This window comes from Cornus florida, unplaced genomic scaffold (genome assembly GCF_030987335.1).
Source record: "Cornus florida cultivar Cherokee Brave unplaced genomic scaffold, ASM3098733v1 CherokeeBrave_3.0.0_Hap2_Chr08, whole genome shotgun sequence".
In the NCBI taxonomy this organism is placed as follows: domain Eukaryota; kingdom Viridiplantae; phylum Streptophyta; class Magnoliopsida; order Cornales; family Cornaceae; genus Cornus; species Cornus florida.
Genome location: NW_026775578.1, coordinates 64388800 through 64449747, shown reverse-complemented (window position 1 = coordinate 64449747; position 60948 = coordinate 64388800). Strand labels below are relative to the sequence as shown.

Here is a 60948-nt window from a genome sequence, read left to right as displayed (position 1 = left end):
TGGACAACCTGAGAGAATTCTCTGAATTTCATTCTCAGAGTTGAAGATAAAGTGGAATTTGTCTTCAGCACAACAAAAGTATTTGAACTCGCACTTCAAAAGATCAGTAAAAGTTTTAAGTACGAGGGCAGTGGAGAAAGAAAAAGAAAGAGATGAGATGACGTATTTTGCAACAATTCAATAGTTGAGGGGTGTTTAGTGTAATTTACTAATTTTCAAACTCATAATTTTATTAACTAAACTTGAAGGAACGTTTCATTACAAAATTTTATTTTTATTTACTAAAGGCATAAATGAAAGATACAATGATTTAGAATTTAAATGAAAAAGTTTCAAAAGTATAACTTATGGGTACTAAAAAATATATTTAAGACTTTATTTCTTCCAATTAGAAAAGCAAAAGTTGGTAGTAATTTTCTCATAATAAAATTACGAACATAAAGGGATAAAAGTGTATACGTCAATTTATTTTATTTTTTGTAAACCCAAACCAAAAGGCCCATTATCAACAATAGGCTAAGCAAAAACAGTTCAAGCCCATGTCCACACAACCAAATAAGTAACAAAACTAACCTACTGGACATAGGTGCTAATAGGTTGACTGTTGAAGAGACGTAGACCTTTTAGGGTTTAAATTAAAGTTTCATTGCTTTTAAAGGAATCGTTATAGGGTTGTTGAATTCAACATCCCAAACGATAAGACCTCTGGAAAAGATTCACGATACGGCGAGTGTTGATTCTGAATCCGATCGTAGATGTCCTACCCCTACACTTCTTCGTCAAGAATCGATACTTCTTGAAGAAGAAGAAACATAGGATTGGATCCCTAATCAATCCTCGCCGTATCATGACGGCCTGAGCATGGAGTTCGTGATCCGGCAAGCAGTGACGGCACTGGGAAGACAGAGGTGGAGGAGGAGGATGACAGCTTAACAGAGTTTCACTCTCTGCAGCTACCTACAGAGTTTCTTGATTTATTTTGGGAAATGATTTGGCGGGAATTTGATTAAAAGAGTAATTGACTAAAATTTGGTTGCAAGGAGTTTGTTCCTGTTATTACCAAATTGCCAAGTTCAATAAACAAACCAAGGGGTTTTTTTTTTTTAACTAAGAATCAACCCATTTTATATCGATTTACTTTGGATTCCCAGATGATTTTTATTTTTATCTTTTCATCACATGTTTTAAGATAATTAATAGAGTTTAACGTCATTAGCACGTGTCAAACAATCTGTTTTGATAGGACCCTTCTCTAAACAACGTAAATTTCAATCCATACTGCACACATAGAGAGAGAGAGTAGTAAATATGGTTAGAATAGTAGGAGAACATGAATATATTTCTATTTCTGTAGATATAGATACAGATATACATAATAGTAGCTAAGTAGCTGTAATATATATATATATATATATATATATATATATGTGTATAGGCATATTACAGAAGTTTTTGAACAAATCTCAACTACTCTAAGCACGACTAGACGAAAGCGGTGAAATCGTGTGTGGAGATCGGTTAAGAGGTGTTTGTTTTAAGAATATTGAGTCGAAGCGTGTGAAATAAGGCACTATCGTTGCCTTTTTTAGAGAGAGAAACAGTTTTAAGGTAAGTACAAGTCGGCTGTACAGAGAGAAAAAGATAGAGCGAGAGAGAGAGAGAGAGAGAAAATTACATTTACCTGGAAAATGAGGTCGTCGTCTTCCTTCGTAAGCAGCTCCAGAATATCGAATTATAGCCGTACATTTGATTTGCCGGAAGATTCCACAGACTCCAGGGAATACGGCGTCGTGGGAGGTGCAATGTTGCCGATCTTTCTCAACGACTTGAGACCGAACAATCAGAGAGATTTAGTTGAAGTCACATGGAGTTCTTTCTTTCTTTATCGAGCCAAAGGAATTGGTGCAAGCTCGAGCGAGACTATTGAGCATTGTGGCGAACTAATAGTTTGTTTTTTTTTTGGTCTCTCCCCCTCCTTTCTCAAGAGAATTTCCTGTTATTACCAAATTGCCAAGTTCAATAAACAAACCACGACTTATTTTTTTTTTTCTTTTTATTATTATTATTTTTTATTAACTAAGGATCAACCCATTTATATCGATCTACATTCGATTCCCAGATGATTTTTATTTTTATTTTTTCATCACATGTTTTAAGATAATTAAGAGAGTTTAACGTCATTAGCACGTTTCAAACAATCTGTTTTGATACGACCCTTCTCTAAGCAACGTAAAGCATATATATATGAATTGGTACCATGATACGAAATCTTCAAAGCACTTTATTGACCGAGTACCTAATTACATTTAGCTAATCAAGGACACAAATTAAACTAGAACTTACATATAATCAACTAAGACTTTACCGTTCCTTTGATTTATTGCATGCATATATATAATATAATTGAAATATACAATTATTGCATATGGAGATTTAGACGACGCACAAATGATGCACATTCAAAGATTTTGGCCACCACCATTGACAACCTAGCAGCGCATTTCAGGCAGGCCGATGAACAGTTCAGTCTCCACATCTGAACGCTCGCTACTTTGGCTGCAAGTTCCGATTTCTGTCTGTTTCTCCGGTTGCTGCCATGGCTCCAGTCCGGCACACTAACATCAGAGGCATAACATTTATATCAACAATCTTCTGAAGGTTTCCGAAGCAAGTTCATTAACATTGTTTAGAAAAAACTCGCGTACGCTAATGGGCATCATCAGTCCAGAGGGTATGATTTCTCCTTTTCAAATGAGAGGTTGAACGTTCATGCCTTACTAGGAGTAATATTATGAGTAGAGCTGCAAATGAACCGAGTTGTCTATGAACAGTTTGGGCTCGGCTCGTTTAGGGCTCAATTAGGGCTCGTTCATTAAGCAAACGAGTCAAGATTTCTAAGCTCATTTAGTAAATGAGCTGATCCCGAATTGTGTTGGGCTCAACTCGTGTAGGCTCATAAATATGAGTTCGTGTAAGCTCGTTTATGTTCTAGAACAAAGACTCGTACAAGACTTGTATATGTTCATGAACAACAGGCTCGTTAAGAGCTCGTTTACATTTATTTATATTTATTATTGGAATTAATTTATAGAAGTATAAAATAAAAATGTAATTATTTACTTAACGAGCCTAGAGAGCTTGAAAATGAGCCGGAGCAAATTTTGAATATAAGTTTGATTCAATATCTTAAACGAGCCGAGCCCGAACTCTTTAATATCATGACGAGCCGGGCTCAACTTTTTGAGCTTGTCACAAGCTCGAACTAAGCTATAAACAAACTAGCCCGAGCCCGAGCAACCTAAAGCTCGGCTCGGCTCAGTTCATTTGCACCCATAATTGTGAGTTTGTGTGCATTTGCCTGAACTTTCCAAAAAAAAACCAAGTGTACCTTTCCACATAGCTTCTCATTTTGTTCTAACAAGAATCTCTCCTGAAGTTGAGGGAAGAAAAAAAAATTACATATTAGTCAAAGTTAATTAAAGCCTATGCATCAAAGCTTGAGAACAAAGCATACCTTCTCCTTTAGTTCCTCTATCTGCTCCTTAAATAGTTGATCCTGGATTTGGTGGATTAAATTTTGTCAAAGAAAAATTAACTCGATCTTTTAGTATTTCATAATATAAGGTCCATTTTCACTAAAATTTGTTATGTACCTTTCTTTCTCTGATGTTTTTTAAGCTTCGCTCCATATGGCTACCAATCTCGTGAAGTTCCTCCATTGAACATGAGCCTAGACCTTGTCCCAAAAGTCTCCTAAAACAATATCAAATTTGAGGTTAATGAACAAAAATAAGTGAACCTAGAGTTGTTGAATATATACACAAGTTTGGAAGCAAAATTAACAACTAAGACGAGAACCGTTGAGAAACTTCAAGGAGCTCTATTTTTTTTGCCATGTACGCGGATTCTTGCTTCAGTTGCTGCATATGAACCGATTATTGTGAGCAAGTCAGAAAGGAACCAATGTAAATACTGTTGAAGATTGACATAGTTGATCATGAAGTATATAAGCTCAGCAATTAATGAGACTCACAAGACATAGTGCAAGCTATATATCTAAAATGAAAGCAACAGTAGTAGCATTATCAGATCTACTTGCATGTTATATATTTGTCGGGGGCTAACTCTTAGAGAGGCTAACTCTTTCGATAAGAGCCAAAATAGCAACTTGATTGCTAAGGTGCTAAAAATAAAATAAATAAATAATAATAATAATAATAATAATAAAAGAGTAGGATGTTACTAAATATCCAAAGTGATGTTGCAAAATGTCTAAAGGATTGTTACAAAGATACCTCTTGGCTTTGACACTAGTTGTTTGGGCATCTTGATTTTGGTGGCCCACAATTGTTATCCAAGAAAAAGATGGTAGAAGGCTAAAGGCTTGCCCTCGAACAATCTTCTGGATCAATTATGTGAAGGGTGTTTACTTGGAAAGCATTTCAGAAAAGGATTTTCGAAAGAAGGAAGTCACACAACAAATGCGTCACTAGAACTAATTCATACATACGGATGAATGTGAAAACAATGGGATTCGACTTTCTGTAACAGTTTCTCCACAACAAAATGGAGCTGCTGCAAGAAAGAATTGGTCTATTCTCAACACGGCGATAACATGCCAAGGAGTAAAAGAATGCCCAAAGAATTTTGGATCTAGGTGGTTACTTGTGCAATATATTTATATAACTGATGTCCAACAATAAATATATCGAACAAAGCTCCACAAGAGGCATGGAATGGACGAAGGCTTGACATTTCACCTCTGTTGTGCTGGATGAGAAGAGGTTGGAGTTAGATTAATGAAGTTAAAATATTATTTCATCGGCTATGACCTGTGGTCGTAAAGCTACAAGGTTTACAATCCAAGTAATGGCAAGATAATCATTAGTAGAGATGTTGAATTTTTGAAGAAGCATATGGAGTTGGGAGGTCCAAGACAAAGATTACAACTTCTTCCCCCTCTTTGAAGAAGAAGAACAAGTGTATGGGCCACTACTCCATCACTTGAGCTCCCACTTGATGATGATGGAGGAATCCTCGCCACCATCAAGTGGGAGCTCAAGTGAAAGGGCGCTTAGGATGAGAAGCTTACAAAAAATTTACGAGGTAACTGTGAATAAAAATTAGCAAAACTCTTTTGTATCTTTTTGCTGATTGTGAACCAGTAGGCTTTAAAGAAGCTGTGCAAAGCAGAAAATGAAGAGATGCCATGGATGAAGAAATTAAACCAATTGAGAAGAATGACATTTGGGAGCTCACAACTCTTTCAAGAGGAAAAAACGTAATTGGAGTAAAGGGGGATAAGAAGGCAAAGAAGAATGCCAAAGGAGAGGTGGAGATATACAAAGCAAGATTGGTTGCCAAAGGATACAAAGCAACCTAGCATTGACTATGACGAGGTATTTAATTGTTCCATTGCTCGTTTAGAAACAATAGCATTGATTATTTCTTTAGCAGCCCAAAATAAATGAAAATTTCATCAAATGGATGTGATTTGGCAATGGTTTTCTTAAACAGTAAGTGTATATTGAGCAACCAATGGGCTATGTGTTAAAAGGGCATGAAAATAAATTTTTTAAATTGAAGAAAGCTTTATATGGCTTAAAGCCAAGCACCAAAGGCATGGAATACCATAATCAACATACTGCCAAGAGAATAATTTCACTAATTTCCCTCATGACCACGCTTTTTACACTGAAGTCTATTTGTACATCAATGATTTTATGTTTACAGGCAATAATCCAAGATTGTTGGAAGATTTCAAGAAAGCAATGGCTAGAGCATTCTAAATGACAGGCATAGGGCTTATGTCCTTCTACCTAGGCATTGAAGTGAAGCCAAAGAGGAACGCATCTTCATCTCTTAAGAAGGCTATGTGAAAGAAGTTCTCAAGAAATTCAAGATGAATGATTGCAAGCCTGTAAGCACACCAATGGAATGTGTAGTCAAGTTGTTAAAGCGTGGAGGAGAAAAAGTGGATCCAATACTATTCAAGAGTTTAGTTGGAAGCTTGCTCTACTTGACATGTATGAGAATACTTTCTTTAGAGTTGGGAGTTGTTAGCCGCTATATGGACTCATATGAACACTGCCAAAAGAATAATTCGCTACATCAAAGGCATACTTGATTATGGCTTGTTTTTTATTCGTCATCTGAAAATTTCAAGCTTTGATGGATATAGTAAAAGCGATTGGGCTGGGAGACTGTTCTACACAGGAGATACAATTTTTACTTGGACTTCAAAAAAGTAGCACATTGTGACATTTTCCACTTGTAAAGCCCACTATGTTGTCACTACCTCAAATTTTTTTCATGTGATTTGGCTTAGATACTTGTTCAAGGAGGAGCTTCATATGCCACAAGAAGTGAAGAAGATTATGTTAACAACAAAACAGCACTGGCAATGGCGAAGAATCCGATGTTTCATGTTTCATGACACTGGGTACCATTTTATTCAAGAATACACAACAAAAAAGGAGGTACAATTGAAGTTCGAAAGGCTTCATGAACAAATTGCCGATATCTTCATTAAGTGACTTAAGCATACCACAACCTCAGAGCTTTCCTTGTAGCAGCAAAATGAAGTTTAAGGGGGCATGCTAGGAAAGAAATGGATTTTGTAGTATAAATAGAATTATCCGAAGTTGTGGGTAATTAACGTAATTATGAAAAAATATAGTCGTGTAGTCCACAATTATGGTCTATAATTTTTGGTCTTTAAAATGGTCCACAATATCTAGATCATTCCTAAAAATTTCAATTCGTACAAAAAACTAAGTTGGTAACTAGAAGTTGTAGCAGGTAAAAATTGTGATCAAGAAGTACGGGTAGTTGAAAGATGGTTAGGATTTATTTTGGATGCCTATAAGTAGGATGGAGTAAAGTCATCTTGCATAAAGAAAGTTTGAGAAATCAAATTGAGTTCAAGTTTCACACTCTCTCTCCCACTGTCATTCTCTTCCTAAAATTTCTTTATCAAACATGTCTTTCCAACACACAGCACGAGTTACATATAGGGCTTCTATAGATGCATTTAGCCTTATATATATATATCACATTTTATTTAGGTAATCCAGGACATATTTGAATCACATGCATGAACTCCCATATATTGATAGAACGACTTTCAATTCACATATTCATGGTTAGCACACCACCTATCTTCACTGTTTTTAAAATTTAGATGTTCCTCTTAACTCACTCATGCTTGCTCTTTAAAATAAAAGAGTTCTTTCATATTCATGAAATCCAAAAAAGTTTCACCTAAAAAAGTTTCAACCCATCAAACTTGGTTATTTTTGCCCCCTTTTCTGCCTTCCCAACCGCTTCAATTTCTGTCAACTCGTTTTCAAAACTTTTACCAACTCCCTTCTCCAATTCTTTTTACTTGATCTTTTCATAATTTTCAACTTTTGCCTTTCCAAGGTTTTTTAGCTTCATTGGCATAACCTCAAAGCTTTGTATTTAATAACAGATGGGTATAAGATGCCATCGTACCAATTAGGTGATAATCTCACAACATCTTCCAAACATGACTCTCCTGTTGTGTTTGTCTTTTATAAAATTTTGATGGACTTTTCCAAATTTAGTGTATTTTATAAAATTTTACTGCATTTTCTCCTATTTGATTACAAGAGCTTTGATTTATTGTGTCTTCATCATGTCACTAGTACCACTTTATTGTGTTGCCTAATAACATTTTGCTGAAGTAAGAGTATTACTGATCACCACTTATACTATTAGAACCATGTTATACAAGCCAAATAAATTGGTAAAACTTCTCACTGATTCAAATGACTATCCAATAAAATTTCACACCCTTAATTCGCAAATCAAAAATCGTACTTGCTTTAACCAATATAAACTTTTCATGCCAGTTCGCCAACTAAGTCGAACTTCATAGATCGTCTCATATATCATTTTCCATTATCTAGCCAGCTACATGTATCTACTACTTAAAATGTGACATTTTCTTCAAGACTCCTTTAGAACTAAATGCAGAACATACTCTCAATAAAACAAGTCTTTATCTCCATACATGCATGAACAATATGTTTCTAAGAGTAATCCAGTGGCACCAACCCATGATACTCTAGAACTAAAACGTAATTTCCTAAAATTAATCATTTTAATTTCAATCAGTGTTCTAAAGATATTTTAGGCCTTTTCTGTTGCCTATTAGTCCGACGCTGTAATGGGACAACACAAACCTACATTGAACCAAGCCTAGAATTTCTAGTTGCCATTGCAAGCCAAAAACTTAGGCTATATTGCTTACTTATGGAGCAAATTATGAATTAATAGATGAAACATTGTTTTAAGAAAAATAGTCATTCTATTCGTTTATTCTGAGAAACGAATTATAGAGGGAAGCTGACCTGCGCGTATTGCTGAATTTCAGTATCGTTGATCACTTGCTGATCTTTAGTATGTTCACGATATCGCTCTATGGTTTTCTGCATGCTGAGGAAAATATCCAAATTCAAAGATGTCATAAATACATTTCAGCTATTTGGAAGAAAAAAAGCTCATAATGAAACATGACACTAGAGTGTGTTCAATTGTACCTTCTATATATCAGCACATGAAAACAATTTATTTTTCTTCATCATTTAATATTATGACCATAAAAAAGTAATGGTGATGCAATTCTATATGCATAACAATCTTGACATTTAAAGAAATTATTAATGTGATGGCTAACAAATTGTTGCCATTTCTTGGCCATAACAGTACCATTGTTGTGCAACAAGTTTTTTTTTTCTTCTTAATTTGTTTAATTTCATGATTATTTAAAAGACTGATCTGCAACCCTAAAAGCTATAAAGCACAAGTTGAGAGATGTAATTTATGTGGATGTCCAAAAGAACCGAGTTGGATTCAAAGAACAAAAATTAGATAAGCACAAAACAAAACAAAACAAAAACAAAAACAAAAAATAGAAGAAAAAAATTGAAAATTATATTGATGCAGATTCCTTCAAGCTAGGATGGTTAATCAACATTACTATTATCTTCATATGCAAATTGTGGAACACACTATGATAGCAGACTTAGCAGTTGTGTTGATATTGTAATGGTGAACACCTCATTTATAGATTTATTGATTTTATAAACCTGGGTTTTTATCTTCTCCTTTTATTTTTATCATTTTATTCCTTTTAGGAATGGATCATAATGTCAACAGAAATTCTTTTGAATGCCATTAGGAACCCCAATGAAATTATGCTCATCTCAAATTACATAAGAAGTATCCAGAGTTTAAAATATCCAGAGTGATGGTTTATCTTGTGGGTAAAGATATTCAAATAAACCCTAATTTGAAGCAAGAAGTATGATTGCCAAGCTATTGGAAATTTTTATTTTTATTTTTTATAATTATTCAGAATATGTTAAGGCAAATGTGTATCAAATATGTTCAAGGATGTGCGAGAAAAGTATATTGTTGTATCTATAATTTTTCTAGAGTTCAAAAGACAATGTTGGCCTCTTCAAGTTTAAATCAACTCTTAGCAGGATCGAGTTTGACAATTTTATGGTGCAACACCTTTGCATTTTCAAGAATCTAGACTTTAAAACAGGTTTTTGTTTACAAGGGCATAATTTAATATGAATGATTTCTGAGATGCAGAAGCAAAAATGTGTTATAAATTGTACAAATGAATTGGAGGAAAAGCAATAAAAGTAATTGACATTATGCAACACAATAAAAGAGCTAGACTGATTAAAACGAGATGATAGTATAAACTTTAAGTAACATGTATGAGTTTGGTTTCAAAACAAGCAAAACAAGAAAGAGAACATATAATTAACATGATTTATTAAAATGTAAAAACATGTAGGTTTGCACTTGAAGATCAAAAAAGTGTCAGTACACAAATCCTTTCTGCTGAAAGTGTCAGTAGACAAATCCTTTCTGCTGATAATTCTGAGTGTCAGAAGAGATTGAAAAGCATGTTACCCATCAAATAAAATAGAACGAGGATTCACTTTTAGGGCATTCAACAACACTTTTAGGGCACTGTCTTTAACAAAATAAATGGAAGCCAATTTCATTTGGCATTAGGTGCATGTGAAGTTTAGATTAACATTCACATATCACTGTGGTAACGGAAGAGAGGATAAGGAAAATTTAAACATTAAAACAGAAAAAAAAAAAAAAAAAAAAAAAGGGAAAAAAAAAAAAAGAACGAAAAAAAAAAACAATGTTAACAACATTCATGAGAATACCTACTAGTTTTAGTTTTACCTAGTATAACAAATTTATCTTATTTTAGTTTCTCTTAGCTTAGTGGATTATAGCTTTGTTGATGTACCTTTCCTGGGGTATGCCCCTTGAATCCCTGTAATAGGCTTCTTGTTTATACAACTCACTTACTTAACAAAAAAAAATAAAAGAAAGAAATAAATAAATAAACATGCATGAGAGGTTAACAAAGAAATGAGGGTATCAGAAAAATAATGGTCATTATGGCAGATTAAAATCATGATCAAAACAATATATTGTTTTTTATAAAGTGAAAAAATAGAAAAATAAAGAAAATAAACATATTCCAGATAAAGGGTTCTTGATGATGTCAGACTGAAGATTTTCCATGACCCTAGATTGGGCACATCAATGTATTACAATAGTCTCAGTACTCTTTTTCTTCTTCTTTGAATTGCTGTTTGTTATACATGGAGGGGAATGCCCCTCTCTTCTCTTCTACCCAGTTTCTTCTTTATAAAATAGCTTAATTATAAAATAAAAAAATAAAAGAATATATTCCATATTATGAGTCTAGAAGCCATAAAATTTAAGCAATTCAATTTCAGTGTGGAAAAGATGATTATTTTTGTTTTATCTTATTTCTTTCTTCAAATATAAAGAGGAAAAGAGGGGAACATCAGCCTACCTAAAAAGGGGTACATGTAGTTCATTGCAAACAAAAATTTGTATTGACCATGAAAATCTTGATTTCAGTATATATATGTGTCAATATCCTTTCTGAATTCCATACTTGTGGGAAATTAAAGACAGGATGCAGGTAAGGCAAATTGAGTGACCTGGGTTGTCAACTAGAAATTAATTTTAAGTTTAAAAAAAACCCTAATGTTCTGTTTAGTACACAGTAATGGAATAGAATGGAAGTGAAAATGGAATAAGAATCAAGAATTTTTTTTTTTACTAATATACCATGCTAATTTTTTCTTTTTTCAATATATACTCATAAAATATTGCTAATGCCCCCCCCCCTGAAATTATTACAAAATTTCAATCTTAACCCCCCTCACCCGCACCAAAAGTTCTGGGTCCGCCTGATAAGAATAGTTATTCTCAGAGTTTGGATGCAAATATTAAATGATGTAAGGATGGAATGATCAACGCTATTTGTGTTGGTTGGCCAGACCAGTCTTTGGTTGACATTATTATGTGTAAAAGACCCAAAATTCTTCTAACACCTCCGACAATTAAATTAAACTAATAAAATAACATTTTTATAAAATTTTCTAAAAGAAATGGTGGTGGTGGTAGCGACGGCGGCAGTGGTGGAAGGTGGCAATGGCGTAGGTGTTGGTGGTGGTGGCTGTGGAGGAATGCAACAGTGGTGTAAGGGGTGGAGGTGGTGGAAAGTTGTGGTGGTTGTAGTGGAAGGCGGCAATGGTGTAGGTGGCGGTGGTGAAAGGAAGTGGAGGTGGCGATAGTGGTGACGGCAAAGGCGGTGTGGCGGTGAAAGGCGGCAACAATGGTGGCGGTGGTAGTATAGACGGCGGCGGTGGTGGTGGCTTTTGACTTGGAACATGAGTGTTTTTCGGGGACGTGATTTAAGAAAATAAAAAATAAATTATTTGGGAATAGAGTACGATCATTCCATAGGTTGATAAGATGTGGAATGAATTTTCATTAATTCCATTCCCGATGTCATTCCCTTTTTAATTCTAGGTCATTTGTACTTCAATTTCATAACAATCAAAAGAATGAATGGAATGGACATTTCATTCCACTATTGAGTACCAAACACAACATTAATATAACATTTTCGTAACAATCAAAAGAATGAATGAAATGGACATTTCATTCCACTATTGCATAAACGCAACATTAATATAACTCTTATCAAATTCAACCTCCATGTGCCAACCTAACAGTCAAACCTAGACTTATTGTTTTTAAGCTTGAGGTCGCTCTCTTTAGCTGGGTTAGGATAGGGAGCAACTCGAGTCAGCGATATTCTAATTGTGACAATAATAGTTATAAATTTACCCAAGTGCAATTGGAATTTGGGTTAGACTAAAAAAATTTATTTATTTTTCTGGATAAATTAGGAAGAGGGGAACTCGAACACAACTCTTTCAAGAAGGCAGGCACTCTACCAACTAAGTCATTGAATAATGCCCTTGAATTTTTTTTAATCGACTAGCTAATGATAGGGGTGCAATTGGATCCCCGGAGTTGGAAGGTCAATGCTGACTAAGGGGGTATGAAATAATTTGATAATAGTAAGCATTCAAAACATTGAATCTAATACTTACTTGAGTTTAAAGCTAACAAATTACATATACAATAAACTAAAGTAATCTCAAGGATCAATGACAAACGTCAAGAAGGATCCAATGCTTTAAGGTGAATGTGAAAGTCAAAAGTTAAAAAGAAATTTAAGTTAAAGATTGACATTCTAAAACTAAAGTTATTCTTGAACTAATTTACTTGAATGCTCAACTCTTGACTTTAGTAGATTGTAGGACTCAAGTGAATGGGTTGTGATCCAACTTAATGTTTTGATGAGAGACTACAACCCTTCAATGTTGGCCAAAATCAAAATTAGGGCACTGAAAACCCTAATCTAAGCCAAAATTGGGCTCAATTTTACAATCCAATGATAGGAAAGATTTGGATTATTGGGAGATAATGAAACTCCACTTTTGATATGGATTTGGAGTCTTTATAACTCCTTAAAGTCAACCCGGATTAAAATTAGTAGATTGAAAACTCTAAACTGGCCTGATTTAGGGGGGTGATTCCACAATCAAATAGTGTACAAAATGTTAGAAATTGTGAATGAAAATTGTTTGATTAGTCATCAATAGATGCCTTTAACTGAACAGGTGCGATTATTGGCTGGTTATGGAATGAAAAGATGCGACTCAAAACCAACAAACACCATGTGAACCATTGCAACCTATTGGAGTGGATGTGTCTATTGGTGAACAGACACCATGTGAACCATTGCAACCAATTGGAGTGGATGTGTCAAGTGTGAAGAGACACATATAAATGGTTGTATCCAAAGGGTTGCACCCACCCGAAAAGGCACCTTGTTGCCTATAAATGCCCCCCTTTGGATCATTTGCAAATCGTTTATTTCATTTTTCTTCTATCTCCCTCTCTAGACTTGAACCCAACCCAAGTGGGTTCAAACCATCGGTTAAGTGGTTCGAGCCACTTAGACCCTAATCCAATTTCATTGAGCCATATTAAGATTGGTCCGAACCATTTGGTTCGGATTACACCCAATTCAGCATTTATATAGTATAGATGCATTTTTTAGTCAGAGAGAGTATTACACGGAAGAGGTTCGTCGTATCTACGAGTTTGTATTCGCAAATTATATTCTCAATAAAATACCTTAAAAGAAAACAAATGTGACACCATATGAATTATGGAAAGGTTGAAAACCTTCTTATAAATTCTTAAAAGTGTGGGGGTGTCTAATTAAGGTTGCAGTTCCTACTTCTAAGAAAGTTAAAGTAGGACCTAAAATGTGACGACCTTGTAGGTGGGTGTGTCGTGGACGGGTGCAAGAGGCACCGACAGACTACCACACCGGGCGAGCTATAGGTGCATAGTCCCACATCGCTTAGGGAAAGGAAATATAAAGTGTTTTTATGTGGTGGCGTTATCTCCAATTGGTATGAGACCTTCTTGGATACAACCCAAGAATAAAACTGTGCGGGCTCGGACCCAAAGCGGACAATATCATACTATATGGTAGAGTAGATCGTTACATAAAACTTTTGATAGGTTATACTCATAACAGTATTGCATATAATTTTCTTATGCATAAATCATACAATAATAATAAGGACGAGCTTAAACGTAGCAAGAAGGCTAGAACGTCTAAATCTTTTGGTCATGATTTTGTAGCATGTTTATTGGAGAATGATCCACAAAGCTTTAAGGAAGCAAAATCTTTTCTTGAATATTATTATTTCTTGGATTAATTATGTGATATAATTAAATATTAAACTATATTATTTATGTGAGTTCAATAGTATTTATATAAGTGCTTACTTTTATTTGAGATTGATTATAATATTGAGCTATGTAGTTGAATTACTTAGTGTGCATAGTAATTCAATTTTACAATATAGTTTATTTAATGTGTGATATTTTTAATTTTGTATAAGTTCATGACTGGTTTGTGTGTTTAATACAACAGACAAAAATTAACTAGTCTAGCTATATCAATTCTCCCGATAGTCAAGGGAAAAAGATCTATACTAGTGTTTAAGACACGTATAGCTGTGAATGGGCTAAATAAGAAAAGATTTTTCGGTAACTCAAAAGAGTTTAATGGAAAATGTTATGGATACACTAACCAAGTACACCGAGACAAGCTAAATCAAGCTAGTTAGCTCTAATGTACAATTTAGCTAAAAACTAAAATGTTACTGAGTTGCAAATTAGTTAACTTAGCTATAAGCTAAAATGATTAATGAAATGCACAGAACTTAAGAGGAAGATGAAAATCTGTTAGTTGGTTCTAACTCTCAACTTGGTAGTAAAAAAAACACGAGAGTGATGAATAGCTATTTTAGCCATAAGCTATTTAAGCTATACATCATATCTACTCATGTAGGAGGGAATAATCCTACTTGTAAAGTAGCAGTTCTTGAAGAATATTCTTCAAAACAAATTACTCTACTACCAAGGTAGACTACTTAGATAAGTGTGTACTAAAGTTATGAGCTACTAGAATTGATAGCTAAACAAACTTAACTTCAAGTTAGCGATAATAGCTGAGAAGTGGGTGTTCATCATAACCTAGTAGTGAGATATGAGAAGAGTGTACTTAATCTAAGCTAGTAATGTTAGCTAAGAACTCACTTTTACCTAGTAATGATAGCTGAGAAGTGAGTGCTCACTCTGTGGTGATTGTATCCAAAGCTTAAATAATAAGAGAATTATTTGCTTAAATGATTGAGTTATGTGATGTGTGACACATGAAAAGTTATGACATGTTAATATGACTGACTTAACATGAACCTAAACATGAATAACTCAATTCATAAATACAAGAGATGTACAAACAAATATTAATTAGAGCCCATTGTAATTAATATCTCTAGCATTAATTCACAGTAACGTTTGTGACATATTATAAGAATAAGCTAGAGATAAAGTGAATACATATGCAGTAGAGACTGTTATACATGCTTGTTGAGAAGCGAATATAGAACCTTGGAAAGGTAGATGAGGTGAAATATTTAATATATGGTTATTCAGGAGTTGGAAAACCATAAGAAATATATCATATATATATATATATATATATATATATATATATAATTTCAGGATTATCCCAAAGTTGTGGGGGGATATTGTCCATAGATGAAATTTGATACGAGTTACCTCGTCAGATAAGAAATACTTATAAATATGGGGGTTCTTAATCCTAAGAGATTTTGGATAAAACCAAAAATTATTTATAGTATTATAACAATAGTGCATATTATTTCCTACGAGGAAAATATTATGGAACAACTAGAAGAGTTCTTTTTCCAGTTGAAGTGCTGAGTTATTTGTTTCAGTTGAAAAGTCAAATGTGTAAGCTTATAAGTCCTTGAATGGATTAAAACTACTACCAAGACAATGACATAAATGTAATGCATAAATCATTGTATGCCTTAAAAAAAAATTACCGATACACTTGATATGAAAGATTTAACATCTGATAACATAGTATATTCTCAATAGAGTGAGATTGAGATAATACTAGTTATGATAACAAAAGCCTAGCTAACTTTTGTAGATGAAAATCTCAAATATAAATATCAGTCAAAGTATATCATTGGTTGAGATTGCAAGGCATCTTAATAACTATGATTAATTGCACACTTTCAATCCAGGATAAGATCACTGAAAAGCAATAAATTGGGTAGTTGAGATACACCCCAAGTCCAATATTGCATAGATCGAGGTATCTAACTAAATTGGAGGTGTAACAGTGATGCAATCTGGATGTGAAATATTAAAGACTTCAAATCCATGAGTACATATGTCTTTAATATTAAATGTGCAGTTGTATGTTCTTAATATAACTCAAAGTTAGAAACTTTGAATAAATCAAATAGGAAAGTCAATAGACTTCACCTAGAGGACATTTCAAAGTAAGTTTACACCTGTGCCACTAAAGAAAAGGATATTGATAACAATAAGCAATTTTAGGGCACAAAGTATACATTTGCTCTCAAATGGGGAAATCTCTGCAAAGTATAATATTTCTATATATAACCATGTGGCCACATATCAAATTGAGGGTTGTATTAGAGAGCAATTGCACAGATCATCGAGGGGAATGGGGTTTAAAGTCGAAAGCTAACGAGTCATCTTAATGGAAACCCAAACTAGTTGACTGGAGATCTTAAAATCTAGGTTCAAAGGGACAACGGAAATTCTGAATGGCTCACCAGAAGCACCGGGAAGATATAAATCTTCTACCCATTTCTATGATGAAACAGTGCTACCTACAGCGATGATTAGGATAAGCTACGCTTTTAATGACTCTTATATCTTAAAAATTCAAGTGGGGTAGTAGGATACTCTTAATAAGAAGTCACCTATATTAGTGTGAAGTGGGGCCGCTTTATGAAAACTATAAAGGCTAAGTTTTCTAGAGCACTCATGAATGCCAGGAGTTGTTCAGGGCCAAAATGAACACAACAATGAGAACAAACTTTGTGAGAAAAGGTACTGTGTGTTTGTTATTGTCATGGTTTACACAAACAGCTGAACAGTTCAAGACATTGCGTTCACTAGTTAGCCAGTAAATCCGATAGCAATACACTAAGGAAGGTTCAAAGCCAACTATCCTGATGCAGTAACTTTCCGACTATACTCTCTCTAGTGTCTGCATGATCATCTTTTGCATTTAAGCAGCCAATTTCCATTCATGTGGGGGATTGTTAGAAATTGTGAATGAAAATTGTTTGATTTGTCATCAATAGATGCCTTTGACTAAACAGGTGTGATTACTGGTTGGTTATGGGATGAAAAAATGCAACTCAAAACCAACAGACACCATGTGAACCATTGCAACCTATTCGAGTGGATGTGTCTATTGGTGAACAGACACCATGTGAACCATTGCAACCAATTAGAGTGGATGTGTCCAGTGTGAAGAGACACATATAAATGGTTGTGTCTAATGATGAAGAGACACATATAAATGGTTGTGTCCAATGATGAAGAGACACACCCAATCCGAAAAGGCACCTTGCTTAAAAAAACTACTTTTTGGTTTTTTCCAAAATGTTGCACCCACCCGAAAAGGCACCTTGTTGATTATAAATGCCCCCCTTTGGATCATTTGCAAATTGTTCATTTCATTTTTCTTCTATCTCCCTCTCTAGACTTGAACCCAACCCAAGTGGGTTCAAACCATAGGTTAAGTGGTCCGAGCCATTTTAGACCCTAATCCAATTTCATCGAGCCATATTAAGATTGGTCCGAACCATTTGGTTCGGATTGCACCCAATTTAGCATTTATATAGTATAGATGCATTTTTGAGTCAGATAGAGTATTACACAGAGAATGTTCGACGTATCCAAGAGTTTGTAGCGCTGCTACTAGTGGATGTAGACCGTTATATCATGGGAGATAGACGCCACTGAGTCCGTTAGCACCATAGCGGAGCGAATCTGTCTTAAGGACATAGTATTCAATACTAGCCTCGGTCCAGGTTCTTTATTTATTATTATTATTATTTTACTGCTTTAATTTGCATGTTTAATTAAATATCTAGTTGAATATTTAATTAATTATTTCTTAACATATTGTTAATTATCTCATGACATATTAGTATAAGGGTTGTTATATCTTAAATGTCACGTGAAACATATACATTTATCCAACACAATAGGGAGTGGGACAAAATATAAGGGATAGGTGCATAAAATACTCCTCCTATATCATTTTTACCCCTATATGAAAAAGTGCGAAAAATACAACATTAATTTTTTTACATTGTGTAAAAATACCCCTTAATTAGAAATTTGACATAAATTAGTGCTGTAATACCCATTTTGCCCTTCCAAAAATGTCCAATAGAATATATATGTTACTAATTTCATAAGTGGTAGGTCATTCTGTATATACGTGTGACTAACCATGGTATTTAGGAAAGCAAAATACCACTTCCTACTAATAATGTACTGTTAACAGTAAATTGGCTCTATTTATACACAAAAAAAAAAAAGTGTATATATATAGTACAAATTCCCTATATATGTTTGACCAACCATGGTTTTTAGGAAACCAAAATATCACTTCTTACTAATAATATGCTGTTAACAGTAAATTGGCTCTATTTATCAAAAAAAAAAAAAAAATGTATATGTACATAAATTAGCACAATTTAATCCAATTATAATTATCAAAGGTCTATAATTCACTATTATATGTCTATCTTCCTTGTTCCTAGTGGAGATTGATGGTTGAAGTGCTGGTGGGAGTCACAAAATGAGTGTGTGAATTATTTAAAATAAATAAACCAACTATATGACTTAAGTGCAGAGAGACATAAAGAAAATCTATCCAAAAAAACAAATAAAAAGTTACGTACAAGTATGGTGCTAAGAAATTGCAAACCCTAAAATCTAAAGAAAAAATTATTTATGATAATAGAGGAGAGAACTTGGTTATTTAAACAATGGTAATCTCTCAGCTAAGCCAAGAGAAGAAAAATACAAGTGACTAATGTCAGAAGTGTCCCACATCAGATCCAAATGCAAAGTGAAATAGGTATATAGGGGTTGGTATGTAGCACTATTTAATATTTTTGGATTAAAGGGCAAACGCCAAATCCATTACAGTGATATTAGAGACTTTGATCCGGTGCCACGCCAAGTACCAAGCTCAAAGATATCCGGATCTTGCCCTAGGTAGGCAAGGTTTTGTAAATTTTGAGAACAAAGATTTTGCCTGTTGGTTTTGACACTCCTAAGTCAGATAATACTTTTAAAGGAGCGTTGTTTTGGCAATGTGAGAGAAAATTCTTTTCCAATTCAATTTGCGAACTTAATTTTGTCTATCCATTCAACTTGTAAATAATTATTTGTCATTCGTTCAGAATAATTATTTGACATTCCTTGAATGATAGACAACCTCCTGTGACACATATTAATTACACCAATGAACCAAAAAGTATATAATTTGGAATAAAACTTTTTAAAAACTGCAGAACTTCAAATAAACATAACAAATCACTTTTACAAATAAATGTCAAATGTTAAAATTAAAAGAGAGATCCAAACATGCTTTTTAAATAATGGATATTGCTCTTTGGATAGAAGAGTTGAACCTAATCTTAACTCGAGTGGTGATGTGACACTAAGGATCCATTTGGTTAGATAGAAACCAATATTAGAAAGTGAAAGTGAAAGTGAAAGAAAGCGAAGTAAAGAAAAAATAAAAATAAAAATTTTAGCATCCATGTTGTTAGCATGGAAATTTTTCAACAAAAATATACGAACTTTCATTCCATAGTTTGGATACCAAAAAAAAAGAGAGAAGAATATAATATAACTTTTAAAATTGGTAGTGACATTTGCGCTCCAAATAAATACTTTAGCCCTCCACTTATATTTTTATTAAATTGAAATGACAGAAAAGCCCCTTCTCCCCTCTCTCTCCTTTCAGCATTGTTTCTTCTCTCCTTTGCAAAACCCTAAACTATCTTCTTCTAGCTCACGGCCTCCACCACCACTTACAACCCAATCAAAATGGTGACCCATCACCATTAACAACCATCACAATAATTTCACATAATTTGTAACTTGAAGCTGGATGTGATTTACTTTTAGTAACATCTGGACGAATTAATCGTAAGTGAAGTTGGTAATATGAAGTTTTAATCCTATGTTCAATAAATCTTACTATTTGTAACAATTGAATCCAATTTAATAAACCAAAATATTTTCAGTGAAAAGGAGAAATCAAATGGCTCAGGAATATTCCTTCAAAATTGAAGCTTTGAGAGAGGGGGAAGGCTAACAAAATTGTAAGGATATGAGTTAGGAAGTACGGACATGCCTAAAAAGGCAAAGAACATTGACAAGTGCCGGCCTCGATACATGTCAGACACGTCAAAAAATGTGTCTGAATATTTTATATTTTCTTGAATATCCGGACACGTCTTGGACACGCATCCGACACGCCATGGATACCTATTCGACATACGTGTCCCATTCTTGGGGATTTTTAAGAAAGTTTAAGAAACAATGTTAAGTTGAAGTATAAATATTAGGAGTTGTTTAATAACTTTCAACAATATGGTGGTAGTTACATAATTACTTAAAAGTTGTTGTTTTATAAAACAATTTTATATTAGAACAATTAGATATTTATCCTTATATTTTAGTTCAAGGTTTGAACTTTTGCACGATCATCTTTGACTCCCTTGTTCTTCTACCAACCAAGTTTTGCTACTGGTGGATGGTGTCTCTGTCTCTCTCTTCTCCCTTCTTCTTCTTCTTCCTCCTTTTCTTTTCTCTCTTGTTATTGTTCTTCACAAATCATAGATACTTCTTTTTTTTCCTTTCATAATAAATTTCTTTTTGTGTTTCTTTTTCCTTTTTCCTCTATTCCCCATGAACTTTTTTCTCTTCTGTGGATTCTTACCTTTATTTTTAACTAAGGCCTAATTCTTATTCAAACAAAACCCTAATCCTCTTTGTTTTATTTTTCTCTTTCTTAACCCTCTTTCTATCATTCTTTCTTTTTCCAATCAAAACGCTACATTTTTTCATTATGAGGTTGTAAAAACTAATATTACTCTTAATTTCTTAAAGTACAAGATCATATATATATAATATATTTATTATTTGCCGAGTTCCTGCCGTGTCCGTGTCCGTGTCCATGTCCTAATTTTTTAAAATTTGTAGTGTCACTGTATCAATATCGTGCCGGTGTCCTATATCTGTGATATAAGAGAAACCTTGGTTGAAGGAGATGATGTAACACTGGTTGGCAATGGAGGAAGGAGAGAGAGACTACTTTAAATTATAAGTCTTTTGCAAGTACAAGTCTCATAAGTCTTTGGAGCGCACATATCAGAATCCTTTAAAAATATAATATATATAGAGAGAGAAAGGAGAGAAGAAAGGCCAAGGAAAGAGGCCAAAAAAAAAGGTAGGTTGCACTCCTTTAAAAATAAAAAAATAATATTATTATTTTCGTAATTTATATTATAACTAATATTTGTATTTCCTAGCATAAAAAAAAAATTAAATAAAATAAATAAATAAATAAGAAAAGAAGTGAATTATGTTCACTCAAAGCTCAAACATAGTCTCTCATACTTATTATCTTGTGTTACAACTTTTGAAAATTAATTCAGGTTTTACCCTCAATTTTAAAGAACAATAAGACATTAGACCTTTTTGAAACGTGGAACTCATTGATTTAAATTCTTAGAATCATAATTTTGATCTTTAGGTATGGTGGTATGTGCTAGCAACAACATAATGGAGGAAAGGATACTCTGAATCATAAACCTAGTATCAAATATACAATCAAAAGGGAAAAATATGGCATCTCATGACACGAACCCAACAAGAATTAGTAGGTCTAAGTTGAACGTAATTGTATCGATGCCATAATCATGTCAATATAGTTAATTCGTTTAATTAATTGTATCGTATTCAAATTTAGACACTTATGATCCGTTTAACCTGATTTGACTTATTTATTTAATAAAATGAACGTTAGATTTACGTTTGTTATAGATAAAAGTACGCTGGTCAAGACTAGATTGATGTTTGAAGAGTTGGTAACAGCTAAGTGGATGACAAACTTTGGTGGACAAGGTGTCTCGGTAGTGAAAAATACACATAAATCATACAGTTGATGAATTTATAAAAATTGAAAGCGGCCAAGTAAATAATCGGTTGTATCCAACCTCAAACAAATGAAGTGATGAACATATCCTAATTTGAGAGAAAAGTTGTATTAGGACAAAATCAAGGACAATAGCTATTGTGGAAGATTGTATTGTAATACCATGAATTAACAAGAATAATAATTGCTGGGAACTTTGTACACAGACTTAATATTTATCAGCAGAATGGGTTACATATATATTTGATTTTGTTACAAGTTTAAAAAATTGGATAAAGCTACAAAATTAAAAATTCCAGAGTGACTTTTATCTATAACAAATATAAAATATTACCAATCACGACTCTTTCAATGGGTTGTTATCTCCCACAATAATTATTAACCAGTAATCATACTATGTTAATAAGATGTAATCATACCATGTTAATCATTAATCATGTCATGTGAATGAATCATACTCACATTAATATCATATAACATTGTTATTTGTGTATGTCTAATGTAGTAAATTAGGAGTAAAATGACATTAAACAATATTGTTACCAAACAAATTTAAACGTACTTCAAATATAAAAAAATATAAAATACATTACCAAACACATAACATGATTTTTATTTATAACATCTCTATTGTTAAAAGCGTTTTCATCATTCTAACAGCAATTCCAAACAAACTTTTACATCAAATTGCAACACACAACATCAGGAAATGCAACACTTATACAACAAACACTTATGCAACACATATTTAAATTAAAGATGCAACACTCATATAACATATTACATCGTGATGCAACAATACATCATTAACTCAAAATCTGAACACCTTTATGAAATTGTTGCATTGTCAATTTAAAAATCATGCATTAACGAATTAAAGTTATTACATTATCCATTTAGAGTGTTGCGTTGTTCATTTAAACACACAAGACAAACAAACGAGAGTATCTCATTCTGGCAAAGATACCCTTGACATAAACACCAAGAAAGATATTCAAGTTTAGTGATTTTGTAATCAATAGATTAAATACTTTCTATCTTCTTTTAACCCTTCAATTTAATATCCTCTACATGATAAAAGAAAAGATTATACTATATTTTTTAGATATTGAAATGTAAGATAAGCTAGGTAAAATTCATCATTTGTTATGCAGTAATCTTATATGTTGAATTTCTCTATTAACTTGAATATGTAAAGTGAAGAAAGAATATTAGGGAAAAGAACTGCATTTTCATGAAAAGAGATCATCCGAATAAATAAATAAATAATTTATTATAGGTTGAATCAGATGAATGAACCAATAGATGGTCCAGCTTTCATGCCGGGTCAAACCGTAAACATCATGTGATCAATAAAATGAAATTATTAAAATTGGTTCCAAGATTGAACTCACGTGTCTATCCAGTTTGAACTGCACGAAATTTTGAAATAAGGGGGCCAAAAAATAAATTAATAAATAAAAATAAACAAAAACTACTTGTTAGCATTTGTTCAAAATGATTATGAAAGTACAATTGATGCATCATAAATCATGGAGTCTAAAGAACAAAAATCTTAAAGTATGTTCACAGAATCTACGAAATAGTATAGTGAATAAATCAACATCAAATCAATTTTAGAGGGATTTGATTCAGACCAACACAGATATATATATATATATACATATGTGTGTGTGTATATATAAATTAATACATATAAAGACAGACAAAGAGCTTTCAAATCTGAGCTAATTTAAGAACCCTGAGATCATTGTACTTGAGGTCTATGGAAGTGCACCAGATGACCATACCTTGTTGCTTTACCCAAAATCAAAATCAAAGTACAATCAAAGCAAATAAAACTAATGGATGCCCACACTTGGGAACCGGGTGAACATATACCATATATACACACACATATACGCACTAATTTATTGATTGCTATGAGAAAAACACCTGGAGTGTGTTTTAAGTCTAAGCTAATTTTAAAACCCTGAGATCATTGTACTCGAGGTCTATGGAATTGCACTAGGCCTAACCATGTTGCTTTATGAAAAATCAAATCAAAGTACCAACAAAGCACATAAAATTAATGGACACTTACACATTGAAACTGAGTACTGAACATATACTATACACACACAAACACACGCAAAACAAAAAGGTGCTTTGTGAAATTCATTGCGTGATATGATAAAAATACCTAGACTTTGTTCACAAAATCAATGAATAATAAAAAATCAAAACTATATATGTGTTTGTGTGTGTATAAATACATATAAATAGAGAGAGATCGAGTGTGTTTTAATTCTAAGCTAATTTAGGAACCCAAAGATCATTGTGCTTGAGCTCCATGGAACTGCACCAGACCTAATTTACCTTGTTGCTTTATCAAAAAATCACTTGGAAACTGAGTGAACAAAAACTATACACAATTTACACACACACACACACTAATTAAATAGGTGCTATCTGAAATTGATTGGGTAAGATGATGAGAAACATACTTGGAGCTGGAAAACTCATAGAGCCTTCCTTTCTGAGAGAAGATAATCAAAGCAACTTCAGCATCACAGAGCACAGATAGCTCATAGGCCTTCTTCAACAATCCGTTTCTTCTCTTCGAGAAGGTCACTTGTCTGCTCGAAGCATTCTCGATTCGCTTCATCTGAACCTTTCCTCTCACCATCTCCTCCTGTATATGTAAATTATCTCAATTCAATGTAACCCTAATCAAAACCACCATGAAATGAACAGTAACAAAAACCCATTACTCACCAAATATAGCAAGAAACTCAAGAAAATTTGTAGTTGAGCTCAGCAAAAGACCAAAATCAATAAACCAAAAATACCCAAGGTTTTGTGAGGGAAAAAAAATAAATAAATAAAATCACAACCTAGAAAACCCAGATGAATTTATGAAAGAGGAAACACAAGAGATTCAGAAATATATATTTTTTCTTCCCCTTATTTGGTTGGTCACAACCCAAAAGACCCAAGAATCTTGGAAGACCAAAAACACACCATATTGTTGTCAAAATATTGTTTAAAAACAAAAAACACAGTCAAAACGTAGAAGATCTAGAGCTAGCACAGAAGCATATGAAGCTAGAAATTAAAATTTCATCAGAAGAGTAAATACCCAGAAAACCCAGAAAGATTAATTGGTCAAAAATAGACAGGAACCTAATAAATGTGAGATTTTAATTCACAAGAATGGTAACATCCAAAACCCAGAAATGTATAAGGAAGAGAGGCACATAGATTCTTTCAAAATGGTTGATGTTTGGATCTCTTTTTTTCTCAGACCACAAAACACTATATTTCCATATATATCTCTTATTCTCTTTGTCGTTTTCTATTTGAAGTTCTCTCACCCCCACAAAAAGAGAAAAACAATAAATAAAGCGAAGCACTACAAAAGTAGAGAGAAAAAGTAAGATTAAAAAATTTCAGAACCTTATTGTTTCCTTATTATGGTAAATTTTAGAAAAGAACGAGTAAAGATAAAGACAGCCTAATCGAAAGAAAATATATTACTATTATAATAAATAAATAGCTCTTTTCTGTTTTTTTATTTCTCTCTTTTTGGTAACCTATCAAGAGTTAAGAACACAAAAAGAAGGTTTAATGAAGCAAAATAATACAAAAGTGTATATAAAAATAGCTGTACAGTGGGGTCAGTGACGTGAAGTGGACATCTCGTACGATGACGTGACCGAGAAATGAATCAAATATCGACAACGCATCTAGTGTGGTCATCTTTTTTTTTCCGATGAGATCAGACCAATGCACGTGGCTCATTTTGTTTGGAGTGGAGAGTCATGTCATGCCCTTTTTTATGTACTCATTGAGTCTTATGCTTATAAGTAATATATTTATTGAGTATTCTAGTACAAAATTAGAGGCTCAATCAGGTCTAGCTGGTGGCGGCGAGTTACTACATCTCTTGTCTACGCACAAATATTATTTACACATGTATATATATATATTAATATTACACACATATCAAGAAGTTAATTACAGAAGGGAGGCGGTGAAGACCCATTTTCTTATAAATGTACTCACTGTAAGCTTTAAGTGGTATTATTGTCCTAATTAATAACAAGAGATATTTACGCATAGTTTAAGTTATACATAGTAACAAAAAGAGGTGCACAATTATTATTAAGAGTATTATATAAAATTTAAAAAATAAAAATGAGTGTGCTTATTATTAGAAAAAATTTAAAAAAACTATACTTAATTATGTATATTTTAAAATATATTAACTTTTTCAAATTATTAAATTTGATTGCCAACTTTATCAAACTAATTACAAAAGTATACAAAAACACTATTTAGACTCTTTAATGGTCCAAAATACTCTTATCTCTTCCAAAAAAATCCAACTCCTCCAAGTTCCTAAATTCCATTGTTTCCGGCCACGAACCACAACACATTCCGTTAAAAAAAAATGTCAAATAAGTAAATTGTGTTAAAACAAAATTCCCAAATAAATCTAAATCTATATATGACCAAAATCAGAATATAAATCTTTGATGTTTTCGTAGTTCCAATTGATTGGGTTTTTGAAGACAAGGGAAAAGAATCCTTCCTGGAAGTTCCTCTTTTTGTTTTTCTTATTTATGCTTCTATGTTTTGGGTCTGTGATTTGAATACAAACCCACATCAAAAAAACAACCACCAACAAAACTTTGGTGACAACCCATCTGTTGTTTATTCCCAAATTGTGTATTCTCAAATAAAAGAGCCTGTTGGAAGTCAAATGCTAAACCGGGAAGCAATCCAAATTGCAGCATCTTCAGGCCAATCTGAAAGTTTTTGGTAGAAGGCACTGAAATGAGCAGAAGATTATGGATTGCACCAAGTATAAATCTAAGTTCTACTTCCTCTGTTAAAAAGAAATTGAGGCCCTTATTGGCAAGGGATAGAGATGCCCTTATTCAAATATGGGTGCCTATAATGAGAGGAGGTAGACATGTCCTTTCCACCTACAATCAACCATTGTCCCTTAATCCCAATTGCAAAAACCTTACAGATTATATAGATGTTTCCACAAGCTATAGATTATACTTATGATATTTTCAGCTTATCTTCCTGTCCTCTTTTCCCATTTCCTTTTTTTTTTTTTCTTTTTTTTTTTTTTTCCTTTTCCCAACAATCAAAGTCATCTTTTCCCATTTCAGTACACTTGTAATAGCCGGAAGCGAAACAATGGAGTTAAGGAACTTAGAGGGCATTTGAAATTCTTTGGATGAGATAAGGGCATTTTGGACCATTAAAGAGTCTAAATAGTGTTTTTGTACACTTTTGTAATTAGTTTGATAAAGTTGGCAGTCAAACTTAATAGTTTAAAAAAAATTGGCATATTTTAAAATATGCATAATTAAGTAAAGTTTTTTTTAAATTTTCTCTTATTATTAAGAGTTGTAACTGTACTATAATTTTTTTTTCCATGGATAACAATCCTTAAATTATATAAATTATACTGACATCTTCTGAGATTTGGACAAATTACAAACATGTACACACCCCATTTTTATCTCCCCACTTGGCATCCCAATTATCCCTAGTCATAGGGAAGGGATGGCGTTTCTATCTCTTGAGTCCAGTTATCAATAGAGCTCACGTGCGGCCAAAAACTGGAAATTGAGAATCTGACCATTTGATCAAAAATCAAGCTTCACCATTGCACTCAAAACATCCCAAAACATAGGGAGCACTTAGAAACAAGCATGTCGTATGCTTTCCTAAAGCTTAATCACCAATTCCCCCAAAATGGCAAAATAGGGATTTCACACTATAACCCCTCAATCTGATTGTCAAAACGACAAACAAATTTCAACATTACATCCGGAACACCCAAAAACCCTAAGGTATACCCCTTATAGAGTCACCACCCTTCTCCAGCACCGTGATTAACCAAACCCTTCAGCAGGGACTAAATAGTCATCTCTAAATTTGACTTTTCAAACCAACAGTCAAACTTACCAACAGTCAAACTTACCAACAGTCATCATCATCATGCTTAGTACATCTAAAAACCTTAAAAAGCACTGTAATATTGCCAATTTTCCAATCCAGACCCCCGTTTGACCAAAGCTCCTAAATATCTCTCTACTTGGGCGACTCTTTCTGCCGACTTTAGGGTTTTGGTTTACTGGTGACAAACTTCTCTGGGTAGAGGACTGGCCACGTTATGAACATGGAGAAGGGTTCTACCTCCTCATTACCGCCGTTGGGGGGGGGGGGGGGGGGGGGGTTCTCCCACATAGTGGTCACCCCGAAAACATCTTGGAAGAGTTTTTTTTATCGTGGTCTAGATTCTTGATGACAATATCAAAGAGGAGGTTGATTATTGGAAATTCCCCATTGTTGGATATATATTTGGAAAGAGGTCATACTTTCCCCATTTCTATGATTTCTTGAAGGGAATCTGCAAAACTGTTAGAGCTTTTAAAGTAATATCCTTACAAGATGGATTCTTCATGGAACGATTTGATTCAGCAGAGGCAGTTAACACTATCCTTACACGTATCCATATATATCAAGGGCGATCTATGATCTTAAAGTGCCGGGAAAAGAATGTGTATTTGGAGAATGAGGTTTTAGGATCAGTTCCCATCTGGGTTCGATTGGTTGGATTACCTGTTCATTGCCGGAGTTCCATGGCCATTGTGAAGGTGTGCTTGAAGTTCTCGAATCCATTATTTCCAGATGAAGTCACTTTGATTAGAGATCGAGGGGCTTTTGTGAAAGTTCTGGTTGAAATTAATGTGCATAATGATATTCCAAGGGTGGTTCATGTCAATGTCCATGATAAGAGTTGTGAAGTTAGGGTTAAATGTGATTGGAGGCCTCATATATGCAGAAATTGTAAGAGCTATAATCATTCAGAAGGACAGTGCCCCGTGAAGATTACTAAGAAGAAAGTGGTGACTGAATGGGTTGTAAAATAGAAAGGAAAATTGGTCCTTGTGGCTGAACAAGTGCATAATGTCATAGGTGTTGATAATGTCATTGACGAGCTCCAGGAAGAAAAGAATAGTACGAGTAATGATGATGTGGTTATATAGATTAATAAACACTGGGAAGGGGTTAAAATTTCAGAAAATAAAATTACAGATATGCCTCAAAGCAGTGTTATTCCCTTTTAACCTAATGTTATTATGGAGGTTTGTGGCTTAGAAAGTGCTATTGTTTTTGTTCCCGGGTTTGGCTCTGAGAATGATGTTTCTCCTTGTTAATTGGAAGATGATAGTAGCAATGTTGCTGCAGATGTTTTAGAGTCAAATAAGGCTACTGGAGAGGACACCACTCAGAGAACTTCTCCTAAAATAAAGAAAGAAGACTAAGAAGAAGGAGTTAGAACTTGACCCTAACTTGATTCGAGTTACTAGAGGTATGGTGGCTGGTGGAGCCAATCCACTAACGTCTTCATGATATGATAGGTATGTGAAATGTTAGGGGGCTCAACAAAAAGAAAATGCAATTTGAAGTGCGCTCTTGGTTGGGGAAATTCTCCCTATCATTGGTATGTCTAGTAAAGACTAGGGTGAAGCTTCCTAAATTTGATACTATTTTTACTGCAATTAAGAATAATTGGAACTGGGAACACAATTATAATGCTAGTACATGGGGTTGAATTTGGTATAGTTGGGATCCTACAAAACTTATGGTTCAAGTTTGTGATGCTAGGGCCCAGGTTATGCTACTTAAAGTGGAGGTTAGAGAATGTGCATATGTTTTTTATGATTCATTCGTGTATGATACTAATACTATTTTGGAGAGAACTTTATGGAAAGACTTGTTAGAGTTTGATATTGTTGTTAATGGTGCTTGGCTACTTCTTAGGGATTGGAACATTATCAGATTCAACTATGAGAAATTGGGGGGCCTTGATAAATCTCCTAGAGAGCTAAAAGAGTTTAATCGTGTAAATGATTAATTGAGTGTGAAAGATAGTCCTATAATCAATGGCAAATAAACCTAGTGCAATAAGAGATTTGTAGGTAGGAAGATTTATGCTTAGCTTGATAGAGGTCTTATGAATGAGAGTTGGAGTGTTGCATATTCAAATTCTCATGTTATTCTTACCCCTCATCTTATCTCTAATCATTGGGGCTTGTGTGTTCAATGTCCTGTCCAAATTGCAAATGTTCCTAAACCTTTTAGGTTCTTACATGTGTGGAATTTTCAGCCTAGTTGTTGCTACTATTTGGAAGAATCATGTGAGGGGAAATTCTATACAGAAATTGCTAAGGAAGTTCAAGATTGAAAAGAAAGTTGTTAAGGAATGGAATAACACAAAATTTGGTTATGTTTTTTAAGATGTTTTTACTGCTAGAAAGGTGTTTAAGGATTGTCAAGTGGCCCTTGTAAGTAATCTAATGTGTATGGATGATATTAAGAAAGAAAAGGAGGTCAGCCATCTGTTTAAGGTTGCTCTGTCAAATGAAAGTGTGGTCTTGTCTCAGAAAGCCAGAGTTAGATGGATTAAGGACCAAGATAGAAACTCTAAGTTTTTATATCATAAATCAAGTCTCATAGAACTGCCAACAACATTACTGTATTGGAAGATGATAAAGGGAAAATGATTAACGATCCAAGCTACATTCAGAATATAATTGTGTAACACTTTCAGAAAATGTATTCTAATACAACGAATGCAAATGAAGTTCCTTCTTGCAACATTAGTATGACTCTTAGTATTAAGGATGCTATAGCTTTAGAAGCTCTTATAACTAGATTAGAGGTGAAGAATTCAGTTTTTAGTATGGGGGCAGATAGGGCTCCAGGGCTTGATGGGTTTAGTACTAGGTTCTTTCAACAGTATTGAGGGATTGTTGGGGAGGATGTTACTGATGATTTGCTTCTATTTTTTATCAACCAAAAATGGGTAAAGGTATTAATAGTACCTTTATCACTCTTATTCCCCAAAACAAGGAAGTTGTCAAAGTTAGGGAGTTTAGGTGTATTTCTCTTTGCAATGTGATTTACAAGATTATCACTAAGCTTATGGCAAATAGATTGGGGTCAGTTATTGGTAAAATTGTGGGTCTTAAGTAGAATGATTTCATTAAAAGTAGGAAGTTTAATGTCCCAAATTTTTTTTTTTTTGAATTATTTATTTATTTATTTTTTGTGCATCGTTTCTCGTGCCACACGGGTCCCGAGGGCCGTTTAGATCATTTTCTTGACCTGGGAGTTTTAGAAACGCATCTTTAATTATTTTAAGTCAATTAGAAGTGACAGATTTTTTTTTAAAAAAAATTCGGAAGTCGGGACAATTTATGGGTTCGGAAACTTCTCCCGATTTTCTCATTTTAAGTGAGGGGCATTTTGGCATTTCACACACATATACATATATCTATATATATACAATGGTGAGATATTTTGGGGGCATATTTGGCATTGCAATAATGCCAAGGGACATTTAGATAACTTTGGCATAAAGGTAATTTAACCACACGGTGACACTTGGCATAATAAAGACCACATCTTTTTTTTTTTTTTTTTTTAAATTGCCAAACCATCTCCTCCTTCCTCATTCTTTCGGCCAATCTTTTTTTTTTTTTTTTTCTCTCTCTCTAACTTTCCCTTTCTCTCTATATATCTATACATACACTTATATACTTTAAGCTTCAGGGCCGAATTAGAGGGGTTTAGAGTAAGAATTGAAAGAAGGTTGTGATCTACATAACAAGAGCTTCCATTTGAGACCAACCATACATATACTTGGAGGATTTCAAAAATTAGGGCTTTGTAGGCTTGTTTGGCTTGCATCTTGAGGTAGGGGTCTTCGTAATGCTTTACACTTTGCTTCTCATTGAGCATGTTGTTTATTCTTATAGAAAAATTCATGTTTTGAATGTAAGATTATGACTTGTTATTTGATAAGTGATCATGACTTGATATTACGTTCTAAGCATGCTTACATGAAATAAATGGATATTTTTCTATGCTAAATATTAATTGCTAGTATGATAGAAGTGATGAGAATTATATAAATAAGCTTGCTTGTTGTTATGTGAAGTAATAATGCCATGATTATAGTTGATTGGTTATGAATGCTATGCTTATAGTTAAATTATATACAATGCCATGCCTATTGCACTTGCATTGAGAATGTCATGCAAATTCCGTCATTGTTATATAAGTGAAATTAAGGCTATGTTGATGAGAAAAGATGCATTTGCATTACATGGCGGGAAAAGGGAATGAGAAGGTGTTGAATGAAAGTTTTTATCAAAGAATAAAAGTTTTTATAAAAAGGAACCGGATTTCATGAGCCCGGTGTTAACTTGAGTTAGAGGGAGTGCGGCCTAGTGTAGGACGTGAATGTGAGTTTGGGGTCGATAAAGACCAAGTTTAGGGCCGTCAGAGGCCAACTTTGGGGTCGATTGAGACCAAGGATGGGATTCATCAGGCATTGCATTGCATTGTGTTAATCCCATGTTTGATCAAGGGTTTTGCATTTTCAATGTCATATGTTAGAGGGTATTACAGTCCTTACATCACCATGTGGTTGGTGATATTATACTACATTCTCAGCAATACCATTTCAGAGGGCTGCCAAGGGTTATTAAAGGTTCAGCACCTATGTTACATATCTATTCAGTCACAGGGGCAATTTTATCTTTCTACATATGTGTGTGACATCTACATATGTATGTGACATTACTATATTGCTGGGAATAGTCATTAGCCTTTATATAATATGTTACATGCATTTAATACAAGCTGCAGCACAGAAAAACACAGTTTTTCAGTTATATTCAATACGAGGGTATTCTAGTCTATTCAGGACTGTGAGCACTGTAATGCCACGTGGCACTGTGGTCCTGCAGAGAGAATGTTGGTCACTAAATTCATTGGTTGGTGGTGAGCAATTCTTATCCATAAAGGTGCTATTATAGCTTTCAGCTGTAGTGCCTCAAAAATGAATAAACAATAAGTTTGTAGCTGCTGTGTGAGGAAATTTCGAGGGCTAAATATGAAGAACATTTTTTGTGATATTACATGATAGCTGAGCTTCAATGAGTCACAGAAAATTGCCAAAAGACAACATAGTTGCAGTAAAGAACAAGGTGCTGCTGGAATGCTGAATTTCTGAGGCAAAGAGAGGTTGAGGTGGCTCAAAATAGCTGTGGTCATTTTTGATGCTTGAACAAGGTCTGACCACACTTAAATTGGTGATTTATAATTGCTGAAGGTCCCTGAAACCACATCTTGAAGCTGGTATTCACTTTCATATCTCAAACCTCAAGTTTTGGTTGTTTTTCTGGTTTAAGCTTCTGGAATTGAATATATATTTCTATAATCTTGCTATACCATGTTTGTTAAACATTTGAGTATGATTAAAATGGTGTTTTGAGGCTGTCCAAGTTGAGGTTTGGACTGAGGAATGGTCTGTTCAAGTTTGGTACTATGAACCACCCTAGTTTCAGCTTATAGTAGGTTTACAAATCTGTTTTGAGTACTTAAATTGTTACATATAGCTGTGCTTATTGTATTAATCTTATGAGCATGTCTGCATAATAAATATATACCTGAGAGAACCAAAATCCAGAGGTTAGCAGTGTTGAAATACCAAGATTACCCCCATAACAGAGTTGCTATAGAATTTATCTTGTGAAGCCCACTTTGGACTGTGATTTGCTATTTCCTTGCTATAAAATGAATTGGAGCATGCTTTATATGTTTAATGAATGTTGTGAAAACTGAAATAAAGGAGGGTCATTCACAGATTTACAGAATTACCCATCAAGAACAGAAAATCACAGCTACTAAAAACAAGGCTGTTACAAGCTGTTATTTTACTGGTTGATGAGCTGAATTGTTGTGTCCCTATGTGTACACCTTGACCTTGCTATAGAAAAACTATAATTCATTATTTTCAAGCCGTGGGAACATTGGTTGTTGAGGATTGAAGCTTCAAAAGGCAGTGTTTGCCAAAGACTGAAAAATAACCTTTTATCTTTAATATTGCTGTTGTGTACTTAAACTATGCTACACCTTGCTATGTTGTATGTGTTCAGTATTTAAGCAAGTGTATATTTCTTATTGAAGACTGGGGGAGTGAAGTTTGGGTTGTACTTGAGGTCACATTACAAATTTACCTTAAGAGGGCTAAATTTAGGGTTTTGAAGAAAATCAAGGCTGCTGTGCTACAACATTGTTATACCTTGCTTGTCCAATAGATTTTATCTCTTAAGCAAGTATATCCTTTCTATACAAGTCTATGGAAGTGAAGGTGGAGCCCTAACTGAAGCCTTATTGCAGAATTACCCTTGAAAGTTTATAAGCTAGTTTAGCCTTGTGCACTGCTATATTGTGTTACCTTGCTAATTAAATTGTCCAAATCAATTGAGAAAGTGTACCGATATAAGATTATGGAAGCCATTTACATGCTTGAATAGAAGTTACATTGTGAAGAGACCATTTTACCCTTGAGATTGAGGTTTAAGCCTTTTGTGAAGAGACATTATTATACCTTGTTCCAATCACTATGAATCTTGTTGAGTAAAGGTTTATGAAGATATCAAGGCTGAGGGTGACAAGTGCAGGTTAGTTTTGAAGCTACAAAGTGAAGTTACTTCTTTACCCTTAGTTTTAGGGTTTTGTCCTATTGTGCACCAAAACTATTGTACCTTGCTAAGCTTATTGTGGAAGATATTTGTGCAAGTGTATATTGGCTATACAAAGCTGTGGAAGTCCTTTGCAGGCCATTCTTTGAGCTGCATTGTGAAGTTACTTTGTTACCCTTGAAATTAGGGTTTTTTGGGAGCAAATATTGTTTTACCTTGCTTATCTACTTGTGTACATCATTCAAGCAAGTGTATTTGACTTATTCAAGGCTGTGGGAACCTAGTTTGATTATCAATTGAAGCTGTACAGTGATTTGACACATCTACCCCTCTTGTTGCAGAAAAGTGAAGCTAGGGTTTCTTGTGTTGCTTAGGCTGTGTATTAATTCTTATCTTGCGTTGCAACTTAAGTATTCAGTATTTGGTGCGTTGACACCTCTATTCATTGTTGATTAAGTTATTAAGAGCTTTATGTGCCCAAGCAAAGGGGCTACGGACTGGAGGAGTACCTGTGTACACATTGTTTGATCTTATGTGTGTGTAAAGGCTGTGAAAGTCAGTGTCCTAGTGAGTACAAGGTGGTTGGAAAGTGGGGCAGCTGAGTGAGTAACTACTTGCATACAACAAGTGAATATATTGAGCTAGTGTGTATGGATTGGTTGTGAAAGCTAGTATCTATTCTTGTACAAGGGTGTGTGCAGTGAGTGAGATAGTTGAGTGTGTAACAAGGTTCATACTACTAGTGGAGGCTTTTATTGGCTGAGGCCAAGAACCAAGGTTTTTCCCTATTGAAAGGGTTTCCTTGTATATCCTGTGTTACGTGTGAAACAAGAGTTACGCGAAGTGCGGAAATAATCAGTTGATCTTAATTATGATTAACTCCTTTAATGACCTAGATCTGATTATTAGATCAACTTGCTCAATTTATGATTGATTAAATTATGTGACCAATTTAAACATCCACAATCACAAATATATGAAAAGTAAAGCAAGTTAGAGTTAGAGAGATTGCACCAGGATTTTAGCGAGGAAACCCCAGTTGATAAAATACATCAATTGTTATAGGAAAAACCTCGTGGACTGTGCAGTCCAAAGTAAACCAATCCACTATGCTTGAAACAAAGTATACCAAACTTTAACTCTGGCTCACACCCTATCGTTCTACACCACACCAACCGCTTACGATCCTCTGGCTTTGCGACTCCTTATCCAATAACAACTTGACCTCAGGCTTACACTTAATACATGTAGAAGAGTAGCAGGTAGATCATATATATCTCCCATTATGTGCCTAATTTGTGTTTGATTGGTTTTGTTTATTAAGAAGAAAAAGTTTGAGTAAGACCAATTCACCCCCTCTCTTGGTCCAACACATTGCATTCTATGCATACTAGTATTAAAATGCCTAAATGATATTGTTGAGATTGTTTTCTAAATTAAATGTTATGAAATCCCCAATGTATGATCCCGGTTCTTTTTTATCCCTAATGTGTGTTGTGTGGCTCAAGGGAGTCCAAAGTTGACGCCTTAGGCGACTTCTACTGAGCCTCTGTGCTCATCCATTCCTTTAACATTTTTTAGGTCACAGCAAGGACTTGGTTGATGACGGGCCTTCACAAATGTAGTTAAAGTCATTAGAATCATCTTTTGTAAACCCTTGTAACCGATGTCATAATTGTAAAGTTTTGGGTGTAGACATGTATATTTTTGTAATCATTTCTATTAGAATGTCAATTTATTGTATTGGAAATAAATTCTATCGACTTATGATTATTATGGGCATGTATATGATGAGGGTTATCTTTAAAGGATTTTTTAAGAAAGACTACTATTTGGTCTGTAATGGAATTTAAATAAAAAGAATGGTTTTCATCAAATGATCCGTGTTTTCAAGTATGCGACGTTCTACTCATTTTTCATAAGTTTTAGAGCCGATTTAAACTCATTTTCAAAGTCCACAAATGAACTAAATAAGTCGCCAATGGCCCCGGGCACTGAAAAGGCCTTAAAACCAGGCCAAGAAGAGAACCAGTCGATGTGTGGCACTGTTCACGTCGACAGGTATCTTATTAGTAGGAACCAGCACTGTGCAGTCCACAGCAACTAATTTTCATGACATGGTCGACGTGTGGCTTGCACACGTCGACCGAAACCTATAGCTTCACTACTTCTCCTTATTTCTGTGTTGTCCAGTCTCGAACTATCCAATGACATCAGGGTGTATTATAATGACTAGAATGGTGTATGAATTACATTCTAACCATGAATATGACCGTGTTGCCCTAGATGACCTCGGGTTCAGTTAAGGATCTAGATAATGATTCAGACCCCCGGGTTTGGGTCGTTACAGGAAGATTTGTGACGACCCAGGATTTTACAAATCCAGTGTATCCTGTGATGACTCGAAACAGATCCAAAAATGCGAAAGCAAAACATAAACAAGTCTTTAGAGATGTACGCCATCCCTAAGACATAAGAATGGCCGTTCAAGGAGTCCCATGACTCAACGGAAGCAAGACTAAAGTTAGGATTCCAAAACCCTCCAAGGAATAGACCAATGGCAAAATGGTTATTCCAAACTAAAATAGGTGCCACCGTGCATACCATTGGAAAGATAACAAAAAATTAACAAAGATAGACTCAAGAATCATTTTATTCAGAGTCTGGATAGCAAAGATATCAAGTCCCAAAGTCAAAGGAAGAGAAAGCCCAAAAGAACTCTATCCCGGTTCGAACCAAATCCTAACACTCCTTCACTAAAACTTGAATATCTCAAGGTACAAATGGAATTTGAAACTGTAATTGGTACCATTGGAAATCTTATTTCAATACGGTCAGTTTAGACTTAAGAACGGACCAATTCAAAGTTAAAACGAAAGGGATATGACTATTTGAAGTCGGAGGGTCAATGTAATACCCCTAATTTTAAAAGGATAGTCTCGGTATTTTAATTATTGTTTTATTTCATTTTTGAGTGATTATTTGCTTATGAGTGATTGGCATTTTAATTATTGTTTTATTTCATTTTTGAGTGATTATTTGCTTATTTGTTTAAATTGTGTATTTAAATGGCTTTATTTGATTAATTGTTTTATTTAATTGAAAGGGTTGTTTAATTGTTTATTTAATGGTATTTTTATTTTCTGTAATTGAAAATTGTTTTAATTGTTTAATTAGAGTTTTGTTTTTAGGGTAGTCACGTTTTCATATAGCCAACTTAGGTATCGAATGCAATGTCTTTTCCCGTCTCTAAATTAAATTAGACTTAGGGTTTAGACGATTATATATATATACTAGTATTGGTCTGCCAAAGGTTTTGAGAACCCTATTCACGTACTGGAGGCAGAGAGAAACAGAGGAGTCGAGAACAGTAGGAATTGCCAACAGTTTAGGAAGACGACAGTGCAAGGTTTCAAACTGAGACTTATAGGCAAGTTCTAATTCTATCTCTTTCCCTTTGATTTGTGTTCTGTGCATGCCTAGGGAAACTCCAGGAATTTTAAGTTATTAAAATCAACCATGTGTGCATGCTAAAACTTGAATTACAGTATGTTAATTGTATGTGTATATGTTTGAATTCTGTTTAAAGTATATTGCATAATTTGTGATTTTAACTTGTTTAAATTATGCATAAAGGACTAGAATAATGTTTAGGGTTGATTGGGATATAAAACTGTACCAATAGGAACCTTAATAGAGGATAATGGAGTCACCGGAGTCGGAGAAGAAACAGACAACGAGGCTTTACGTTGACATCTGGAATTTTACATCGACTGGTTTATGTAAACCAGTCAACACTTACAAACCTTACATCAACCGGTTTGTGTGAACCGCTTGACACTTACAAACTTTACATCAACCGGTTTGGGTAACCGGTTAACACTTCCTAACTTTACATCAACCGGTTTGTGTAAACCGGTTGACACCTGGAGAAAACACTTCGACTAGTTCCTGTAACCGTCATCTGTGTTGTCCAGTGTAGGATTTTGGCACATGAGTTTGTGTCTAGGGATGGTTGGGTCTGTTTAAATGATTTTAATGAATTTTTTTAGTACTCAACAATTAACTGGAATGCATAATATACAATAATATGCTAGGTTTGGAATAAAATTAACATAATGGTTAATTTAGGGATATTGTTTTAAACTGTTTTAAATCAATCAACTAAATTGAAACAAGTAAGCAATTAGTCTTTATGCTAATTTATACCTTTATGCTAATGGATTTAATTGTATGAAAGTTTAAACAACTTTGCATGCTGTTTACGAATAGAAAGGATTTAGTTGCGTAATTTAAATTTAGCGATTTAACGAATTATAGCATGATGTTAAATCTTGTTGTAGATGTACAGTAGGGTCATTTATTTATCAGACTTGATCTATGCATATTCGGGATTTTAATTATTAAAATATTAATCTCTTTTCTGCAATTACTTGGATTAAGGCTTGGGTTTTAATTACTGACATATTAAACACTGTTTTGCAATTTCTTGGATTATGGTTTTGGATTTCAATTGCTGAACTGTTATTTATGTTCTGTAATTTACATGGTTTTGGACTTTAACTGTTGAACGGTTACTTATGTTCTGTAGTTTGCATGGGTGTTGTGGATTGTATGCACCAGTATGGGATGGTGGCATACTAGGGTTGGTTTAGCTCAGAACGCTAAGACCTACCCTATTGGAATAAGGGAATGGATTGTAAAAATTGAATCCTACTTATATTTAGGTTAGATCAACTGAGTAAGTTGAGTGATTACATGGATTAATTGTGATTTGGGATATGTCAGATCAACTGAATAAGTTAAGTGACTAATTGGAATATAAATCTTATGTCAAATCAATATATAATTGAATGACATACTGTGGTTGTGGACGGACTTTTAATATATGATTATGGTACCACGACATGAGCTTGAGTCTCAGAGTCATTGGTTAGGGTGCGTATATGCAATGGATGCGTAGCTGGCTACGATAGGTTGAGGTGTACCCTATTAGGTCTAGGTATTCATGCCCACCTTTGGGTACATTTTTGCATGTTGCCTTCTATTCAGGTTAAGACCTCTTTGTAGTTCAGTGAATGTCCTTTAGTGTGGTTATATATATATATTTATAGACTAGATAGATATTGTGAGATATCTAGAATGTATCTGCATATCGGGTCACTATATGGATTGCAGTTATATTAGAACTTGTTTGTGGGCCTTACCCACTCTTATATTCTTTTCAAGTACCGGACGGTTCCAACCTTAGAGCTTGATCATGCTAATCAGAGACAGTCACTCATTCATCAGTTTACGTAGGACTTCTATCTATGTTTTAGTTTGGGATGTTATTTTTAATTTTTTTCAGTTTCAGTTGAATTTTTGTTTAGGGGTCCACTAGATGGATTTCTGAGTTGTACTCTTGGAGGTTTTGGAGAGTTGGATTATTTTGATCTTTATTATTTGAGGATTTTATATTTAGAATTCCTTCAGCTTTAATATTTATTTCTTAAATCTTTTATATTCTATGTTTGTTTATATATTAATTATTTGATATTCCCTCGGGTTTGGGCTTGGGTCAGATCAACCCATGTCTCGGATTCGAGGGGTATCACAGTCAAAGCTGAGTCAACCTGAAAAGGGGCTTTGGAGTGCTCGTTTAAGAGCTACGAGCGCTCATCCAAGTTATCGTGCCGGATGAGTGCTCATCCAACATTCATGTGGCTATCGTAATTAGGCCTGAGCCCACTGCCTAAAATTGGAGCACCCGTCCGTTGCAGACCAGCGCTCGTCCGATGCCCAATACACCAGACCAGCCAACTTGAAATGTGATTTTAAGGCCTTTAAGGGACTTTTTTGGAAAAAAGTTGTGAAGTGACCTCCCCTAAAATCATTTTTTTGGTCAACCATGTCAAGGCCGGAATTTATATTTCAAGAAAAATACCCAAAATGCCCTTTAAACCATATTTGTAAAGAAAAATGCAAAATGAGTCCATAGGAGGCTCATTTCACAAAGAAAAGGGTTTTACACGGAAACGATCATGCATACAAATATAACTTACCTATTAGGACGCGCTACAATGATTCACAGTGTAAAAATACCGCCGATACAAAATATGACCTATCTAAACACCAATGCGTGAAAAATGTCTTTTAAAGGCAAATAATATAATCACCGGACCTAAATGCAATCAAAAGACCATTTGGCCCTTGGCCACACTTCATGCATATTAAATAAGTCCTAATGAATGTGCTCGTGCACACTTTGCACCACCCGAATTGAAAATTGACCGCTATAACTCGCATTTTCCTATTTTTGCCCAAAAATGCAATATATGAAACCAAAATGCAAAAATGAAAACGAAATGGTGTTTGGCTCTTGGCCACACCTCATACATATTAAATGAATGCCAAAGAATAAATTTTATACACAATGCACACTCCGGTGCAAAAATGACATGTTAAAATCATTGATTTTCATTTTATTTCCATTAAAGACAAAATTCAACATTTATGGCACACATGTGATTCCAAAAGAATTTTGGCCCTTCGCCACATATCATATACGTAAAATGAACGTCAAAAAGTGTGCTTAGGCACACATTACATATTTTAAGGCAAAAATGACATTCTGGCCTAACTATGTAATATAACTTAAAACGACAAAACATGCATGCTAACACTTGTATGCTCGTTAAAATACTTCAAAATAAACAAAATGACCTAGGGATGTTGTGCATCCCATACCAAGGTATCCGTACTTGAAAAATAACCTAACAACTTAAGGTGAGTAAAAAATTATTCTAGGGAGAAATACATACGTATACCTTAAAGTTTCAAATGCCATGCAAGTTCAACATAGATCATCACAAGGGATCATTCATCATAACGTCTATATTCTGAGGTGAACTAAGGGATAATCTCAAGCTACTCATGCAATTGAAATGAACTACAACATACAAGTATACATGCTCAAGTATACAAAACAATGTTGAAACACAATGCACGACATACAAGCATACACTTTCAAGTATACTAAACCATAATAAAACAAGTTATGCAATGTCTAAGCATACATACACAATTATATAATTAATATGGAAAACTTATAAATCAAGTATACAAGCACAAGTATATTAAGCTAAATGAATTACACATAAGATAAGTATACACGGTACAAGTATACTAAATGAAATTTACACATACGAAGCAAGTATACAAGTTCAAGTATACAAAATGAGGTTTAAATAAACGAAGCAAATATACAAGTTCAAGTATGCTAAATAAGATTTAAATATACAAACAAGTACACAAGTTCAAGTATACTAAATGAGATTTAAATATGCAAATTAAACACCAATTCACAAGCTACAAGTAATCCATGACTAACTACTTAGAATTTAATGTGAAATCAAATAGTGGAAAGATTAGGAAACGTGGTCATAGACCAAGCAAGTTATCATGGGCAATTATGACCCACAAGGTACTACCTCGTGCGCGTGTGTATAAGTTATTTTTGGCAATTACGACCCACAAGGTACTACCTATTGCGTACTTTATATGACTTAGGAAACTCTTATCTCCGTACTAGATCTGAACTCTAGCCATCATATATATATTGTCCTTACAGGCCTTCCAAAATCAATAAGTTTAAAACTTATGCAAAATCAATAAGTTGGACCAAACTTATACAAAATCAAACAATGCATAAAAAGACCAAACTTATACAAAATCAACTAATGCATAAAAATCATCTTCCATGCACAAGTAAGGTTGAATCCACACAAACCATGTCCTAGAATTCAAGTTTAAATGGTATATGACATGTTAAGTCCTCAATATGCAATTTATACACAAAACAAGAATATTTTACAACAATTGAGCCAAATTACCATCATAAGCCATGAATACTAAACAAGTTACAATTTAGTAACTAGCTTTCAAAGTAATCATTTGTAATATTCTAAACAAGATATATACCTACGCAAGATACATTTAAATAAGCTTTGCAAGACAATGATATTCTATATCATGCTAAGTCCAATTACTATTTTAAGAGGCCACAAATACTAATTCTACGCAAGTCTAGTAACATGCTCACAAGGTAACCAAATGTACTATATATCAAGAGATTATCATCCTAACATGAAAAGTCTCTAAAATCAAATAATTTGAAAAATGAAACAATTTACCTACGGCAAGATATACATACTTTCAAGGCTTTGAATTATCAAATAAGCTATACAATGCATATATTCTATAATTCCTTAACCTACTAAATACATGATATCTTTACACATTATATATATATAAGCTAAGCATGCCTCTAAATCATGGATTTAGCTTCACAATATATATATACTACAATTTGGCAAGCTATACATATATATACACCAAACATGCTTTTAAATCACTAAACCCTAAGTCATTTCAAGGATTTACAATCTATATACAAGATTATGGTTTAGTAAGCATGTAAAAAATATATATTAAGCTCCAAAAACACCTAAACACTTAGGAAATAAATATACAACAACCCTTACCTCACTTTGAGATGAAATCTCAAATCCCACCAAAATGAAACATTTCTGAATGCGATGCCACTTTGGGGTTTTGTCGGGGACAACAAGGGAAGCAATAAACCCTTAAGAGGCAACACCTAAATCCAAACTTGACTTCAAATCCGAACTCAAAAAATGGCCAAAACGAGATTCCAATCGGTTGGAATCGAAGGCCTCGTCAAGGCTGACATTAAAGCCTTAGTCGTCGACAAAAATATCCAAAGGGAAGGAGCTCAAAAGAGGGAAAGAAGAGTGGTATGGCTGCCATGGTTGGCCGGCCAAGGAAGAGAGAGGAGGGTTTGACTTTTCTCTCTCTTACCCCCTATTTAAAGAAATATCAAAAAGTGCCCCAAACTGGTCCCGCTCGGCCCAGAAAAGTGAAATTTGAGCAGACGTGCTCAAACGGCAAAACACCGTGAACAAAAAAGAACTTAAATTAGAAAAAAATGAACAATAGAAGAAACAGCGTCAAAAATCGAATCCTGAGCAGAGAGATATGCCCCAAACAAATTCGGCGGCAACCGGGGTCAGAAACCCGAAAACTGGGGAGATCGACCGTAAGACAATTCTAAGAGTTCACGACTTGATGAAATGTAAAAAAAAATCCCGTAAGAGAATCCAAGCCCCAAGGAGACACTTTACAATTAACTTTCATTAGTTGTACAAAGGCCCCTACACAAAAGGATAACTGCGCTATTGACCCAAGTGAAAATATCTTCCAAAAGATATTTTCTTAAAAACCCCCAAATCAAAATATCTTGAAAAGGTATTTATGAAAAACACCCCAAGAAATGAAAATTTTTCTGAAGAATCTTTTCATCCTCGCCCCTGAGGGAAAAAGAAACAATCGGCGAACTTTTCTCCAAAAGTAAAGTTACACATTTCAAGGAAACCAACTGGGTTGAAAGCACGTGGAGTCAAAAATTAACTCTGAACATGAAGAGTGAGGTTACGCGAAAGGAAATTTCAATGAAAAAAAAAAATTAATCTGTAAAAATGGAGAAAAAATGAAGGAAAGAAAAATGACCGGGTCATTACAAGATTTAAGATAATATTATTTTTATCCATGAACTAATGAAAGGGTGGTGCTAAGAATGCAAAACCTACACTTGCTTGGAAGGTATATATTAGGAAGGCCTATGATTCAGTTCAATGGTCTTTCTTAATGCACATCCTTCAATTATTTATCTTTGGCAATAGATGGATGGGTTGGGTAAAGGAATGTATTTCTTCAGTTTGGTTTTCTGTTTTGGTAAATGGATGCCCTTATGGTTATTTTCAGCCTTCCAGAGGCCTATATCAGGGGTGCCCTTGTCACCAATGTTATTTACCTTGATTACTGAATATCTTTCAGGTTTGTTTGAAACTGAAGTTAGAAGGGGTAGTCTTGTGTTGTCAGAAGCTGTTAGAAGAGCTGTTGTTCCTATATCACATCATTTTTTTCCAGATGATCTCTTGGTAGTGATTAGGGAAAATGTGGGATCTGTTGTCACTTTAAAAGGGTTTTTAAAAAGTTCGAAGAACTTTCTAGTTTAGCTGTGAATACAAAAAATTCAGAAGTATTTCTAACTAGATCAATTAAATGAATAAATTCTATCCTCAGGCTACTTGGGTGTAGACTTGGGAAACTTCCTTTCACCTACTTCTTATTTTAGACAGAGGGTTAAGGAAGGTAGATTGCAAGAATTTGCTTGATAAAGTTGTTCATGATTACTTGGTTTGATCTGAATCTTTCCGTGACTGATAGGATAAAATTGGTGAGGGCTTCTGTCCTTCCCTTGGTTCTTTACTGGTATTCAGTGTATTTACTTCCAAATGTTGTTATAAATTTAATAGAAAAGAGGATGAGGAACTTTATTTGGGGCCATGATGATGTATCCAAAAAACTACATGGTTTAAGTTGGAAGAAGTTGGCAGCTCCAAAGGAATTGTAACGACCCGGTCATTTGCCTCCCTTTCCTTTTTCTTGAAATTTTACGAATGAATTTTTTTCGTTTAATTTTCTTTTCTGAGCTCTGTTTCGTGTCGCTTAGTGTCATCTCAAGTGCTCAGAATTGATTTCTGAGACTCTTCCATGTGAATTGACAACTTCCTTTGAGGACCGAGTCATTTTCGCATTTTTCGTTTTTCAGACACTATGCGTTATTTCGTCTTTTCCCTATTCTGTCATTTTTCCTATTTCGTCTTATCTCTGTTTGTCAGTTTTTGGCACAACCTCACTTCTCATGCTCAGAGTTGGTTTTTGACTTCACGTGCCTTCATTTTGAGTGGTTTCCTCGAAATACGTATCTTCACTTTTGCAAGAAAGTACTCTGGTTGCTCCCGGTGTCCATAGGGGCAAGGATGCAAAGTTCTTTAAAATTATTTTCTTTTCTTGGGGTGTTTTTTGTAAATATCTTTTGAAGATATTTTATTTCAGGGGTTTTTAAGAAATATTTTTGGAAGATATTTTCATTCTGGGCCATAAGTACGGTTTTTACTTTTTGGAGGGGCCATTGTGCAATTAATGAAAGTTATTGCAAAATATCTTGTTTTGAGCCTGGATCCTCGTATGGGATTCATTTTCACATTTCGTCGAGTTTTGTACTCTTGGAATTTCCTCCTGGTCGATGTTTTCCAGTTTCAGGGTTTCTGGCCTTAGTTTTCGCCAAACTTGTTTTGGGCATAACTTTCTGCTCGGGACTCAGTTTTTAACGCTGTTTTTTCCGTTGTTCATATTTTATCATTTGGAATCTTTTTTGTTCACAAAGTTTTGCCATTTGAGAGCGTCTGCTCAAATTTTACTTTTTCGGACCCGACGGGGCCCGTTCGGGGCACTTTTTGAGATTTCTATAAAAGGGGGGTGAGATATTTCATTTTTCATCTTCTCCCCTCTTCATGCACGACCTGGAGCTCCCATGGCAGCCCAAGGGGTGCTGCCATCTTCTCTCTCCTCTTTTGGTTCACTTTTCCTTAATGAAAAGTTTTCGGCCTTAACGTTTGTTGTTCCCCTCGCCGTGCTCTACCTTTCCCCCTTATTAGAATTCAGTTTTGACCATTTCTTGAGTTTGGTTTTGAGGTCAAGTTATGATTTTGATGGGGCTTTGATGGGGGTTATGTTCACGGCGTTGTCCCCGACAAAACCTAGAAGTTTCGTCGGATTCGGAGCCGTTCCATTTTGATGGCTTTTGAGATTTTCATCTCAAATTGAGGTAGGAGATGTTCTAGGTTTAAATTCTTGTTATATAGCATGCTTGTGATGCTTATACTACTTGTTTGCATGATTAAATATAAAATCTAGAGATTTTATTATTTATTTTTCTTGTACGGGATCTAATTTTTCCGGTTGCTCATGACTTGGTTTAAACATGTAGCATGATTTTATATTGCCCCTTGATATGCTCATTGTCGTGTATTAAAATTGGAACATTTGAATAAGTATTAAAGATTTTATTTAATATTTATCTTAGGTGAAAGATTAATTCACATGGCCTTAACTAGTTTGAAATTAATATGTGTTAGCATATTATATTAGGCCTTAGCATGCTCTTCAACATAGTTGAATTTGAAAGTAATTGGAGGTGTTTTGAAAATTAGTAATTATTAATTAATTTGATTAATTAATTTGCCCCGAGTGCACTATTCACTCCATTCGAATTCCGACTTGATATTCTTGATCTACATGCCATATAGCTTCACATATATTTGATTTAGAATATTCGGTGACGTTTTGAAATCTTTCATTTAATTAATTTCCTTGTTTAAGATTTAATCATCATGATGATATACAACTTGGAATTAAATTGTAGCATGCTAGAAAATTAAGCTTTGGTGTGGTTGTTTACATGTATTAAATTGGGATTAATTGCATGAGAATTGCAACCTTTATTTTATATTTAACTTTAGTGAAAGTTTAATTTACAAAGGTGTAACTTGCATGAAATAAGCTTGAAATGTGATATTACATTAGTCCTTGGCATGTTCTCTAAGATATGTTAAATTGAGAGCATTTGGTTAAGTTTGAAAAATCTAGAGATTTTAATTAAAAGAATGAATTAAAATCTATTTCGTGGTCCCATTAGCTTAATTAAGGTTTTAACTTGATATTTGTATTGGCCATGACTTGTTTACTAATATATATTAATTTGGGACTATTAGAAGTTGTATTAGAACCTTGTGATTTAAATTAGTATGATTTAATTAAAGTTCTACTTTGTTGTTCCAACAACCTAATTGAGTTTTAGAATGGATATAGGTGATGACCATGCCATGTCCTTTAACATGTATTAAATTGAGGTTATTTGGAATTGAATCGGAATCTAGAGAATTTAATTGTGTTTATCAATTTAAATTCTATCAATTTGCTCCATGATCTAGTTGTGTTTTAGAAGTGGTTTCTATATTCAAATCATGGACTTATACTTGTTGTATATTCATTTGGTTATGTTTTGAACATTGGATAACATAATTGCTATGTTTGTATTCGTGATAATATGTTTTCCTTATTGAATATATTGTTGCCTTGTGTAATGATTTGCACACTTCGTGTTTAACATCTTTCATGCATAGCATGTAACGAATCGCACACTGAAGATTCGACATTCATCATATCATATTAGTTGTGGATTTAGAGCATGTATTGTATAGGTTTCCAAATTTGGTTGTGCTTAGTAGATAGTTGATTATCTTGCATATTCCTGTTGAAATATGCGTTGTTGCACAACTTGTTGATTTTGGAAACTTGGGGATGTCGTTGTTTGACTATGGCTAGGACGTGGTTCTAGTAGGGGGGATAGTCCCTCTATATGGTCTAGTGCGCACATAGGGAGGTTATCCATGGGCTAGTAACCCTAAAGTAACTGTTGTTTCTTATTTGTCGTTCCATTTTAAGTTACAGGATGTTCACTTTGCGAAATTATGCTTTATGCATTGTATTGGAAGTTCCAATGTTGGTTAAATTGCATCGATATTGAAAATCGTGTTTTAACGTTCTAATAAAGCTTAGGATTAATCCTATTGATTCATTTATAACATAGACGTTAGGTGGTATGAACCATTACTGTTATTTTGTGCTTTAGATTCTAAGTTGATGGCTTTGAGAACTTAAACCTTGTTGCATTGTATAACATGCTCTTTTGTTTTTGAATTGCATGGATAATGTGATTCTTGTTAACTTGTATTCAAATATGCTTTTGTCATGTTGTATGGATTACTCTAGACCTAGTTCAATTGTATTGAAAATGCAATTCATGTTAATCTATGCTCAAGCATTCTTCTTGTCGTGTTCTTTGGATTATCCCAACCATAATTCGTTTCATACACGTATGTATATCATGATTCTTGTTGCTTAGACTCTAAGGTAGCTTAGGATGCTCCCCGAGTCTCACTTGGACATAGATGTTAGGTGGCATGAGCCCCTTTAACATGTTTCACCTTAAGGTGATAAATTTGTAAAATGCTAGGTCGATGCATGCTCATCTCCTACGAGTAGCTTTATGTTACTCACCCCTACGATACTGGGGCATATTTCAGGTACGAAGACTTGGTTCGTGAAGCCTAGCATTCCTTGGATGTCGTGTGGCTTTCAAGTTTCCATTTCATGCAAATGTTAGCATGAAATGTCATTTTGTAGACTTATATGTCAAAATATGTATATTTGATTCCATGTATGTAATGTGTACATAAGTTCACTCCTTTCAATGTATTTGACATGTATGAGATGAGGTCGGAGGCCAATGACATGTGTATTGTATTCTATATAACTTTTTAACTTCATGAAATATTATGAAAACCTTGAAAATTTGCAAGTCATTGCTTCACCATGGTTGCATCGGGTGTGGGAATTCCATTTTCATTCTTTCATAGGGTCTTATTAATCTTGTATGAAGTGTGACCAAGGGCCAAATGATCATTTGACTCCATTTTACATTTTTGGATTCCATGTTTTCCATTCCAAGTCCATTTTTGCCTTTTTGCCCGTTGGGGGGTCGGATTTTGTATCGGCTATATTTTTAAGCCAAGGACCATTGTAGCTCGTCTAAATAGGTAAGTTACGTTTGCGTGCATGATCGTTTCCGGGCAAAACCTTATCGTTTGTGTTTTGAGCCTCTTATGAATTCATTTCGCACTTTTTTTGCATATTCTGATCTAGGGGCATTATAGACTTTTTACTGTGGTTTTATTTTCTTCTTTCAACACAGTTGAATAGAAAACATGATTTTAGGGGGGGTTTCTTTTTCGTGTTTTTCCAGAAAATGTCATCTTGGTACCGGAAATCTCTCGTGAAGTTTCAGCTTCCAGTTTTCATTTAGTAGCTTTATGACCGTCTTATTCAGTTCTGATCTAGGGGCATTTTGGGGATTTCAAAGTGAGTTTTTTTCGATTCCGTCTGCGAGATTGGGTAGAAAACTCGATTTTAGGGAGGGTTTCTTCTTCGTATTTTTCTAGACTAACTCGTCTTGACCTCCGTTTCAAGCCTCAGTTCTGGGCAGATCAAAAAAAATGTAGCAGCAGCCAAGGGCTGCCACCAGCCATGTCTTTGGGTGCCGGCATGCACGCCGGTGGGCTCGCGCATGGGCGCCGTGTGCGCCATGGTCCCTCGTCGGGCCGCCGCGACGTCAATTCTTCTTTTGGGCTTTTCTCCTTCGTCCGGACTCCGATTCAAGTGAATTTTTTTTTTAACTTGACTAATTTTTCGTTGTCTTTCCAACGGTGTGCTCGGTTGCACCCGGTTCTTCCTGGATAATTACCAGTTTACCCTTTTTACTTTAAGTGCTCGTTTTTCTTCTTCATGCCGTTTCTCCTTCGTTCGGACTCCAAATTATGTGATTCTTGAGTCCATCTTGATTAGTTTTTCGTTATCCTTCCAGCAGTGTGCTCGGTGGCACCCGAATCTATAGTTTTCAAAAATGACTATTTTGCCCCTAGGGGCTTATTTTTCATATTTTCGATCTTTTACTTCCGCATCAGTTCTTGTTGAGTTCCACGACCTCATGGAAGGTCACTTTGACTTCTTAGAGTCTTGTTTTCTGTTTTCACTTCCGCATTCGGATCCGTTATCGGATCATCCTTACGGTTCATCACAGGACACGCTGGCCTAAAAACCAGGGTCGTCACAGGAATAAGGTAGGTTAGGGCTTAGAAGATTGACTGATATTGATAAGGCTGCTAAATGTATGTTGGTTTGGAATTTCCTTATCTCTAAGGACAAACTGTGGGTAACCTGGTACCATCACTGTTATATGAAGCATTTATCTTATTGGCATGTAGTGGTAAGAGAGTCTTAATCTTATATTTGGAAGAGTTTGGTTTTAGTAAGAGATGTGATGCTCCAAAATTGAAAGTATAAAATTGGAGATGGGACTATAGTTAGAATACTTCTTGATCCTTGGTATGATGAAATGTTTCTAGTCCAGACGTTCAACTACAGATTGCTAAAAGGTGTTAATACTGATGAATATTCTTTTCTCAGCAATTTCATTATTGATAAACAATGGGATAACTCAAAGTTTGATAATACGGGGCAAGAGGTGCTACATTATATCCAACAATTTATAGTATATGGTGGTGAAGATCAACTCCTGTGGAAAACTTAGAAAATCACCTTCATGGAAGCTTGGGAGGCATGCCGAGTGTTGAGGCCTGCTATTTTTTCGGCTAATCTATGTTGGAATGGTGGCATACCTAGGTGGAAAATCCATTCTGTGTTGGTTCTACGTAATTCTATATTGACTCATACTAATTTGCAGAGGAGAGGCATCACCCTCATTTCAGTTTGCTATTTGTGTTTCAAGCAAGTTAAGAGTTTGCATCATATGTTTTGTTAATGCAGTTATACAAAGGGGGTGTGGTCTAAACTTGTTGACTTGTTCCAGTGGAATTTTGAGATCCCATAATATGTTGTACAACTGGCTAGAATGTTTCAAGTTGCGGGAAAAAATTTGAGACACAAAGTGCAAAGATTGATATTCACAGCAACTTTATACTTCATTTGGAATGAGCGAAATTGTAAAGCTGATGATTCTCTTCACAGAAGTCCTTAGATCTTGATTAGATGTATTCTTTGGGATGCGTTGATGTCTTAGGGGCATGCTTCCAATATATTATTTAATGTGTGTGTGTGTGTGTGTTCTATTTCTCGTATTAGGACTCTATTTGAGTCTTAGTGTGGTAAGGTTTTTTTCCTCACTATTGTAATTGTATTTGATTGACTATTTATAATATTTTTCGCATCATTTAGGGAAAAAAGGATAACAAGGTTAACTCAAAAGTTTGAATTTTCAAAATAATGGTCAAATAGACAAACGGACATTTCCATTGCATTTAAAAGGGCCAAAAACTTTAGAAGCTATTATAATATTAGCCATATTCTAGTCCGGACACTCGTTTGACAGAAATTTCAGTCCCATAGGCAAAACAGTCAATTCACATCTGTGTTGAGTTGTCTAATATAGGGTTTATGTATGCCATGCAAAGATATTGAATGTAATATGACATTTTATTAATTAAATCTATTTTATTTATCTTCATATTATATTGATGACTGTGTATTGAGAAAATCAAGTGTCTTGATCTTCATAGTCTATTAATTATGATAGGATAAATTTATGTGCACATACGGTTAAGGTATTTGTGCAGGAAATATGAATTTATCGCTATTCATAATTATAAATATTGATGCTCTATCAAATAGAACTGGACATTCTATTTCATGAGTACAACCGTTGGTTTTTTACTCGATATAAATACTAAGCGGAACTGACTTATTTCAATCATTTGGATGGGCTTATCTAGAATCAATCGAGTTGGTGTGTATAGATCACTGAATGGGTCGACGATAAGTAAAAGACTATTTGCACCATCATGAACAGTTTTCCTTATCAGCTACTAATGTAAGTTGACTTTTAATCTTGAGAAATATATTGACTATGGTTGTATTAATTATTTACATTTGATATACTTGGAGTGATCTACGAATTAGACAACTTAAGTATTTTAGGTAAATAATTAATATATTCGCTGCAGATCGTATTATATCAATATGGAATCCATGTGGTAAAGTATTTCGTTAGACTAGTTTGATCACAATAACCTAATCAGTTATATTTAATTAGTATTAAATATATGTGATTAAAAATGGGAGTTCTTGGTCGCCAAATATGTATAAATATGATATTAGATTGATAAAAATATTTAACCAAATAACAATTACTATGCAGGGGTTGATTTATGGTATTAAGTAACAATAAGGACTAGATTATAATTATTCATATCCTTGAGTACAATTATTTATATTTAGTGGAATTAGAAATAATTAAATATAAGGTATTCTAGTTGGTTAAAAAGTTAATAGTGGACTAGAATTCTATTAAAGTCTTGGATAAGGATAAGCCTATCAAATCACACTTTTAATTTAACTTAGAATATGAGTAGTAAGTGAATTACTTGTAGAATAAGCAGATTAGTCAATTTGAACTCTATCTTTATATAAAGGGAGATGGTTAAAAGTTCTAGTAGTGCAATACATAGAAATTGAAAACATGTATATTGTCTCTTAGTTTTAGAAGACAGAGGAAGATCTGAAGCCCACACTTTTAACTATTCAAGATTTTCCAAACTGAAGATAGGAGTGAAGATCCGGAAGGTATCATGATTGATGCTGTACCAAAGGACTGTATGTAATGTTCCGGATTTTTCTGGATTTTTTTGAAATTTTTTTTTATTTATTTTTTGTGCCTTGTTTTCTGTGTGTCACGCGGGCCCCGAGGGCCGTGTATGTCATTTCTTGAGCTGAGGGTTTTAGAAATGAATTTTTAATTATTTTAAGTCAATTAGAGGCAATGGGATTGATTTTAGAAATTTTTTGAAGTTGGGACGATTTCCGGGTTTGGGAACTTCTCCCGATTTTCTCATTTTAAGTGAGAGCCATTGTAGACATTTCACACACATATACATATATATGTAAGTATACATTGAGGAGATATTTTTTGGGACATAAAAGGAGTTAAAATGGAAGATCATGGCCAAAAGAGTAAGTTTGCAAAAGTTAGTAACCAACCTAGTGTTAACACCTAGCATGTCTAAGACCATATCTTTAAAATGAAGACCAAGCCATCACCCTCTTCCTACTCCCATTCTCGGCATTCCTTTTCTCTCTCTATCTCTTTTCTTTCTCTTTTTATATCTATGTATATACATATGCCCTCCATGTTTAAGCCAAGATTTGAAAGGTTTAGAGTATGATTCATGAGGAGAGCAAAAAGGGTAAATTGATGAGCTTGACAAGGGCTGCATTTTGAGACCACTATTGCTAGGGTTTGGAGGAGCTTCGAATTTAGGCTTGGTGAAGGCCTTGTTTGGCTAGCACACCTTGAGGTAAAGGTTGTTTAATGTGTTATGCTTTGTCTTTCATTGAGTATTTTGCTATGTTTTCTCTAAATTTTATTTTGGAAAGTGAAGTTGTGAATAAAATGCTAGTTGATGATGATATGATGAAATCATGCTTATGTGTGGTATTGAATATGCTTTATATGTCGAATTATGAAGTGAAGAAAACATGTTAAAGTGTCGGAATTATATGTGTCTTATGTGCTAAATGTGAAGCATAATACTGCTAAGGTATAAGAATGTTGAATTCTAAATGCTAGCATGTAAATGATAATAAGAATTCTATGATGAGCATACTTGTAGGTGATTTCTATAAAAGACATGTTTGAGATTGAATTAAATGAAAATGCCATATTTATGCCGTGGTTGAAATTTAATGAAATTGAATTCAAATTGATGATGATTGATGCATACTCATGGCATGGCAGGAAGAGGAAATTAGAAAGTGCTCGAAAAATAATTTTTATAAAATAAACCAGATTTCATGAGTCCGGTGTTAACTTGACCTAGAGGAAGTGCGATTCGATGTAGGACGTGAAAAAGTTGTTACTAGGTCCCAAATAGCTGCCATATTTGGAAACAAGGATAGTAATCAGTATCGCCTCGGTAAAGTCGGTTAGCGATTTTTAAAATATGAGTTTAGGGTAGGTAGAGATCAAGTTTAGGGCCGGTAGAGGCCAAGTTAGGGTCGGTTGGGACCAAGGTTGGGAGAATGTGGGAATTGCATTGCATTTTATGCATACTTGTATTGAAATGCCTAAATGTTATTGTTAGGATTGTTTTGTTAACTAAATGCTACGAAATCCCCAAGTATGATCCCGGTTTTTTTTTTTCTGAATGTGTGATGTGTGGCTTAAGGGAGTCCAAAGTTGGTGCCTTATGCATCTTGTACAGAGCCTCCGTACTCACCCCTTCCTTTAACATTTTTCAGGTCATAACGGCGATGTGGTTGATGACGATCTCTCTTACGCGTAATTAGGGTTGACGGAAGCTTACATTCATTATTTTTGTAACAAATGCGTAGTTGATGTATATTTAATTGTACGACATTGTAATTGTGGCCGTAAGAATCAAGACTGTATATTTGTACTCTTTGAAGCATATAAATGAAAAGCAATTCAATAAGGGTATTTCAATGTTTCATTTTAACGTATTAATTTCATTATTAGTATATATGCATGCTAATGAGTTGGGATAGGGGCAAGGAGGTAAAAAATGACCAAGGGATGTCCGGGATTGGATTCTAGAGTATGGATAGGACAAGAAAGGGCAAGGAGCCCCATTTTCAGGGCTGGTCGAGTGCTCAAAATGGGCGGATAAGCGCTCATCTGGAATTGGGGTTATCATTGCGCGCACAAGGGGGCACTGGGGGATGTCTTACGAGCGCTCATAGGACATACCACAAGCGCTCATAGGCACTATTTTTTAAAAAAGTTTTTCGATTGTCTTGAGCTTCAATGTATAGGTCCCACAGGGTATTTGAGAGGCTTGGATCACTATGGCGCCGCCAGGAAATGAGTTGTACGGTCTGATAAGCGCTGAATATTGCATATTCAAGCGCCCTTATTTGCATTAGTTAAGCCCATTAGTTAATCATAATGTATAGGTTAGATTTATTTGTTTATTTTCTTCTACTTTCAGGTTGGTTCCCCTTAATAGGGTTTAAGGAACGGTTTTGACAAACTCTTGAAGAATTAAAGTATGTCGCTGCTGGGGACCGTCTTTTGGGCCAAGCTTCTTGAGTCATCATATGTGTGAAGTTTGCAGCATAGTGCTCAAATCGAAGATCGCATCGACAGACCAATCTTAAGTGGTTCAAGAAAGGAGCTGAATATATGGAAGGCAAGCAACCGCAGGCGCCCGCCAAAAGGGCTAGTGGCCTCTTGTCATCCGCGGGGCCCCGCAGTGTCTCGCGGGCCCCCACCGCAAGCTCCGCGGGCGCCTGCCACAGCCCCGCGGGCGCCCGCCAAACAACCCAGTGTGTTACCTCATATTCTAAGGACCTGTGGGTGCCTGCCAGCGCCCCGCGGGCCCCCGCCGATCTGCAGAAAGCAGATCACCTGCTCCTGATTTTAAGTTGCATTTTGTCCCCTAAGCAATTTCTATGGTCCTGATGGCTTCTAGGGTAGTTGGAGCTCAAAATTGAGTGGTTGGAGGGAGGATTTTGCCTAGATAAGAGGTTGGAAGCTTGTATTTTTGGGGCATCTCACATTTGTGCTAAATGAGAGAGAGAAATAGTGAGTTTGGAGGGTTTGGTGTGTTTTTGAAGCCTTAGGTGCGAAAATGGAGATGGAGGCTTCTTCTTCTTCATTCCTTGTATCCATGGGTAACTAACTCCCTATATAGGGAGGTGATGAAGCCCTATTTTGTAAGCATTGCTTAGTTTTGATTTAATTTTGGGTTATAATGTATATATATGGTTTTTCTATGAGCTAGAGCACCTTACATGATGTAATGAACTTCAATGTCTATAAATGATCATTTTGAGTTAAATATCTTGTCTTAGATTGTTTTCTCTTATGATTATATTGTTACATTTTCATAGTGACAATGGGGATGAGTTCATGAAAGTGTTTTTATTGGCATGATATTTAGGAAGTTTGATAATCTATTGCTTAGGGCCTTCTTTTGATAGATTATTCTTGATTTCTATTTCATGTGCTTTTATTATGAGATTAAGGGTTTGATAATATTTGGCTTAGTGAGCATGTCTAAGGTTGCATCCTAGTTTAGGTAACCAAAACATGTAATGTTTTGATAGGCTATTCTTGCCTATTGATTTCATAAATTTCTTGAAGGTAATGTAGCAATTTTGTGTTATTGCATTCCATGGTCATATATATATGTTATTTCCCCAAGTAAATCATGTCCTAACATGCTTATTGATAGGTAGTGGATTCACTTTCCTAGTCCCTTCTTTATTTTCTTTATCTCTTTACTTCCTAGCACATTATTGTTTTATGCATTTTTCAATTCCTAATTTTAGTGACAACCCAAATCTATACCCCTTCATCATTCTAAAAGTGATTTTAGACACCTTAGTTGCCATAAATTAGCAATACCAGTGGTTCGACTTACCCGACCAATAGCCCTATTTTACAATGATTTGTGCTATTGCAAAAGGGTTGATTATTATTGATCGTTGCATAGACGCATCACGGTCCAAAAAGACCGATTTACCCTTGTAACCATAAGTGACCCAAATAATGACCGGGGTTGATTTTCTCATGCTTAAGCAATCTAAAATGGTTATAATTGACTTTTAAGACTTCATTTAATGCCATGTATGGGTTATATAGACCATTTTACCCTCGGGTGTTTACGGGTCGGGTCGGGACCCGGTTAGCAATCCAGACCCCCGGGTTTGGGTTATTACACTGTGGGTTCTAATCTAGCAATCAATCAATTACTAGTGGCAGGTAATTGTTCAATTGTTTACGAGGTTGTTTAATTATAATATTCTATTGTAGTCATGGTTAAAACTAATTTGCTAAAGCTGATTGAGACGATCATGTTCTGCTTAGAAAAATTATTTTTATTTAATTATAAAAGTTACTTCTGCGTTTATCTATTATTTTGGAGCTACCCAGCAATTCAAACCTCACTAAGGGATAAAATAGATGACACCACATGTATGACATCATTGGTGACGTCAAAATCTGTAAAAAGCTCAAAATTTTAAAAATGGCTCAAAATGCAATTTTAGGATAAAAAAGGGAATTTTCATAATTTTACAAGAGAAAAAGGACAGTAGTTTATTGATCGATGCACCATCTCCCAAAATTTAAAGGATGACACATGAATAGATGCCCCATCCTCAAAAAATGGCTAAAATAAGGCCTTCCATCCTAGCTTGTTTTCCAAGGATCGATAACAACCTTTTATTTGAACTTAGCCCCAAGAAATATGAAAATCGTCTATTCATCTCTATAAATAGGACCATTCTCTTCCATTTTCATACAAATCTACGCCCTCATAGCTTATATAACTGATAAGTGCTCAAATGTGACGCATTGTAGCACCTAAGCTAGGGTATTTTAGTCCATTCATCTATCTAAATTTCATGATTTAAGTACTTATTTGTGCTTTTGCCTATTTCAGGTTAATAAAGTTCAAACATGCTAATAAGAGCCATTTAGCTCAATTTTGGAGCTAAAGAGCAAAGTTGGAAAGAAGGCAAGAAAATGCACCAGAGGAACTTCGATCGATCGAAATGAATCCCGATCGATCGAAGATATCTACAAAAGGTGAGAAGTGGAAAATGATTAGATAGAGGTTGTTTTGATTTATAGCCTAATTGATTTGAGCTTGTAAGTCCTTAGGAGTGTTTAAACACCTAGTACCCTAAAGTCGTCCGGTTTGGGAGTCATTGACCTAACGCTCGACCTTATAGATCGTTAGAAAGCTTAATAGATCAACACATTGCACCATGCTTCCATCTTTGATCCTCTAGGTTAGTTAAAAAATAAATAAATAAATAAATAAATAAATAAATAAATGAGTGAAAAGAATAAGCGCACATAGATGAATAAAGCCTTAATAAAAGGTTCATTCTTTGTCTTGATGATCGGCACAAGATTTGTGTGCTAGTTTGACGTCGGATGTGATTATTTCTTTGGTTGGCTTAGATAGCAACATATTTGATGTCGGTTCACTTAAAAAGGATTTTAGAGTTGTTTTGATTTGCATGATTATTATCTTGATGTGTGGAGGATCATACTTGCTTGCTTGGTGTTGAGATTTTTGGAGATTGCTTGAAAAGGGTTGAAAAATTACGTACTTGAGGTAGTTCTCTCCCAATGCTTGTTTTGTATGTTGGTGCTTCTTTAGTGAGAAATAGCTCAATATTTGTGGGTATCATTTCTGGAAACCCTCACGAGACTTCACTCGTCCACTAGGGGTAACTAGGGGTTTAAAAGGCTTGTTACATACGCTAAATGTAATCGTGTTCCCTACGAAAGTGGCGTATCCTTTTACTGCTTTCTAGTTCATAGTTGTATAGTTGTTTATTTCTTTCTTTTCCTTGTAGTTCATTGCTAGGGACTAGCAATATCTAAGTTTGGGGGTGTGACAAATACTCAAATGTGACGCATTTTAGCACCTAAGCTAGGGTATTTTAGTCCATTCATCTATCTTACTTTCATGATTTAAGTACTTATTTGTGTTTTTGCCTATTTCAGGTTAATAAAGTTCAAACAGGCTAATAAGAGCCATTTAGCTTAATTTTGGAGCTAAGGAGCAAAGTTAGAAAAAAACCAAGAAAATGCACCAGAGGAACTTTGATTGATCGAAAGGAATCCTGATCAATAGAAGATATCTACAATTGATCGAAATGAGGCAATGCCAGCTCAGCAAAGTGGATAAGGCCCAGAAGATATTTTGATGCCACGTCACCTTCGATCGATCGAAGGTAAGTGTTTGATCGATAGATAATCTTCGATCGATCGAGAATGCTGCTGGCAGCGAGTTGTCTACTTCCTGAGCACGTCGATTTCTACCTAATTTGTGTAACTTTGAATTTCCTCTAATCATAGGCTATATTTCTGACTTGGTGCCTACTTAAGAAGGCTTGTAATAGATACATTGAACCATTTTGTAAAAATCTTTTGACTTCAATTTTATTTTATTGTAATTTTATTTTTTCTCTCTAGAAAAGTTAAAGATTAGGGTTAGAAGAAAAGAGAAGAGTGGAGGCTCTAAGAACACATCTCAAAATCTACACATTCTCGCTCTCTAGAATTCAACAAAGAAGAAGAGGAAGAAGATGGAGCCATGATTGGGGATTGCCCTTGAGGGTTCCAAGATCACACCCACCTCCTCCATGATTGGCTAGACTTCTCCTTAGGGCTTGGATGAGCCCTAAGTATATAATTTAAACCTCTATCTCTTTTATACCTTTTGGGGAATAATATCTTGTGATTAATGTTCTAGTCTTGTAAATTTAATGAATCTTGGGTTCTCTTTTGATTTCTATGGATTAATTCTTTCTATTGATTCTCTATATGATTACATATTGTCTTATGTGTGATTATTTGGGAATTGATCTCTACACTAGTTTTTCTATATTAATTGCATGTCTATGTGCGGTTGATTGAGAATCTAGTGATGGTTAGACATGGTTTTTATTAGATGGGTTTGTTAATTAATTTGATGGATTATTCTTATGCTTGATGGGTTATTCTACAATTTAATTCATGCTTGTAGGTAGGTAGACAATCTTTACTTGATTTGATATTACATGGCTTAATATTGCAAATTCCATGATTCTCTAGATTGATGTGTGCTACAATTGTTACTAATTTGATGGGTCATGCTTAGAATTAATGGGTTGTGCTATACTTAGTTTATTTGTCGGTTAGGTAGACAATTCATTCTTTAATTTGATGGTCCATACTTAATATTGCAATTGGTAGTCGCATTTTGTTCACAATAAGGTTTTCCCCAAATTAGTTGAAAGTGTGTGGTTTGGTGAAAGAGCTTGGTGGCGATTCCAATGCACCCCATGACCTCACTTCTCATTTCTTAAATCTCTAACTCAACTTAGTTTATTTTAATTGTATTTTAATTTCCTTGCATCTTAGTTTTATCAACCAATCTCTCTCTTTTGCAATCAATTGGTACATTAGAGTCAAAATTAAATTCCAACACGTATAATCTCTACGGACGATCCCTACTTGCTATACTTCATTAGTAGTAGTAGTGGTTTTATAAATGTAAATTTGAATTTCTAAGCTTCCGAAACCACAATCAAATTTTGATCTTACGAAGCGACCTCTTGCATTAAAAAGTCCATTTTCTAAACACATAGAAGGGGCATCGTCAAATTCTAGCACCGTTGCCGGGGATTAACGATTTTGTTGGAATTAGACTAGACAATAGTGTTCGGATTGCTTCTATTTTTATTTTATTTTTCATTGTATATTCATTTCTCATTCTTGATATTATTTGTCAATTAGGTACTTGACTACAAGAAAGGCAAACATTGGATCTTAAAGCAATCATTGGAGCTTAAGCTAGCATTGGAATTTGAAGTTGCTTAAGGACCTTGGTGAGCATTTCTTGAAAATCTTGTAGTTTAATTTTTTCACTTCTTTGCATGCTTGTGATAGCCCTTGTTGAGGCTCATTATTTTGCTTAAATTTTTGTCCAAGCATCGGCCCGTGTGGAGGCCAATATTTTCTTGCATTTGGATTTTAATTGTGAATAGAGGAATTGTTCAATCCAAGTTTGGGGAGAAATTACATCTCTTCACCTTATGCCCCTCCATCATATTTTAATCCTTATGAGATTGAGTCCAATGTTCAACATGCATCATTTTATTATGGGCCTGATCACTCTTTTAATCCTCCTTATGACTATTGCCCTCCCC

At 34.6% G+C, this 60948-nt stretch overlaps 1 protein-coding gene across 2 annotated transcripts; it reads right to left on the bottom strand.

The window, feature by feature from the left end:
- Positions 1–2258: 2258 nt before the first annotated feature.
- LOC132271904 (MADS-box protein AGL42-like) lies at positions 2259–25441 on the bottom strand. Of its 2 annotated transcripts, none has more exons than XM_059773410.1 (8): positions 25221–25441; positions 24586–24773; positions 8379–8463; positions 3859–3920; positions 3654–3753; positions 3515–3556; positions 3389–3430; positions 2259–2615 (listed from the first exon to the last, which is right to left on the bottom strand). In XM_059773410.1, exons 2-8 carry the CDS (start codon positions 24765–24767, stop codon positions 2490–2492), a joined length of 639 nt encoding a protein of 212 aa, XP_059629393.1. In that variant the 5' UTR covers positions 24768–24773; positions 25221–25441; the 3' UTR covers positions 2259–2489. The 2 variants fall into 2 exon arrangements, with proteins under 2 accessions (XP_059629393.1, XP_059629392.1); XM_059773409.1 differs by having other exon boundaries at positions 24857–25438.
- Between the last annotated feature and the right edge of the window lie 35507 nt (positions 25442–60948).

What these genes read in the sequence shown, in the direction of transcription:
- LOC132271904 (XM_059773410.1), bottom strand. Translation starts at nt 24,767, where the DNA reads ATGGTGAGAGGAAAGGTTCAGATGAAGCGAATCGAGAATGCTTCGAGC. An exon ending in AAATTCAGCAATACGCGCAG is followed by an intron (nt 3,921 to 8,378) that starts GTCAGCTTCCCT and finishes GTTCATATGCAG; the next exon opens with CAACTGAAGCAAGAATCCGC. An exon ending in ATGAGAAGCTATGTGGAAAG is followed by an intron (nt 2,616 to 3,388) that starts GTACACTTGGTT and finishes CTCTGATGTTAG; the next exon opens with TGTGCCGGACTGGAGCCATG.